At 33.6% G+C, this 72,089-nt stretch overlaps 8 protein-coding genes across 8 annotated transcripts; 6 read left to right on the top strand and 2 right to left on the bottom strand.

Moving 5' to 3' along the window:
- The first annotated feature begins 2,766 nt into the window (after window positions 1-2,766).
- On the top strand, window positions 2,767-3,512 carry LOC113774339 (zinc finger MYM-type protein 1-like). The gene is made up of 2 exons (XM_027318885.1): window positions 2,767-3,295; window positions 3,451-3,512. Exons 1-2 carry the CDS (start codon window positions 2,767-2,769, stop codon window positions 3,510-3,512), a joined length of 591 nt encoding a protein of 196 aa, XP_027174686.1.
- LOC113774341 lies at window positions 3,512-4,226 on the top strand. Its single transcript, XM_027318886.1, has 2 exons — window positions 3,512-3,902; window positions 4,141-4,226. The coding sequence occupies exons 1-2, from the start codon at window positions 3,512-3,514 to the stop codon at window positions 4,224-4,226; spliced, it is 477 nt and encodes a 158-aa protein (XP_027174687.1).
- Window positions 4,227-7,206: 2,980 nt separating this feature from the next.
- LOC113774342 lies at window positions 7,207-8,375 on the bottom strand. Its single transcript, XM_027318887.1, has 2 exons — window positions 8,309-8,375; window positions 7,207-8,216 (listed from the first exon to the last, which is right to left on the bottom strand). Exons 1-2 carry the CDS (start codon window positions 8,373-8,375, stop codon window positions 7,207-7,209), a joined length of 1,077 nt encoding a protein of 358 aa, XP_027174688.1.
- A 6,819-nt stretch (window positions 8,376-15,194) lies between these two features.
- LOC113775226 (F-box protein At5g07610-like) lies at window positions 15,195-16,762 on the bottom strand. The gene has a single exon (XM_027320011.1). It carries the CDS (start codon window positions 16,754-16,756, stop codon window positions 15,413-15,415), a length of 1,344 nt encoding a protein of 447 aa, XP_027175812.1. The 5' UTR covers window positions 16,757-16,762; the 3' UTR covers window positions 15,195-15,412.
- A 10,047-nt stretch (window positions 16,763-26,809) lies between these two features.
- On the top strand, window positions 26,810-29,753 carry LOC113775243 (phospholipase A2-alpha). Its single transcript, XM_027320033.1, has 4 exons — window positions 26,810-27,031; window positions 27,113-27,155; window positions 27,259-27,384; window positions 29,433-29,753. Exons 1-4 carry the CDS (start codon window positions 26,891-26,893, stop codon window positions 29,618-29,620), a joined length of 498 nt encoding a protein of 165 aa, XP_027175834.1. The 5' UTR covers window positions 26,810-26,890; the 3' UTR covers window positions 29,621-29,753.
- A 1,181-nt stretch (window positions 29,754-30,934) lies between these two features.
- LOC113774343 (putative late blight resistance protein homolog R1B-14) lies at window positions 30,935-34,546 on the top strand. The gene has a single exon (XM_027318888.1). The coding sequence runs from the start codon at window positions 30,935-30,937 to the stop codon at window positions 34,544-34,546; it is 3,612 nt and encodes a 1,203-aa protein (XP_027174689.1).
- Window positions 34,547-39,524: 4,978 nt separating this feature from the next.
- On the top strand, window positions 39,525-39,950 carry LOC113774344 (transcription factor PAR2). The gene has a single exon (XM_027318890.1). The coding sequence runs from the start codon at window positions 39,525-39,527 to the stop codon at window positions 39,948-39,950; it is 426 nt and encodes a 141-aa protein (XP_027174691.1).
- A 5,470-nt stretch (window positions 39,951-45,420) lies between these two features.
- Window positions 45,421-46,911, top strand: LOC113774345 (F-box protein At5g07610-like). The gene has a single exon (XM_027318891.1). It carries the CDS (start codon window positions 45,421-45,423, stop codon window positions 46,909-46,911), a length of 1,491 nt encoding a protein of 496 aa, XP_027174692.1.
- Window positions 46,912-72,089: the final 25,178 nt, after the last annotated feature.

Here is a 72,089-nt window from a genome sequence, read left to right on the forward strand (position 1 = left end):
TTTACTTATACATAACTTATGTTCATTTATAGGTTAAATCAGTTCAAGGAATCAATGGCAAAGTTGATCTGCAACCAAGTCATGGCCTGGAAGTCCAGCAGTTTCGTCCAATTAGAAGGCAAGGGAGAAAAGGAGTACCTCGTAGATCACCACTCAAATAATGGATAGATATTAAGTTTTTATGGTTATTGAACTCTCTAATTTACATGTATTTAGGCAGATCCACTAGAAAAAAGAAAATTAGTTGCTAATTTTATCTACTATTTCATTGGTTTCGCCCGTTTAAGCACAGGCAGCTTACTTTAAGTCATATTTTGAGTGCATATTCTAGTCTGGCTAGTCAAGAAAAGGTACAAATTGCCTTAAATTGCCCTTTGGTTTAGGGTTTCAACGAAAAAACCTCCTTGTGATTTTTAAAGTACCTTTTAGCTTCTTATGTGAAATTGTTATATTCAATTTTTTTGGGTTCAAAATTCAAGAACAACGTATATACCATCAGGATAGAAGAAGATGATGAGTTTGTTTGGAAGGCGCCATTGTTTGGGTAGGAAGGACTAGAAGTTTGCACGTGCAACCTTTTGGGGTGAATTTCATGATTTAGATTTGGCCAAAATTGTGAACTTTGAGAATGTGAATTTCCAATTTTCGGGTTCCAGATTTTAAAGTTTTGATGTAATCGTGAGTTTTACACTAATTCAATGATAATTCATGTTTATATCAAAATTATTCCGGTTTACATTGCAAACTGGACAGAATTGAAATGGGAGAGGTCCCATCTCTCCCAATTTTCATGCGATAGTTGGAGGTCCTTAAAGTGGTTTTCTTCATTCATACGTACACATTGGTAAAATTATTGTTTGTGTGCAATAGCCATGGCGGCCATTAAACACGGTTGGGTACTATTATCACCAACAATTGTTCATGTACCACATTCGAGTGGGATACATGGGGATGTTGGCTTATGAAATTGCTTGAAAGTACGGATTGAGGCAATTGAGGGGCATGGCTGGCTAAGAATGTCATATTCTCACAGCTAGCCTGTTTAGCTATCTTTATTGTTCTCATTTGCATCACAGAAAGCAGTGGCGGATTTAAGGTGGGGCACGGGCCCCACTCTCCCTTTAAATTCCTATAATACTTATACAATTTCGAAGACATGGTAGAGAATATAGTGTTAAATTGGGAGTGCCCCACTCCCCAATTTCATCTTTTTTGTTTTTGTCTTTGCTCACGAGGTTGACATGGTCTCCACTCCCCAATTTCCCTTCCCTCCTCTAGTCCTCTATTCCCTCCCCCCCCAACACAACCGACAGCCACTCTACCAAGTACCTAGCCACTCTTTCTCTTGATCATCTCATCCAATCATATTATTCACTTCCTTTGTCCCCACTTCCCAATTTCCCTTCCCTCCTCTAGTCCCCTATTTTTCCCCCCACAACCGAGAGTCACTCTTCCTTCCACAACCAAGTAGCTAGTTACTCTTTCTTTTGATCACTTCATCCAATCATATCAATCATTTTCTTTGTCCCCACTTCCCAATTTTCCTTCTCTCCTCTGGTCCCCTATTTTCCTCTCACAACCGAGAGCGATTCTTACTTCCAAATCAAGTTAGTTACTCTTTCTCTTAATCACTTCATCCGATTCAAATATTGTAGCAGAATCAGTTGATCTCCGGGGTCCACCACCATTGCAACTCTTTTCTAAACTTCTTACCAACTTTAGGAGATCATCAAAATCAGGTTCTAAACAATTACTTCTTATTATTATTATTTGAATTTGTTTGCAAATATATTTCTAGAGCATGAGACTATTACTGTTTTAAAGAAATTTGAAAACTGATTAGTTAATATAATAACTAATAAATGGATTATTTGATAAATATTTTAACTTGTGAAATGGTGCTTTTATGGATTTATAATTTATTTTTTATTTGCCTTGATTAGTTTCTTATATTGGAGTTAATGTAATGATGAATAGAGGGTCATTTGACATATATTTTAACTTTCAAATTATTCTTGTATGGATCCTTTTGTCTAATTAACATGATTAGGTTCATATGTTGCGATTAATGATTTGATCTAGTAATGAATAAATAAGTCATTTAATAAATAACTTTAACTTGTGAAATAGTTATTGGATAGATTTTATTGTCTATTTAATATTTTAATTTCATTAGTATCTTATATATTGATTTTAATTTCTTTAGCTGCGGGAGATATTTCAAGAGGAAGTCAATGGAAAAAGAGTCATCTAATAAAGAAGAAGCCAAGGATAATGAAAATGCAATAAATGACAATAAAAAAAAGATGCTTGGGGATTAATTTAGATGAATTACCTGTAGATCCAGCCCAAAGGAAAAAAATTGGGGATTATCATCCAAACCTTCAAGATGAAATTCGGAGATATTACTTACAAAAGGGACCATGTCAACCTCTTGAGCATGTTTTTCCACAATAAAAGATAGGAAAAAAGATACGTCGATTTCTTCGGGGCTGGTTTGATGATTACAAGAATTGGTTAGAATATAGTCTTGAAAAAGATGCCGCTTGTTGCTTATGCTGTTATCTATATAGACCAGATGTGGGCGAACAATCTGGTGGTGATAGTTTCATTAAGGAAGGATTCACAAATTGGAAAAAAAAAGGATAGATTTGATGTTCATGTTGGTGGTCCTAATAACGCACACAATCTGAGTTGGAGTAAATGTCAAAGTTTGTTAAATCAAATCAGCACATCAAAGGGGCATTTTTTAAGCAATTAGAGAAAATGAAGGTTGAGTGTCGGACTCATTTATTAGTTTCAATAGATTGTGCTAGATTTCTCCTACGCCAAGGTTTGGCATTTCATGGTCATGATGAATCTGATATCTTTGAAAATCAAGGAAATTTTCTTGAACTTTTGCACTTCCTTGCGGGTCATAATGATGATATAAAAAAGGTTGTTCTTGAAAATGCCCCTAAAAATCTCAAACTCATTGCTCCAGATATTCAAAAGGATATTTCAAATGCTTTGGCAAGTGAGACTACAAGTATTATTGTAAATGCCATTGGACACAAATTGTTTGCTATTTTATGTGATGAATCTCGTGATGCATCAACAAAGGAGCAATTAACAATTGTTATACGTTACGTGGATTCACATGGATATGTGATTGAGCGTTTTCTTGGCATTCTACATGTAAGAGATACTACTGCTCTTTCACTTAAGAAAGCAATTGATGTATTATTTTCAAAGCATGGTTTGAGCATGTCACAAATCCATGGTCAAGGTTATGATGGTGCTAGTAACATGCGAGGTGAATATAATGGTTTAAAAACTTTGATCCTGAAGGAAAATTTTGCATTTTATATTCATTGTTTTGCACATCAGCTTCTGCAAAGAAACATGTCCAAGTTGGCCAAGTCTCTTCTATGTATAATACACTGTCTACCTTAGTGCATGTTCTTGAAGGTTCATCTCAAAGACAAGAAATTCTTAGAGAACAACGACTTAAGAAAGCGTTGACGATCTAATGACTGGAGAACTTGTGAGTGGTCGGGGCTTAAATCAAGAAACTAGCCTTCAAAGAGCTTGTGATACACGTTGGGGTTCACATTTTGGCTCGTTGTTGAAGTTGGTTCTTATTTATGATTCTGTAATAGATGTTCTTATGATACTTGAAAATGATGGTCTTGTGGAGCAAAGAGGTCAAGCATATGCACTTCTTAATTCTTTGCAATCTTTTGAATTTGCATTTATTTTACACTTGATGAAGAAAATCATGGGAATAACGAATGCACTATCTGAAGCATTACAAAGGAAGGATCAAGATTTTGCGAATGTAATGGGTCTAGTCAAGGTTTCCAAGCAACAATTACAAGCTACTAGGGAATATGGATGGGATTTTTTACTTGATGAAGTTTGTTTGTTTTGTGAAAAACATGAGATCATCATTCCTAAAATGGATGAAATATTCATTAGTAGTGGGAGACCTCGAAGAAAAGTTCAGCAAATTACAAACCATCACCACTATCGAGTCGAGCTATTTTGTGCAGTGATAGATTTACAACTCCAAGAACTCAACAATCGTTTCAATTAATGAAATCAATATGGAGTTGCTTCTTTGCATGGCATGCTTGAACCCAAGTGATTCCTTTGCAGCATTTGATAAGATAAAGTTGATTCGTCTTGCAGAACATTATCCTTGTGAGTTTTCTAAGTTGGATATTCTTGCACTTGACACTTAATTGGATACTTATATTAATGACTTGAAATCAGCTAAGGAATTTCTAGATTTAGGGAAAATCTCTGATCTAGCTCAAAAGTTAGTGGAGACTAAGAGAGATATTGTGTATCCATTGGTTTATATGCTCCTAAAGTTGGCTTTGATTTTGCCTGTTGCTACAGCTACCGTAAAAAGGGCTTTTTCAGCTATGAATATAGTGAAAAATCGGTTACGAAATAGAATGGGAGACACTTGGATGAATGATTGTTTAGTTACTTACATTGAGAAAAATATACTTCGTGAAGTTCAAAATGAGAAGGTTGTAAACCGTTATCAAAATATGAAAACTTACCGTGAGCAATTGTAAATAGTTTAGTTTGTTTATGAAATAAAATTATTATTACATTAATAATTTTGAGTTTGTCTTTTTATTTTTTTCATGGAATATATACTTCATTTGTACTTGTTGGTGATTTTTTTTTTTTTTTTGCTTAAAAAACTAAAAAAAGAGTAGGTAAATAATTATAGTATTACTTTTGCCCCCACTAAGAATTTTTTCTGGCTCCGCCACTAACAGAAAGGAAAAGGTTGAAAGGGGATCCACTAAATTTCAATGTCTTGAACATCACTTTGGAAGTTATAGGGTACTTGCTATAGATTATATATCTTTCATAGAGTGTATATTGGACTTTAAAAGCCAACCACTTCGTATTAAATTAAGCTTGATTGACAGCCTCCACAATCAAGTGAATGATAGAATTTTTGTCTTTTAACGCCATAAATATACTGTTGCTAGCATTTGACCATGCTATGCGTGAGCTTTTATTTGAATTATAATAATAATAATTATTATTATTTAAAATAGTTATATGCAAAAAAGGCTAAAAATTCAAAAGAATTTTATTTCAGCATAACTTATTTTAAAATGTCGTACTAAATATATATTATGGGTAGATTTTGATCATCCACATTGACCTAATTAAATTAGATATAAATTAAACTTAATCATTAGTGGGTGTTAAATAGGTAAGTTTAAATCATTTCTAATCTAATAACTATATTCTAATATTTGTAAAGACGTGTTTAGCTTTCCTTACCTTTTCTTTAATTTTTATTTTTTTTCATTTTTTTTATCATACTTCCTTCTTCTATTCTGTAAAAGTTTAACAAACTCTTCGAATGTTAATTGATTTCTTGTATTAACATCTATATATTTTTTAGATTCTTGTAAAAGTGGCAATAGTTGAACTTACTATAATCACCATTTTTTGTTCCTCTGTGCAATTTTTTTTTATTTTGCTGTTTATTCAAGTAAAATTTCACTTACTTTTTTGGTGTTTTTTACAAACATCCATCAAAAATAGGTTTTGAATCAAATTTTGGTCTAAAAATCATCCTAAAATACTCCCAAAGACAACCATCTAAATACAATCTATTGATTTAAATTCATATATTAATTTTTTAAATGCACTTTTTGATATACATGTGTTGTACGAAAAATTGTCCAGATGCTTGTAAAATATCAATATAGAATTTATTTTAAGTGCAAATGAAATGTTAAAATTAATTTATATACTAAAAGTTTAATGTTAGAGTATAAAGTCCAACACTAAAATATAGAATATAGGAAAAACAAATCTACTGAAGTGTCTTAAGCTCACTAACTACAAAAAGAAAAAAGAATTGAAGAAAACAAATTTCTTTAATTAGCTTATAATAGTGTTATTGGCTACCATTATTCACCATTAATATGTATGTATCAAATTTTTTATTCTACGGATATTTGAATTATAAAATAAAGAAATTCAATGAGTCAAGAAGCTTTTTTAAGGAGGAAAACATATTTACATACTTAAGTCAAAATTATCAGAAAAAAGGTTTGGAATTTTCCTAATATGCTCTGTTACATTTAACTTTAGTGTTGCCAAATTAAATAGTTTGGAATATTGTTATTTCCTTTTTGGTTATGGTGATTTATATAATTTTTGAATTATAGTCATGTATAAGTTTGGTAAGTTTTAAATTGAAATTGTATGTTAGGTTTTATTTAGTTAATTGACTTTAGGAATGTTGCTAATTGATAAATTCAATGTGGTAAGTGTATAATCTTAACATTAAATGTTGCTTTATCTAATTAAAATAAATCAAAAGTCTAAGAGAAAAGGATAGGAAGTTGGGAGATCCCTAAGAGATCGAATTTGAAAAGTTGTCTTCAAATATGTAGATATATAGACTAATCAAAAAATGACTACAATATTTTATATATTTAAATTAAAAAGAACATTGATTCCTACCCTTAATCCAATTTTAAAGATAGAAATTCTCTTTGGCCTATTTTCTTTTTGAGTAAATTTTATATACACTATCAAAGTTAGATACATGACACATAAACAAAATTTGAAATTCAAATTTAAATTTAGTTGAACGAGAAAGGCATCCAATACCAAAATGGATATGAGTATATCCCTGCTACTTCCATTGTCTTGGAAAATCAGGAGACCCAATGTTTACCATTGATAACATCTCTCCATCCAATTGGACAAGGAGATTTCAAGAATTCCAAGCATGGATGTCTACAAACATCAATGGTATATCTACTGTCAGTGTATAAAAAATTAATTTTCATATTTTTTGAATTTGATAAAAATAGAGAAAATCGGTGCATCTACTTTAAAAAAGTAAACTTTTTTTTTGCTAATTAATGTTTATTCCAAGCAAATTTCTTGCTTAGAAAATTAAAATGGATATGAATGTGGGTAATATCTGTAAAAAGTTTACCTACAAATTTTGTCTCACGAGTCACGAGTGGGTAATGAAATTAAAGCTGCTCAGTCTTTTGGCAGTGCCTGTGGAAATGTGGGCTTCTCTTTTTTTTTTTTTTTTCAGAAACGATAGAAATTTTATTTCATGAAACAAGGAAGTAACACTACATGGTGTGAGAAGGGCTCAAATTTTGACTTTACAAAAGTGGACTAGGCCACTGAGGAGCTTTGAGTTCCTCATCAAAGTGTATGCATAGCTAATCTACTCAGTTTAGCACTGAGTCTATTCATTTCAACAGGCAAGCTATCAAATGAGCATTTCCTAAACATTGAGCAAAGATCTTTTATGTCCTCCAGGTGAGTTGCCAGCCTTTGGTTGCTAGAAGCTTGATACCGTATCATATTTAGGACCTGAGTGCATGGCGTTTGGATCTTGATATGCTGCCACCCTTTCCCCTTTAGCTTACAAAGTGCCAGTTTGATGGCCAAAAGATTATCCAGCACTGCTGATCCAGTGCTTCTCTCATTCAGCATCCAAGCTTCACATTTCTGGCACAGATTGTTTTCTGTTGTAACTCCAATTCCCATATTTTGCCCTTCTACGTGTTGCCCCACCTCAACGCTAATGTTCAGCAAGTTATCATCCTCCCCCACCCTTTCCTCCTCATCTTGAGCTATTTCTGTTTCTGAGATGCTCATTCGATGTTCTATCTGTTGTGATTGGTGATACTCCTCCCAGTCCTTGGTTGCTTTCCTGATGACTTCCATTGGATGTCTATTCTTGCCTTCGAATTCAACTTCATTCCTGACTTTCCAGATCTGCCAAAGAATTTCCACTGTTAAGGTTATGTGTTCTCTTCCATCCTTTCGCGTCTGCACTTCCATTAACATACTCCACCATCTTCTAAAATCAGCAGTGTGCTCCGTAAGTCCATCCCACTGGAGGGGTGCCATCCGCCATATCATTTGTGCTTGTTTACACTGAAAGAATCTGTGTTCCATTGTTTCACTATTTTCCCCACATAGCTTGCAGATTATATCACCATTTCCTGTTCGTTTATGTACTGCTTCCCTACTTGGCAAGGCTTGGTTCAGGCATTTCCATACAATCAGCTTTTGTTTGTGCTTTATCTTCATCTTCCACAGCTGTTTCCAGACTTTCCCACTTCCTCCTTCCCAACTTGTCTCTCCCTTAGCTTTGTGGAAATGTGGGCTTCTCAACAGGATGTAGTTGTAAGAAGCAGCTGAGCCTGATCCAAATTGTCAAGATAAGTGGTTTGGAATGCAGGAAAATGGAGTGATGAGGGCAAATTAATTCTTATTGTGGCTATGTTCTTTGGACGACTCCTCAAGAAGTTCCACATGGATGGACGCAAAGCCTGGAAACTCCAGTAATCAGAAGCTGTCATCCGTATGTAGAGTACATGTAGGTATCCCATTGAAGGATACTAATTGTAATTAGTAATTACCATGTCGATAAATGCATTGGAAATTACTCTTTCAAATCCAACTTGGCCAAAAAGAAGTTCAATTCAACTTTGTCACATGGTGGATTTGCCTTTTTTTTTTTTGTGATAAACTGAATTGCAAGGGATAATAGAATAAACATGATAATACTGAAAAAAAAGACATGACAATATTATTTTTCCATTTTCAGATTTTTTTGCAAGTAATAAATGAAGCTGTGGTTGTAATAGCATGGTTAGAAAATGCGACTATAGATTCATTGCAGCGAAAGAATATTTTTTTAGAAGTAATAATAAAGTAATAGTGCAACAGTATAGTTACCAAATGAGGTACAACGTCATTGTTTGTTTGTCTAATTCCTTTACCCCCTCCCCACTTCTGCAGTCCTACTCCTCTACAAAAAATATGAAAAATAAAAAAAAGTCACATTTAATGTTTCATTAGTATTTAAAATTAGTCTCAATTTAGATATATTTTTCCAAAAAATGACACCTATTATTGTTCTTAGTGTCCTCTTTGTATTTAGATAGTTTCTTGATTTAAATTCATTTTTCAAGAACTAACACCTAATAATCGAATTGAGTAATTATTAAAGTTATTAAACCCAGCAAAGGCACCCCGTCTTTGAATCACTGGTTCAATCGTAGGTGAGTGGTTGAACTAGAGGATGACTGAAAGAACATTTCAAAATACAACAAATATATTAATTAATATAGTACATGTAAAGTTTATAAATAAAATGCTTTACATATTAGAGCAATTGCACTATGTAATTCATAGTTCAGATGTATTTAATTTGAATTCAGATAAATAAAATTGATTTGAAGAGATAACTTTCAATGAGTGATAATTTTGCTGTGTTTCTACACGTTATTGCTTTAATATCTAATTTTATTGTGTTAGTACATGTATCATAAAAGTTACTATCTCAAAAAAAAAAAAGGAAAATGATCTGTTTCATCCCTCACATTTTGCAAAAATATTCTTTTCGTCCCTCACTTTTAAAATAAACAAATTCGTCCCTGATATTTAAAAATTAAAGCTATTACATCCATGAACTTAATTTTCAATCTGAATCAAACCATCCAATAACCCAGTAATAAATTTCGGAAATAGAATTGATAGATCAATCGGTCAATTTCATCATATTCACATGACATTTATTAAACCAAAAAAATAAAAATTATAAAATAAAAGGTCATTCTTTGTCTTGGAATAATAGAGTTTTTTTTTTTTTGGTAAATCTTTTCATGCACCGTTAGTATATCCGCTTGCGAATCTAGATGTGTATCATAAATATAAAATTTGGTGTTTAAATTTAAATTAAAATGATATGGCGGTACATAAAACCGTCAATGTATACAATGATAATGTAGGAAAGATTAATCTTTCTTTTTTATGTTATAATTTTTTATTTTTTATTTTTAGGTTCATTAAATTTCACATGAATATTAAGTTGAGTTAACCAAATGATCTATTAATTACACCCCCAAAATTTGTAATCAGGTTGATTGGTGGTTTGATTCAAATTGAAATTTTGGATTCAGGGATATAATAATTTCAGTTTTTAAATGTCAAGAACAAAATTGTTTCATTTTAAAAGTGAGGGACAAAAAGAATATTTTTGGGAAATGTAAATGATGAAACCGATCATTTTCCTAAAAAAACAAAAAGGGGCTAAATTCTTCTTAATCCCAGCCCGTACCCATTAGACAAATTCAATAGCAAACACTAGACGTCCAATAGGTCAAAGTGTTCAACCCATTCTGCCTCATTCTATATTCACAACCCAGCTGCAGGCCCAACTTCGATAGTTGAACAGCCCAAACTGCATCCTTGAAACAAACAGAATGGATCCAAAACATTCAGCCCCAATTCCAAAACACCAATAAACTTTAAAACACAACTATTATGGTTCCGCAAGGCAAACCGAAAGGAGGAAGAGAAATACAATTGCTAAAGTTTGAATTCGAGTGAATGACACATAATTACGGGAATGAAATAATGTTGTTTATTTAAAAAAAAATTTGAGTGAAAACACATATTTTATTTAAATGCTCAGAGGTCCTCTAACATTTTCATTTGCACATATTGCTAATTACTAGTCGGTCTATAAGTATTTAAGTGTAAATGTTGACTGAAAATAAGGTATTTTGGTTTTAACTTTAAGTGGCAATTATTTCGTTTGAAAGAGTTATCCTATATGATAACCTTTAAATGCAATAAAATGTCTTGATTCTTTCTTTCTTTCGGAGCCCAAAGAGCTTACGTCAATTTTTACAAACCCAAACCCCGAGGGAACCCCAAAATGTCTTGATTCTTAATGTGCTCAATTTTGGAGTAGGCTTGTACATGAATAGAATGGAATTGAACAAGTTTTAGTCCCTTGTACCCATTATGTCGTATTCTCTTTTCTTTGGTCATTTACAACTTTGCACACAAATAGTAATTTTTATTTCTTCGAATCTTATTTTGCATAATCGCAACCCTTTTAAAGGATCAATTTTGAATTTTGCAATTAATGCATTGATATCAATTAAAGTTTGAAGGGACATTTTGTCTCAATATACGCCTATGAGAAAAAAAAAATCCGATTTAAAACTTTGAACTCGAATTCAAGTTTGAATTTACTAAACATCGAACTCAAGTTTAGAATCTTCTGAAAATCTTGGTGGTAGCTTGCCCGACCGGTTTAACTCAATAAAAAAAGCAATTGGCCATCATATACTACTAAAAAAGAATGAATAGTCTTGAACCCATAATAGGAAGCACCGAAAGTAGAGAAGTGTTTCCTTGTACAGTGAAATTGCAGAGACAAGGAAACAGTTCAGAAATTTCTATATTAAATTGCTAATCTCTTGTCCCAATTATAGTAAACTTCGGATACAATTCATAATTTTAAAGAAACTACTAGTAACGCTTCCAATTTTTTCTTAACTTCCAAGTCTATAAAACCTATATATACTAGTTATAAACCAACATAAACTTTTTTCTACTTCTCTCACATCTCCACGGAACTCAAGATTCTGAGAATTATAACAACTTTTCTGTGATCGTTCCTTTTTCCTTCCAAAATTTTGAAAAGGGACATTACAATGCTGCCATATGGAACTCAACCACGATGGTTAGAACATTTGCTTCAAGTAGGATTCTATGAAGACGTTGATACCTGTAGCATTCAAACCCATCGGTGGAAAACAGTTTTCTGTAAAACATGTATGGATGGGCCAATTTGTGATAAATGTTGTTGGACAAATTCTCACAAAAATCATGATATTCTGCGGGTACGTTTAGTTTTTATTTCAACATGCATGCATGTGTATTTATTTAATTTTTTTTTGGGTCTGGTTTGGAATAAACTTTTACTTATCATGTATTAGGTTTGCAAAGCGTCTCATCGAGTAGCTGTACCCAAAGAGGATATAACAAAAGATATGGATGTTGATGGCATTCAGCCCTTCATAATTAACTTCAAATTGGTTTTCTTTTTGCATGAAAAACTTAAAAAGTCAGTGCAAAATTGTCCGAAGTGTCAGATATGTCAAGGATATATCAAGGATCCAACTTATAGGTTTTGTTCAATCGCCTGCAAAGTAAGATTTTTTTTCCCCTTTTCTTTTTTGAGATTTTATCTTAGGCCTCAATTGTGTTAAATTTACTTATACATAACTTATGTTCATTTATAGGTTAAATCAGTTCAAGGAATCAATGGCGAAGTTGATCTGCAACCAAGTAATGGCCTGGAAGTCCAGCAGCTTTGTCCAATTAGAAGGCAAGGGAGAAAAGGAGAACCTCGTAGATCACCACTCAAATAATGGCTAGCTATTAAGTTTTTATGGTTATTGAACTCTCTAATTGACATGTATTTAGGCAGATCCACTAAAAAAAAGAAAATTAGTTGCTAATTTTATCTACTATTTCATTGCTTTCGCCCGTTTAAGCACAGGCTGCTTACTTTAAGTCATATTTTGAGTGCTTATTCTAGTCTGCCTAGTCAAGAAATAATACAAATTGCCTTAAATTGCCCTTTGGTTTAGGGTTTCAACCAAAAAACCTCCTTGTGATTTTTAAACTACCTTTTAGCCTCTTATGTGAAATTGTTAACGAATGCATGAGCCAACCAAGCATAATTTCCACGCAAAGTAATATATATATATATATATATATATATTCAAATTTTTTGGGTTCAAAATTCAAGAACAACGTATACACCATCAGGAAAGAGGAAGATGATGGAAGGCGCCATTGTTTGGGTAGGAAGGACTAGATGTTTGCACGTACAACCTTTTGGGGGAATTTCATGATTTAGATTTGGCCAAATTTGTGAAATTTGAAAATGTGCATTTCCAATTTTCAGGTTCCAGATTTTGAAGTTTTGATGTAATCGTGAGTTTTATAGTAATTCAGTTATAATTCATGTTTATATCAAAATTATTCCGGTTTATATCGAAAACTGGGCAGAATTGAAATGGGAGAGGTCCCCATCTCTCCCAATTTTCATGCGATAGTTGGAGGTCCTTAAAGTGGTGTTCTTCGTTCATACAGATACATTGATAAATCTTTTATACACTGATAGTGTATATTCTAACGGGTCTAGATGTATGTCACACATACAAAATTGCTCATTTGACACCCGTTAGTAAAAAATCATTTTTTAGATATGTTATACTCGTTAGTATTTTAAAATTTGGTTTGTATTTATTCTATGCTTCATGTAATTTTTGTGAACTCACAGTTCCACCACTCTAATCGCAATCCACACCTCCGAATCAACCAACCTCAATGGCATATGAGCACCCTTTTCTTCCTTTTCCTCGCGACCTCCTCCAATTGAGAACGGACATAGAGAAAAATTACTTCAACAACTGCATTGTTTTCGTGTTTAATTTCAAGGAAAAAGATTGAAATTATGTTAAAAAGTCTTTCGTGGTCAGCCTGAAATTCATTTCATTTTATATTTTCTTTTTTGTGGATAAGGAAAGTAATTATTGTTTGTGGTTCAAAAGATTGAAATATTCAATTATTCATAACACTATAGTACTTTTTATGATATTATATATATAAAATAAATAAATAATTAAAAAATATGTTTATGATATAAGCAGAACAAAATTTGAAATTTTTATTAAATCTTGATAACCAAACAGACCCACTTTATCCGTAGAATTGGACCTGTCGGAGTCGGACTCAGACTCCCTATCACAATTCAATGAGGAAACTACATCTTTCTTATACGAACATTAAAACTCAATTTTATACGAACAATAAAACTCAAAATTCTGAAGACTAACGACTATTCTGTGGTTAAAGTTTTTTTTTTTCTTCTAAAAGTTCTGGGAATCATGCTGCTGCCACTATGGTTGAAATATTTACTTCAAGCAAAATTCTATCAAAATGATGATTTTTGTAACATTGAAGGCCATCGTTGAAAGACAAGTTTCCGTGAAAAAAAAATGCTTGGATGGGCTGATTTGTGACAAATGTTTGAAGGTTTCGCACAAAAATCATGATATTCTGCGGGTATATTTCCTAATTATAACAACCTTTATAAGTATGTTTTTTTTTCTCTTTTTTTTTTAATTATTTGATTTGACTGCATCTCAATTACCTAAATAATATTGTTTTAGGTTTACAAAGCATCTCATCAAGTAGTCGTGGCCAAAGATGATACAATGGAAGATATTGATGTTGATGGCATACAACCCTTCTTAGTTAACTCCAAGTCAATTCTCTTTTTTGCACGGAAGAGTTAATAAGTTGGATCAAAATTTTCCCAACTGCCAGATATGTGAAGGACGAATCATAGATCCAACATATGACTTTTGTTCAATCGCCTGCAAAGTGAGAATCCTATATTCGTTTAGGATTCTATGGTAGGACTTCAATAATGTGAAAATTGCTTAAACATGAATTTTGTTCCCTTGTAGTTGTAGGTTCAATCTCTTGGAGGAATCTTTCTCAATGACAAAGTTGATGTTGATCTGCAGCCAAATAATGCCTTGTAAGTCCAGCTTTAACATCCAAGCCAAGGTGTCCAACCTCCTAGAAATAGTAGTTGTGGTATTTTAACTGTCTAGAGAAAGTGTGATGAATTAGAATTTTTATTCGTTACTTCTGTTTTTGCTCTTTTGAACACAAACAGCCTTTAATTTAAGTCAAAATTTTGGGAGGTTATTATTCTCGTCAGGCTTGTCAAGGAATTTGATTTAAAGTGCTTAAAATTGTCCCTTTGATTTCGAGTTTCTTATGTTTCAGGTCAAAAACTGGTACTGATAAACACATGAAGGTACATTACATCTGTATAAATGCATATGAATATGGAGCAAAGATATCTGTCTTTTTGCCTTACTTTGAAAAGTTAGACAGCTCACTAATTCACATTAGACGAGTAATTGAATCTGATGCAAGAACTACATTCTGGTTTAAACTGACACAGTTAAGAGCTATTGTGTATTACCTCAGCCATTTTGGTTCTATGGTCTCCAATATTTATTTCGTCATTCGATCAAAAGTTGGGGGTTTTGCAGCATATCCACATACATTTACATAGATGATATGAATCCCTAACTTCTCTTCTAGCCCTTTATTTATTATTCAGCAGAGCACTCTTTTACTCTCGTATTGATTAAATCAGGGGACATTTGACCTCTCAATGGGATTTTTAACAAGCTCTGCGATTAAATTCGCCAAGAACCACATTGAAAGATTGCAAAGTAGTTTCAATACTAGGAAATCTTCATCTTGATCCAGCTAAAGTCATATGGTTAATTCAAGCACTTGGATTAAATTTCCCCTTGACATCAAACTGTTGAACGCCAAGAACAAGCTTAACAATGGTTGACACTTGGCAGACATTCATTTGCTCCAAAGCAAAGAAAGTGTACCATTTGAGTAAGATAACAATATAGATCACCTCGATGCACAAAGAATTTCAGTCAAGAACATGTTCTGCACCAATAGCAAAGGATATACATAATAACTAAACACAAGCAAGTGTTTCCAAGTGCTTGTGTGCATCAATCCAATCATACAATGTAAGATTCTCTCCAAAATAAAGAGCACCTGGAGGATTTATTTCCACATGCTCAACAACCTTCTTTGTGATAATGTCATATGAGATCAACTTACCTGGCAATGACAACACAAGCTTTGCCTTGTTCTCTTTTTCATCTGCAACAAAACTCGGAACTCTAAATTGATATCTTTCCACTTCATCAGGATCAAATGCCTCATTGACAATCAACGGGTACTCAACGATCAAAAAATCAAGATCAACACGATGCTTGACATACCACTTCGAATAATCACTCTCCATCTCCAGAACATCAACCAATGTAGCTCGAGGACTGTACGTCTCGATGAGATGTAAATGCCCACCAGACTCCCCAAAGTACAAGATATTCCTTCTCCACTGGTCATCAGGAATCAAAGGACTTGGCATTGGCTTGAACCTCTCACTCCACAAATCAAAGCACAAAAAATCCCCATCAGCATTCGCCCAATGCATAGCATCATCCAAATAAGCCCCATACTTGAAAAGAACATTTATACTATTGAACATGGAACTCAAGTTGTCATCCTCGTCAAGCTCCTCATCCCACTCAAAATCAAACTCATAGGACTCATCTGTCTCCTTCCAAACCCCAGTCTCCGAGGAGTACAATGAAAACCGGAGTACAATCTCCGGCAACCTCATCCAAACGCATAAAATTTTGTAGTGGTCGGGTTTTAAAGGATCGAAAGCCAAACTCAAATCCCTAATTGAATGGCGATCCTCGGGCGAATCCGGAAGCTGAATAAACCGACTCTGATTGGTAGTAGGATTATACATAAAAAATTTTGTGCTTTCATCATCGTACGGGTCCAAACAGATCAACCCATTACAGGAGTGAATCCGCCATGGAAAACCCTCCCTTCGATTGCTCAAATTAGAAGTTATAACACGCATGGAATTGACATCTTCCAAACTATTGCTAAGACAAAGGAAATTGAACTCAGGAACCCAACAAAATACCCGGTAAAAGAAGAGGTTGGTGGCGGCGGCGGAGGAGGTGGGATTGCGGCGGGCGTGAAGGCGGCGGAAATTGGGCCTGGAAATGATTGAGAGCCATAGTTTGGAGACGCATTGCAAGCGCAGGAGGGATTTTGGTGGTAAGCAGAGTAGAATTTCGGTTAAGAGGTCTTCGTTGTTGATGATGGACAGGGTTGATGGAGATGGTGGCGGCGGCAGTGGTGAGACGGCGGAATGAAGTGGGGTGGTGCCGGAGATTTTCGAGGTATAATGGGTGAGACGAAGTTGGGGTTTGTCTTCTTCGTCCGCCATGGTAAATGATTCGAAGGCTGAAGCAAAAGAACGAAATGATGATATTAGTATAGGGTATATCACTCGTACCTGGTTTCAGAGTTATGGATCATAATCTTACTGGGCTCTTGGCATATCTAGGAAGCATGGAAAGCCCATCTGTAACCTTTACGATGTCAGTTTGGCCCTTTCATGCAGCATTACGTTTTCCTCCACGCTAGTACAAAGCGATAAGTGTGATTGTCTATTCATCCCGACCATTGTACGTTAGAACGTTCGGACTAGGCTTCTCTTCATTGTGTTAAAGAGAACGTCAGTCCATTACACTCGAATAAAATTAATTTAAAAATTATTTTTGAAAATCAACACAGTTCATAATATATTTCATTGCTTATACTAGTTATACATGAATAAAGTTTCGTATGAAATTGATCAAGTTTTGTCGCCTGATTAATTATTGCAAAATTTTCATAATTTTAATCCATTTTTTATTTTCAAATGTTTCGTGTAAATTTAATATCAAAATATTTTTAAAACAATATCATTTTTTAGTATGTTGATCTAGAGATCAAAAGAAAATTAATGACTCAGTTACGTGATTTTATAACATTATATAAATAAATGAAGAGGCCAATGGAGAGAAATCTAATGGAGAGGATCTTAACCCTAGAACGTTCATCCTACTTCAAGATTGAATGATACATTGGAACATTTATCACTCCCTTCAAGATTCATTATTCATTGTTACATTGGTCTTCCAAGATGATACATTAAGGGTCTGTTTGGTTGGAAGTAAAATGTTTTCCTTGGGAAAATATTTTCCGTGGAAGTAATTTTCCATGAAAATCATTTCCCTTTCATCATTTTCAGGTGTTTGGTTAGCTTATTGAAAATATTTTCTTACTTCATTTTTCTGGTGTTTGTTTAACTTTTGAAATATTTTCACTTTTATCTCTATTTTTACTTTCTACACATTATAACTATATACTTCTTCCCATGCAAAATAAGAAAATTTATCTCATTGTTTACTTTAAAAAATCTTGGAGAAATGTATATATGAATAAAAAATATCTCCTTAAGCAATAAACAAATTGCTGGTCATTTAGTGTCAAATATCAATCACATGCAATGCTTATTGTGACATATATCTTGCACTCTCACTGCTGAAAGTTTCTCTAGAAAAGAATGTCCCTATTATACATAATTAATTACTAGCATAGGATTAGCAGGATGAGATTTTTTTTTTATTTTGAATATACTAGGGGGAGGGTTGGGTTGGGTTGGGTGGTACGGGGGAGGGAGTGTAAGGAAGAGGTCTTAGGTTCGAATCCTCCTGTTTACACTAAAAAAAAAAGAACATACTACAAGATGTTTTCAGTAAGTTTGGAACATACTACAGGCGAGATGCATGCATTTCGGAAAATAACTTCAGTAAGTTTGGAAGGGAAGTTGTTTTCCATAAGATGAGTGAAAATATTTTACATAGGAAAATGTTTTCAGTAACTTTTGTGCAACCAAACACGGGAAATTAGGAAAATATTTTCCTGGAAAACATTTTCACCCGAAACAAACGGACCCTAAAACATTCGGTTTTCTTCAAGGTATTGATCCCTCAAGATGAAACATTAAAACATGTAGTTTTCTGTGAGGTTCATGGATACATTGATGTACTTTTTTGTGATTCATTAGTTTTTTACTTTTTATAGAATTTCTAAATTCATATATTTATATTAATGTTGGTACGTGTATAGTTGGTCTTGTATGATGTAAAAATAGAATATTGAAAAACATCATTTGTAACTTTAGAAACATTGAAAGAAAGGTGGAATGATAGATATATTCTCGCTAATCTTTTGGTCTTCATTCTACTTTCTCTTTACTGTGTAGTTTTATTAGTAATAAATCTACAATACGAATCACCAAATCCAGAACATATATTACTAGATTTACAGCATTACTTTTCCTTTTTGTCAAAGCACCTTGACGTTATTTATTTTACTTATACTTTTTCAACCATTGATGTATTTTGTTTACCTTTTCCCTGTCTTTCAGGCAAAAATTAAAGATGGACCAACAAAAATGACAAATTTTCTCTCAGAACCTTCATATTTGTTTATTGATAGAATTTAGGCTAATGGTATATAGTTCTGTACCTAAGGCTAAGGAGTACCAAATTACCCACACTAAGGTTGTTCTCCTTCGCATGCAAGAACATGGTTTTTAATCACCTTCTTAAAGTAAGCAAACTGCCTTAGTGTTCTTTAATTACCTTCTTAAAGGGTGTGTATAAAGGATAGGATATTGATGTATAGTTTTGGAAATCCTTTCCCATCAATTGGGAGGGGATAGAGCAGCTGAAAGGAAAGAAAGAGAAGAGGGTAAAGTCCACATTGAAATGACTGCAAACTTAGTTTGGCACATAAGGAAGACAAGGAACAACTAGTACTTTAATCAGCTCAAACAAGGAGGGCCATATTGTCTCACAACACGCTATGGATGACTGGATTGAGCTCAAAAAGGCCAACTTGCTGTGCAACCGAGAAGGACAGGAGAACAATGCTGATTTAAACATTCATGGCACAATTGGTGAGCTCCAATTAACGCTCTACCATCATCTGTACAGATGCAGCAATGGATTACCAATGGAACAAATATGGTATTGGGATTGCTGTCAATGAGGTTTCTGACTATTTCACTGGTCTCCCTTCAGGTTTTAAAAATTACACTAACCTCTCTTAAGGTTTATTATTTTGTAACATTAGGTCCAACCAACAATTAAAAAGTAATATTATGAGAGAGGAAAAAAAAAATATGATTCCACCAATGCCTCTCATCTACTAAATTGTTTAATTAATTAATATCCGCCCAAACATTAAAGAAAACACTAGTATTTGTTGTTTATTATCAGGGATTAAATCACATATGACATCAAAAATAGTATATTATTCTATACATTTTATTTAATATAAGATCTAAATTACTCTTTTCCGTTACAAACTCGTTATAAAAAATTGATCAACAACAAATAATCAAAAAAATTTGTAACCAAAATATTACAAAGAATGAATTTTAATATCATAAAAATTTCAGCAACTAACCTTAATATGTTGACAAGAGTATTTATGATATTAAATTTGTTCTCTATAATATTTTGGTTGCAAATTTTTTGATTATTTGTTGTTGATCATGTTTGACAATGGACATGTAACTGAAAAGAGTAATTTGCATCTTGTATTGAGTGAAAAATATAAAATGATATACTATTTTTTGATACTATATGTGATTTGATCCTTAATGATAAACAACAAATTTTAGTGTTTTTCCTTAATGTGTGAATTGGTATTAAATTAATTAAATAATATACTAGATGAGGGGTAATGATGGAATCATATTATTTTTCTGTCTTCTAATATTACTTTTTAATTATTAATTGGATCTAAATATTACAAGATAATTAACCTCAAGGGAGGTTAGTGTAATTTTTGAAATTTGGAGGGAAGCCAGTGAAATAGTCAGAAATCTTACAGGAAGTTTCTGAAATTACCCCCAAAGACAATTGTGGGAGACTAATCACAACCTAGTTTATGCCATCAGAACTATCCTGCTCAAAGCACTAGAGGAAAATTGGACATTAATACTAATCCTTTCTGACGGTAAAGCTTTGGTTGATGAGCTGAACCAGAGCGCTAGTGATCTATCTGACATTGATTTCCTTGTAAATGATATTAGATTTTTGAGTAGATTATTTTGGCGCTGTACTTTCTGTTTCATTAATAAAAAAGTCAACTTGTGTAGTCACGATTTGGCAAAATTTGCCATCAATCTCATTAACGAAGTAGGTGGAAGGATTGTTTCTTGTGTTATTTATGAAAGTTGCACATAGTGATTCCATGATAGTTGCTAGTAAGTTTGTATTCGACTTTGTAAGTATCAAGATTAATCCCATATATATATATATATATATATATATATATATATTTTAAATAAAAATAACGTAGAAATGGTGGGGTTAGACATTGACGGCATATTATATATATACATACATATATACATATATGCACATACATATATATATATATATATATAGACACACATATATATACAGAAGTATGCATATTTTAGTCTGCTTCACATTGGATAACCCTTCAACTATAGATAAATGGAACAAATTGAGTATGTTGCCTTTGGTTGAGAACTATGACAGGTAGCTTACAATTATGCTCATAGCAAGAAGTATATGAAACCAAAAATATATAAATAAAAAAGTTCTGAAATGATTGTTAATTAACCTTGAGTTTGGCATGTTTCAATGCTTTAGTTCGTTAATATTAGATCGACAATGCTCGAGGGGTGATGATCTATTGGAAAAATTGAAAAAAAAAATCATACGATGCTAGCTTAGTTAGAACGTTGATACATAATCAATACTTAAAATACCTTCATTTGCTATATTAAGAGCCTCTGAATCTACTGCTTACTATTCGAATCTATTGTCAACAATGCATTTCTCAGATCTAGAAAGGGGAAGTGCTTGTTGTTTTATGTTTGAACTCATTGAAATTCAATGCGCATCATGATGTTCAATGAAAGGTATAAGGAAGTTCCAATAGGAAAATTTTGAAAAAGAAAAATACTTATTACTAAAAGCTAAAACGAAATTTCCATCCTCTTTTCTTTTTTGATAAAATAGAAGTCAATATTATTACTAAACTAGTTAAAAATCGTCCAGCACGACAAAATGATCTGCACCAATGACGAAAAGAATACATAGAATATATTACAGATATATCTGATCTGAAAAATCATTAGAATTAATGGACTTACAAAATATAAACGATTACACTGTATTCTTTTATCTTTGACACATGTATTCTTTATGTAATCTGAACAAATTTTGCCTATGATTGTAACAACATTTTAAGGAGCTATTTGGTAATTGTTGATTAATCACTTTCACTATCACTTGCATTAACTAGTTAATGGTAATGGGTTTCAGTTGAAACCTATAGAGTGTTTAGTAAATAAAATTTTTAAGTATAGGTTTAACTTTTTTTTCCTTTTCCCTACTCTTTTTTCTTCTAAATTTCCCACTCTCAAAATCTTCTGGTATTTTGTAACTTTCTATTTTTTAATAAAAAAAATATGAGTTACTTGAGTAAGTGAATAATGATTCCCTATACAAAAAATAGTTAATCACTAAATCCATATAATGGATTTATATTACCCATTAACTCATTTCAATTAACCTTAAGCAAATGATAAGTATCACTATCATTAATTTTGAAACTCATTCCTTAATATGAACATGAATCCCAATTAACAAAAGCTGCGTAAGTTTGCTCTTTCCTATTATTCGCTAAAGGTCATGGGAAAATGGCAACACTCAATTCCTTATTTTATTTCTTTTCAAGATATCACTGTGAGGTGTGATGGGCCACCTTGAACAACAATTACATGAAATGGTGAAAGGTCTCAAGTCCCTAATGAAATGATTTTGACAAAGAAAGTTTACTTTATATAGCCACCTTGAAAATCAGGCCTTGGAAGATATTTTTGGAGAAAGGCAAAGGATCTTTAAGATCTTTTCTTTGACCAAAAGCAAAACAAAACATGTCTGCTGGCATGGGTCCATATGGAAAAAAAGCTTGACACTCGCGAGGATGTTTGACTGGTTTTGCAAGATGTCATCATCCCGTTGAATTGCAATTTTCATGATTTTTTATAAAAAAATTATCATAACGATTTAATCTATGTAAAAAATAAAAAATAAAAAAATGTGATCACCCGAAAATGACGTAATTTGCTGACAGAAAATCACAATCCAAGCAGGGCATCTTTTCTGTTTTTCAAAAAAAAAAAAAAAACAGATCTTTTCTGTTCATTTTGTCTTCTTTTCCATGCAACCACACAATTATGTCATGCACAATGTTAGACACCAGAATCAGAGAATCTTCTTTTTGACGGTAGAAGAGAAAAATTTATTGTGTGGACGGGGAAAAAATTACAAGCAAGGGATGTACGGATTTAAGGGTAGAATGGGGTGGATAAGAATTGAAAAGTCATAATCCAATGGTCCGTGATTTTTCTCAAAAAAATTTTACATTTTTTGTGAATATATTTTTTAATTAATTTTTTACATCACATACATCAAATTATTAAGGTATTTTTTTTATACAAAAACTCCTAAAAATAGCAATCAAAACAGGCTCACTTGAAAGAACCATTGAGAGACAAAGATGGTATACCAAAAGTTGTTTTGTATTGATCATTTTACAAAGCGTAGAAAAGTTTAATTTAGGGAGAAATAAAAACAAGATTTGAGCCAAAACCTCAATGTAAATAATATCACGTTAATTAATTGAAGAAGGCAAAATATTCTGGCAACAAATGTGACTGGACACTGTTCATTTTATTTCCTATTTTTCCTAATGCGATCTACAGACTTAATAAGTATTGATTTCCATTAATTACCTTAAAGGGAAGTCTGTTACTTACCCGTCAATAAAATCTTAATACAGCCTATGATAAAATCTCCTTATCTTAATTTATCAATTTCCATTTAAAATCATTCTTTTTAGGAGAAAAAGAAAAACAAAGAAAAATTCCACCATATAATAACAGCTAAGCAACACCTGTTAACCTCTGTCGGCACGTGGCAATAAAACAATATAATGGATTCAATAAGAGTATAGAAACAAAAGCAATTATGTTTTCTTTCCCTAAGAAAACTTTATTAAATTGACCTGTTCATGAGAATGCTTTTAATAAGAATTGAAAAAGAAAGCAAGGATTTTAGGGAATAGTAGAGTCAATTTTCCAAAAACAAATGTACGAGGATGAGTTTTTATTGATTTTAAAAAATATTTGTAACACATCTTCCAACCACCCTGTTATGTCACATGTACTTTTTCAAGAAAAAAAAAGGGACTATAATAAAAGTTCTCTAAAAATACCCAAGAAAATTATTTTTTTCTCTTATTTGCTTTTGTGCTAGAATTTAGAATTGTCAATAGGAGGAGAGAAATAAAATCTACAATATACCAACGAATAGCTCTTGCTGATTCTAATTAATTAACTTTTTGCAGAATCTTATGCAGCTGAGAACAATCCTTGAAACATACCTCATTGCAACAATGAAATGTGTATAAGAAGAAAAGTTCAAAAGAAAAAGAAAGATATTACTTATAGGACAAAAATCATTTAAGAGAAACAAATGAACTGCATTATTTTTTTGGTTGCATGAGTGACAAAATACTAATTACTCAATTAGGTTATCTTGTGTGTCCTTTGTGATTAAGGGTGTCAATTGGGTTTTTTAAGTCAGACTTTAGCAAGTTCAAGTTTGACTCACAAATTATATGAATTTTTGGGTTTTGGATTTTTGGGTTTCGAGCTCATATTAAAAGACTCAAATTCAACTCACACTATGATATGAATTTTGGTTTCAAATCGGGTTTGACTCAAACTTATAATTAAATATATAGTTATATATTATATATATTTTTTATAATTATGAATTAATACAAATATTTATATAATTTATTAACATTTTATGTCGTAATATGTATAATTATAAATTATAGATATTATTATATATATATTATACATATATAAATATACTCATGTATGGATCGAGTTTTAATCGAGCATGAGCCTAATATAGTTCAAACTCGACTCACATTTAATTCGAACCTAATATTAAGACCCAAGCTCTGCGTGGCTCAATTAAAGCTTAGATTCAGTGAGTTTTTTCAGGCTAAACTCGGGTTGACCCGACCCCATTGATAGTTCTATTTGTGATTAACGCTGCAAAATGAATATTCAACTTATAAAACTAGTTGGGAGATGGATTGAGTGATTCGGGAGAAGGAGTGTAAGTGAGAGGTTTTGGATTCAATTCCTCCCACTTGCACTAAAAAAAAATCTTATAAAACTAGTTGATGTTTGTTACCAATATAAGCTGAAACAGATCAGGTGGCGTAACATGAGTGCAAGGTTTTGCTTTAAAAGGTTACATTACCTACCGATCTTTCACGGATGCAGGTGGTGTAACATCCTGGCAATGTTCTTTGAGAAGTATTCTATAGATCTTTCTATTCTATTAACCACAAACAGACCAACAACAGCTAAATTGTAGAAAAAACTTGGAAGAAGCTAGTTGTAAAGGAGAAAGTAGCACGCAATATAGTTAGCAGTTTTTCTTTTTCTTTTCAAATTTCTTATAGTAATGTTGTTGGTTGGTGTCAACTTTTACTAATTGTAACTATACTTTTAAGGGAAAATTGTCAACTTTTATTAATGAACCTAAAAATAAAAAATAAAAAATTATAACATAAAAAAGAAAGATTAATCTTTCCTACATTATCATTGTATATACTGACGGTTTTATGTACCACCATATCATTTAAATTTAAATTTAAACACCAAAATTTATATTTATGATACACATCTAGATTCGCAAGCGGATATACTAACGGTGCATGAAAAGATTTACAAAAAAAAAAAACTCTACTATTCCAAGACAAAGAATGGTCTTTTATGTTATAATTTTTATTTTTTTGGTTTAATAAATGTCATGTGAATATGATGAAGTTGACCGAATGATCTATCGATTCTATTTTCGAAATTTATTACTGGATTATTGGATGGTTTGATTCAGATTGAAAATTAGGTTCAGGGATGTAATAGCTCTAATTTTTAAATGTCAGAGATGAATTTGCTTCATTTTAAAAGTGAGGGATGAAAAAAATATTTTTGCGAAATGTGAAGGATGAAACATGTCATTTTCCCTACTTTTAAAGCAAGAAACTACTCCAAAAGCACTTACTCCTCGTGGTATATATTTAATCGTACTGGGACATAAACCAAACAATTTTTTTGTACAACTCTTGTAATCTACTTTAGCATTTTCTTCTCAACATTTCTCGTAGCAGAATATAAGCCTTATTTTAACTGATTTAGCTCCGGTAGCTAGCTTGTGCATGTGAGATGGACCATCGGAAATGGAGCCTCTCTAATTTGAGTTCTGTACTTCAGTTGTTTGAATTGATAGAACTTCAGTGTAAACTGATACAATTTTGATATAAACATGAATTATAACTGAGTTGGTATGAAACTCACGATTATACTAAAAACATATTAGTTTACATCAAAATTATACTTCCTTCGTTCCACTTTGATAGTCCCGTTTCTTTTTTCACACAGTTTAAGAAAAAGTAGTTAACTTTGTTGGAAAAGTAAATTTAGATTGCTATTTTCCTAAAATACCCTCACATTAAATATGGTACAACTTTATGGGAACTTGAATTGATGGTAAAAAAAGAATCAACTCTAATTAAATGGGGTAGGTTTATAGTAACAACTACTTATATTGAATAAGAGTATTTTAGAAAAATTAAAATACAACTACATTCTTCAATTGGAAAGTGGACTACAATTTGGGACAGATGAAAAAGGAATACAGGACTATCAAAGTGGGACGAAGGGAGTATCAATTTATGTTCTGTACTTCAGTTGTATGAATTGATAGAATTTTCGGTGTAAACTGATACAATTTTGATACAAACATGAATTATAACTGAGTTGGTATGAAACTCACGATTATACTAAAAACAATATTGATTAATCTTTCCTACACTGTCAGTTTTGGATGATTGATAACCATGCAAAATTTGAATTTAGAATCCAACTTTTGCACATGTATCATGAATCTAACGGTGATAGTGTATACACTATTAGTATATATAAAATTGTGTCAATTTATACAATTAGACGGCTAGATAGAAATAAACAGAACCTCAAAGAGGCCCTGACCCTTGGAGGATATCAAAAACTCGTCAAGTTATTTAATCCACACTTAATTCAGTGTCGTAATAGAAACAAATTCTTGTAGTTGTTGGTGAGAAGTGTGATTACAGCAGCATAACACTACAAAAACATGTCACGAGACGTTACAAGACAAATGCCAACCTCTTTCCATGAGTCCTCTCTGACTCAGTTAATGCCCTTTTTCCTAAGCAATTAATAGTCGCCTTACACCATTCTTCTTCCACCCCCCCCCCCCCCCTTCCCAGAACCATATTATTCCTATAAATCAGAGCTTTTAAGCAAACCAAAGCTTCCATTTACATTTTTTTCTGCAAACTCATATCTTCAATGGCTTCTACTCCCCATGAGTCATTGAAGTCAGCAGCAGCAGCACAGTTTCTCACATTTGTGCTTTTCACCCTTCAGTTTTCTGCTATTCCTACTAATGCACTGAATATTGGTTTGCAATTAGATCCAGGCGTCAAATTGGTTTGCCCTCCAACTTCCTCCTCTGTTTAAATCACCCCTTTTGCTTCTCCTTTCAATAATTCCTGTTCTTGAATTTTGTAGAAAAAAGAGTGTAGCAGTACGTGTGAATCCACGTTCTGTGGAGGTAAAGAATCTTCCCTCTCAAATCCCTCTCAGCTTTTGTTAAATTTTTTTCAAGAAAATTGATCAATTTCTAAGTTTTCTTGGAAATTTTATTGAATTTGCAGTTGCTCCATTTCTAAGATATGGGAAGTATTGTGGGCTTCTGTATAGCGGTTGTCCAGGGGAGGCGCCATGTGATGGTTTAGACGCTTGCTGTATGGCGCATGATAAATGCATTCAAAGCAAAAACAGTAAGTCTTTTTATTTACTCCCTCCGTCCCACTTTGATAATCCAGTTTTTCCTTTTTGGTCTGTCCCAAATTATAGTCCACTTTTCAATTAAAGAATGTAGTTGTCTTTTAATTTCTCTAAAATACCTTTATTTAATGTAAGTTGTTATTACTATAAACTACTTTATTAAATATAGATTGTTAGTATTGAATATAACCTATCCTATTTAATGCATTTAGATTTTCCAAAACATATTGATATATGAAAAATCAACTTTATTTAATGTAAGGGTATTTTCTAAAGTTAACTATTTTTTCTTAAATTGTGTGAAAAAAAAACTAGGACTATCAAAATGGAACAGAGGGAGTATCAAAAAAGTGTAATTATAACAATTTTGGTAGTGGGGTATTTATCCTGAATTGCAAGATTAATAGCCGAAAGGGGGGGGGGGGGGGGAATAAAGGCTCTGTTTCAGTGATAGTTGGTCAAATTTTTTTAATTAGTATTGATTTTTCAAGAAAGATAATAAGGACAAAATAAAACACAGAGCAGGTATGTGTTTAAGCAAGTATATACTTTTATAAATTTATTGTAGATATAAATATTGTTCTTGCACTGTAACTCAATAAATAGAAAAAATAGATATACACAAATCTAAGAAACATACACAATTCCACAAAATGATGATCACACGGTTTAAAGTTTAAACCACTGAGCTCTTAGCTTAGTGGCCACCATCAAAGTTGGTGGGGTGGTGGGGTGGGAGGTTAGGGGATCAAACCTTCCCTCCCACCATTGGCCCAAAAAATATGGCAAGCCACTTCAAACGTCTCCCAGACGAGTGTATACTCTGATATTCTTATTGAAGACGTTATTTTTCATTTGCATAATTTCTTAGCTTGGGAGGTTTCTTGGACTTTTAGAAATAACAATACGGTCGCTCACCTTTTAGCTAAGAATATATTATGAATTCCAAATTCTTGTATGTGGAATGACTCTCTATCTTCCTTTGTTATTTCTGCTCTTGAAGCAGATTTAGTATGCTATTAATAAAATTTGCCTCTCTTTATTTATATATATATATATATAGCCTTTATCCATAGAGTAGCATTTTTCATCAAACTGGATCATTGATCCATAGACAATTCTGCATTCTTGTGTTTGTCACCTGTTGTTTATTATTAGTATTTTTCCAGAATGTGCTGTAATGCTACATATAATGATATTGTACTGCAAAGAACAGGTGCATAAGGTCTGAGTACAATTATATGACTTTTACACCAACTTCTGTGATAGCTACTAAATACAACAACTAAACAAAATTGAATTGAACCATGGCAGCAAGGGCAAGGCCCAGACAGACACAAAATTTTACCATTCAAATCATAGTTTAGTGCATTAAATTATGAAGCCCACAAAGGAAAATCCCAAAAAAAACAAAAGAAACTAATTTATCGCGTGTCCCTTTTTTGTTTTTTGGGTAAATTATATTTTACCCCCCTTGATTTAGCCTTTTTTTATATAACCCCCCTATAATTTCAAAAGCTATGTATAATCCCCTCATAGTTTGGATTAAAGTGTCAAAGTGACAGAAATAGTCACTCGTAACGGAACTTTTAAAAATGTCAAAACTACCCTTATAAATACATGACATATTAACCTCGTATGATTTTTATATTTTATCATATAAACCCTTTATGGTTTAATACTTTACCATATAACCCCCTTATGGTTTTCAAAATATACACATAACCCCCTTTGGTTAATAAATAATTTTCAACTTTACATAAAGGTATTTTTGATATTTTAGGTAACTCCGTTACGAATGATCTTTCCCGTCACTTTGACACTTTAATCCAAACCATAAAGGGGTTATGTATAGTTTTTGAAACCATAGAGGGGTTATGTAAAAAAATGCTAAATCACAGGAGGGGTAAAGTGGAATTTACCCTTAGTCAATCGATAACATTTACACTACTCTTATACTAGCCTGTACTAGGGGAGGGTCCAACTTTAGAAACTCATATTTTTACATTATATTTTTTGTATTTGTATTTGTATTGTGCAGATGACTATTTTAGCCAAGAGTGCAACCAAAATCTCCTCAATTGCGTGAATGGATTCTACAAGTCAGGTGCACGAACTTTTAAAGGGAACACTTGTTCAGTGGATGAAGTTGTTTTCCTTATGAGAAAGGTGATTGGCGCAGCCATATTGGCTGGAAGAATATTGCATCATAAACAAGATGGAGTGTAGAAATCTGTTTTAACTTTGTTGTTAATTGTAAACCTTTGTATCCTTTTGCTCTCTTTTGGTTCTAATTCTTTTATTTTTGTCAACCACTGTTATTAAAATGAAATCCAAATGGACTGAAGTTTGTTTTTCCTTACTTGTTTCACAATTTTGTGACCCTTTGAGTGAAAAATGAAAATAGGAACAAGTTTCAACCAAGTTCTGATAGACAAAGTTCATAAGGAGGAGTGAACTTTGAGAAACCTTTGCTGTTTTTCTAGCTTTCGAGCCATTGGGAGTCTTGGGAAAATTGCCAAAGTAGTTTCTCACATTTTGTTCTGTCGATATTTGTGGTTTGTACTTCTATAACACTTCACTTTTAAAATGATGAATTGGTCCCTCACAGATCCAAAACCTTCATCCCAAACTTGTTTTTGGTTACATTTGCCTAAAATTAATAAACACGTACACCAATTTTTTGGACCATGAAAAGAGCATCCACCCAAATTTTAAACGCAAAAAGTTGCATCTTAGTTATACATGGTTAAATTATCGTTAAAGAATACCATTACCAATCAAGCTTGAAAATCTTCTAGTTCTAAAAATTAAGACTCTAGAATCCTTCCTTGTAATCTGTGATTTTTTTCCTTCAAAACCACTTAAAAGGAATCAACTCACAACAATCTGGATTGTCAACACATCTAGCTTTTTTGGGTCAATTCATCCAAGGTACATTTGAGTCAGAGATTGAGCTCTCGCAATTCCTTCAAAGTTGCTCGTTTCATTGCCTTCTCTTGTGGAAGGTTTACCTTTTCCTCTTTATTCTTTGAAATCTTGAATGCTTCAAGTTAGTTATCATTGACTCTTTCATATTTGAACTTTCAATGCCCACTATGTTAAATTCACGTCGACTATTGGGGTTGGTCCAGTGATTTGTTGTCAGCTTTAAGGTTCGAATCGTGGGCTTTTTTGCCGTCTTTATGCCAGCAACGATGCTAAACTCCATGTTTTACACATCTCAATATAAAAACTCATTAGAACGGCTCAATTCACAAGCCGGCACATTTTAATGGGTTTAGAATGAGAGAAAGCAGATGTCCATTTTTAACAATTTAATACCTTAATTAAATTTCACAAAAATAAACTTCTTACAAAAACCAAAAGGAAAAAAACGGAGACATCTGTACATCTGTTCGATACAGACGATGGACATAGTAGCCGATTAGAGTGCCAAATTTAATAGCGGGTCCTCCGGGGAATTGTCTCTTTTGAGAGCCCTGCTCTAAATTTGCTTTATAGTCTGTGGAAAAAAATCAAAGAGTACTAAGAAAAGAAGAAATGTTTCCTACTTGTGTTGATTGTGTCTTAAAAACACTGGAACTGCAGCTGGCCGATCCATGCTTAACTCTTCGAAGGAAACATCCAATCCAAAATCTCCAGATGGAGTTGAGGTTCCTGAAGTGCTATTTCTGGTGCTTTTCAACTCTTGCAGGTGCGGATTTGAACTTTCCCATGAACAATGTTTGGGCCGGAATTGATTTTAGTCTTTCTATAAACTACAAGAGATATTATACACATTTCCATCGTGCTGTGTCTACAGCACTAGCAAAAGTTCAGCTTTATAAGCCAAAGATCAGAAAATCCTGTATTGCTTTTTTAGAACGCTCACCTGTATTAATCCAGCCTCGCAAGATTTATGATATGGTTGAATTCCTGGACTGCATCATCGAGAATCTGGAGTATCTAGTCAGCTCAAAAGCCAACATGAATCTTTGGGTGAAGGAGCAGATGGGATCCTCGGAAGAGAAGCTCAGGTTGTTGAGATCACTTCTTGTTCTCGCGGAGATAAGGTGCAGTAGGCATGAAATTTTGATTGATCATCTCTTGGTTCACAATCAAGCTTGGATTAATAGCATTGCTTGCCAATCACTTTTGCTGTGGATAGATCCTATGGATCAGAACAATCAGAAGGTGATAGAAATGCATCTCCAACATACTTATAGTTCTCTGACAGCTAAAGTTGTTGGTAGCTACATCGATATATTCTTACGAATTCTACCAGCTTCCATTAGAGATTATAATTACAGAGAAGTTCTTGAAGAGGGGTTAATATTCTTGCTTGCTTTTCTGATGGAATCACCAAAGAAAGGGGCTCTGACACCAACAGGTGTCTCTGTCGATGAGGTTAGATTTCTCATGCACTCATTCCTTTCAGGGAGGAGGAAAGAGCACATTGCAAAAGATAGGGATGTTTTTCCAGATTATGTAGAAGAATTCTTATTGGAGATCAATAAAGTCAAGGCAAAGGCAAGGGAGTTTTATACCCAAGATATTCATAAGTTGAGGTGGTTCAAGTCTCCCTTGACAAATGGAATTGGATTCATTGATTCTCTGTTGGAAAAACTGAAGGAAACATTGGAGGGCAAGGCAAAAGTGTTTTCCTTTGGAAGACATCAAGTTGGAGCAATCCAAGAGGAGCTGAAATCCGTCAGGCCAGATCTCAACAATATATTGGAGCTGAAAAATGACTGTGAGGAACTCAGTGCTCTTTGGACACAAATTGTCAATGTGGCATACCGGGCAGAACATGTTATTGACTCTTGCTTGATTGGAGATGGTCAAATTTGCTACCATGTTATATGTCTTTCTGATGTCATAGAAGAAATTAAGCTCATTAAAAATGAGTTTAGGAAAATCAAAAGTAAGGAAGTCTACATCAGAAAAATCAGTGGCAACAAGGACTCAAGTAGGACGCTTCCAGCTCGAGCTAATACTTCAAAACTTGATGAAATTGTGGTGGGGTTTAAAGATGTAGCAGAAACAATAATGGATAAACTCAGGGGAGGATCAGCACGGCGTGACATTGTTACAATTGTGGGCATGGCAGGACAAGGTAAGACAACTTTGGCTAAGACAATTTATAATGATCCTTTAATTCAGTATGATTTTCACATAAGTGCCTGGTGCTGCATCTCTCAAGTATATAAAAAGAGAAAGTTACTGCTTGACATTTTAAGTCATATTGTCACACGTGATACAATAATTACAATGAGTGATGAAGACCTAGGTGAACGGCTTTGGAAATGTTTGAAGGGACATAAGTACCTCATTGTTATAGATGATATTTGGGATAGCAAGGCCTGGTATGACATTGAAAGATTCTTCCCAGATGACAACAATGGAAGTAGAATTATGTTTACGTCTCGAATCCACGATGTGGCTTTGCAAGTTAAGGCCAACTCGAAACCACATCATCTTCGTCCACTATCTAATGACGAAAGTTGGGAGTTACTTGAAAAGAAGCTGCTAGAAAAAGGTGATTGTCCATCACATTTGTCCGAGGTTGGTGAGCACATTGTGAAACTGTGTAAAGGGCTACCTCTGGCAATTGTTGTTATTGCAGGTCTCCTTACAAGGGAGACACATAACAAGATTAATTGGAAGCAAATATCTGAACATCTAGGTTCAAGACTTGCAAGTGAAGGGTACATGGACATATTAGAGCTAAGCTACATGCATTTACCGGATCATCTGAAAACATGTTTTCTTTACTTTGGAGCACTTTTTGAAGATAAAGTAATTAGCGCTCAAAAGTTGATCAAACTATGGATTGCAGAAGGATTTGTACGAAGAACTGGGATAAAGAGATTGGAAGATGTGGCCAAGGAGTACTTTATGGATTTAGTCAGGAGAAGTCTAGTAATTGTTACAGGAAGAAGTTCCACAGGCGGAATCAAAACATGTTACATTCATGATCTTTTCCGTGATTTGTGCTTAGCAAAAGCAAAAGAAGAATACTTTTTTCAGTTGGTCAGCATCTCTGGTGGACATGATCTTCCTCATTTTTTACTGAATCCCGTTAATTATGACCAATATCGGTTAATGGTTTATGGCGATTGGGATCATTTTGTCAAGTCCAGACCTGATGGCCTTCGCATCCACTCTCTTCTATTCTTCGCTGCAAATTCTTTGAATCTATTCCCTTGTTCTAATGCCTCTATATCTTTTGACAGATTCAAGCATCTTAAGGTGTTACATTTGGGCGGCATCTTTTTTGGCAGTTATTTTCCAACTGAAATTACAGTGTTAGTTCTATTGAGATACTTGGAAATCAGGGGTATGTTTAAAAATGTCCCTTCATCAATACTGAACCTCAAGACCCTTGAAACTCTTGTAATCAAATCTGTGACATCGATTGTGTTCCCAGCTATCATCTGGAAGATGAAAAGTTTGAGGAATGTGGATGTCAAAACTGACTTTGTTTTTGCTGAGGATTATGACAGTTTTGATTCATTATCAAACCTGGAAGTTCTGTCAACAATTAGGATTTCTCATCCACAAGTTACAATGAAGCTATTTGGAAGGTTACCAGCACTTCGAAAACTCAGCTGCATATTCGTAAAATCACAGTCAGGCGTCAGCTGCCCTTTTGAGTATCGATCATTGTTCGACTCCTTGAGAAGGCTAGAGTCCTTGAAAATAATTCAATGGGAAGCTTCATGTCTCGGGTTTGATCAATTCCGAGCATTTGGAATTCCAAGAACTCTCAAAAAGCTGACTTTGTCAAGGCTTGGCCTGCCCTGGTGGGCAATTTCAGCAATTGGACAACTATCCAATCTTGAGGTTCTCAAATTAAGAGAACATGCTTTTTCAGGTCCAAAATGGGACGTAGAAGATGTACAATTTCCAAACCTCAAACACTTAGAACTGTACAATTTGAACATTGAAAAGTGGATTAATGTCTCAACTGAGTCCTTCCCCTGCCTACACCGGCTTGTTCTGAGACATTGTTACAGACTTGAGGAAATCCCACCTTGTTTTGGAGATGTTCCCACCTTGAAGATGATTGAGGTTCGTTTCTGCAGCGCAAGAGTCAGTAATTCAGCCAAAAGCATCCTCTGTGAACAACTGGACATGGGAAATGAGGACCTTGAAGTCCTGATATCTTAAGTTGATGCTAGTTTCCGACTGGAGAATTCAATATGGTGCCCATCTTATTCAGCAGAAGTAAGCAAATCAACTTTTTCTTTTTTGTCTTGCAAAAGCATCTTATTCGATGTGGTGCCATCTTATTCATAAGTTTCTCGTCTTAGCAATTGCATTGATAGCTATAAATTAATGCTGTGCATATTTACTGAGTTTACACTTTTATGGTGCACATGTAAGACTTTAGCATACCCAAGTGTACTCGGTATTAATTATAATCTTATGGGTAAATTAAATATAACTCCCTTACAATTTTGCATAATTCCAAATGACTCTTTTAAGGTTTCAAAATAGCTATATAACCCCCGTGGTTTTATACAAAGTGAAAAATGGACTAAATGCACAATCAGTTAAGTTGCGGCAAGTATATGAGATGCATTCTAAAATTGCATGTGATGAAAGCAGAATATCTACTTAACTCCTTATGATTTACATAAATATCTACTTTACCCCCTATAGTTTTTGTATTTATCCACGCAATCCCCTTGTAGTTTTATATAAGGTGACTAAATCGTCATTTGATTTAGCATTTAAGTAACGACACTATTAGTATTTCAACTAATGACATTTTATAGGCTATTTTTAGTCAAGTTTCCATTTTACTTGAAATCACAGGAGAATAAAGTTGACATTTTGAAATGCTAGGGGATCATATGGTAATATATGAAACCACAAAGAGTTATTTGTAATTTACCCTAATCTTATATGAGATGAAAAAAAAAAACCCCCAATTTAACTTCGGACCATGATTAAGAACTTGGGATTCCACCTTAAACCTAGTTGGCAATGAACAGGAGTGGCCAGCATCTTATCAATTCGGCTGGTCGAAACATCTCATAAATTCGGCTGGAGATCCTTAGACAACCTTAAAACTCTAATATAATTGATATTTTCCCACAACACAGTCTTAATTTTATAGCTCCTTGTTGCATATGTTCTTATTATTGCAAAGCTTGCATTATAAAGATGCAAACTTACCTCATGTAGCATCCAAAATTGCTTGGATTAAAAGGTTTGTGCTTTGGTACATTAAAAATTTGTGCATGGTATTTGTAAATCAAGATCTTGGAAGATTAAGAACTAAGCTGAGCACCTGCACTTGCTAAGTTGCAATTTAAAGTTCTGAATGCTAAGAACTCATATACAAGTACTATTACAAATAATTCTAGCCCTTTTCTGCATGGTTGAATCTTCTTGATATTCCATTTTCTCTGCTCAGGATCAAGTTTCTGTCAAGCAATCAGACTACCTCAATCTGGTCCAGCATTTGTTAAACCGGACTTGTCAAAATCAACCATTTGATAGAATTCAAAGGCCAGTAATGTTCTATTGTGGGTTCTGTGCGAAACAAAATTTTGGATTCTATTTCCTTTGCTAGCACCATGCCAAAACCAGGGTTACCATTTTGATGCAATGTGTCAGCGTGCAATTTCTGTTCCCAGTCTTTTTGGTATCATCGAGTAGTCGTTTGTTTTGTACTAGTAAGCGACCTTGTCTCGTTTACTCTGTTTTGTCTTTACAATTGAAAATCTCAGGTTATCATAATTTTTCTGAGAAAACTAATTATAGGTATGCATTCAATTACAGTAATTAGACATTGAAATAAGTATTATATATTAAACATAAATAACACCAATATCATTTCTCATCCAGTATTCTTCACTACGACAGCTATTTCTAAACCAGAAAGATCACAAGAGTTATATATATATATATATATATATATATGAATTTGCCACAACACCTCTCCCCCCAGGGTCTACAAATTCATGTTTTGGTCCTCTAATGGCGTGAAAGTTTTCTTTAATATGCTTTACAACTACAATCTTATGGGCTCCTCAAAATTAAATTTTTTTTTAAAGTTATTTATAAGGGATAATTTTAGAAACCTCCCCTGAGGTTTCTAATAATTTCACTTGGCTCCCCTAAGATTTTAAAAATTATACCTACCTCCACTGTCCATTTAAAATAACAATATTAACCTTAATATTTTTAATAAAACTCTCTTGTTGCCTTGTTTATGAAGAGGATGGATTTTATGATTTTTTTTTTTTACCATTTTCCTTCTTATTCATTTCTCTTATATTTCATTAGAAGTATAGAAGAACTATCAATATTGTCCCTAATACATATTCAAATTGAACGTTAAACTAGTAATTTTTTTTGATAACTTTTAATATCCTCCAATTTTTTTTGTAGCTCTTTTTTTGGGGTATCAAAATCAAGGATAAGTCAACAATAATAAAAAACAAATGGCCCAAAATCATTACCAAATTATGATAGTTCCACCACTAAACTAGTCCATAAAATTTTATTAAAAAAAATAATCCATAAACTTTAAAAGAAACAAAATAGCACTTTTTCTCTATCTTAAAAAGAATTTATATTCCTAGTAAAGCACTATGAAAAATACCCTATTATAGCAAAATATTTATTGTTATAGTTAATTATTAAATAACAAATATTAGTATGAAAAACTTGATACTCTTTTTATTTAGAAGAACAAATTGAACTTTGTAAAATAAGGGCATTTTAGGGTATTCATCAAATTTTTTTTACTCTATTTTAAAGTTTGGTTACCAAAGTGTCAAATCAAAGGAGGTAAGTGTAATTTTTAAAATATCAAGAGAACTAAGAGAAATAGTAAGAAACCTCAAGGGATGTTTCTGAAGTTATCCCTATTTATAAAGCATATGCATGTATGAAGTTCACCCGCTCAAGCCAAGGATCCTAGTTCCGTCATTGATTGATATTTCATATAATTTGATAGAAGTTCCCCTTTAACAATTGTCTTATGTGAGATATTGTTAATTAAAAAAAAAGTTAGAATTTTCATGAAATATGCTTGTGAAAAGTTCTACGGTCTAATCAGAACCCTATACAGACTAGAAGCTCGAACAATTATCTTTGAACAATTGCATATTCGAACAGTAATTATAGACCAAAGACCTATAAATTTACACTTGAGTCTAAATATGTATATTTTTCATGTAACATCTACAACAAAGATTGACCTTTGAAATTTAATCAGACAAATGATATCAACGATCCATATGCTAAATTGTTTTTCTACAGATTGCATTGGTGTCATCCAACATAAGTACGTATGAACCACATTCTTGTTCAGACAAGCACTGACAGATGTTCATCCACAATTAGCTTCTCAGGAGTGCAAGGTAAGAATCGGTTATAAGTTAGGGATGCAAAGTGGATTAGTCCAATCTATACTGCAATTTTAGTTAGAGAAACTTTGACAGGTATGAGATATCCATTGAGGGTTGGCCTCTCAATATGAATTCTTATTTAATCACTAGCTAGGCTTCCTGTCTGGGGAACATGGAGCCTAATATACAAAATATACAGGCTTGACTTTGATCAACCGCCTCAACTCAGTGCTCTAAACGGCCAATACGTGGACAAATGCCACTTAAATTGAGCTGGAATCAAGAAATGGAAGGCCTCTGAACTCCACCTTTCCCAACCCTCTCCGCATTATAACATGTAATCTACCAACATATCCATTGAACTTGGAAACATAAGTCGGAAGAAGGAATATTATCCAGGTTGTACATTTTGATGAGGTGCATGAGGAGGAGGGTGGTGAATGTGATGAAAGCGGGCGGTGGTTCAAGAATCATGTGATGAAAGGGGGAGGATGTGGATCAAGGAAGTTTGGCTATTGTAAAGAATCATGTGGATGCATGTGGATTGATTGATTGAGCTGGAGAACATGCTTACATCTCATTGCAATTTGCTCTAGGTGTACTTGGCCCTCCTTGCACCCTCCAACTTCCATGGCTCCAACCAACATTCGTTCATATCCCATATTCCCACGTTCCTAATTTCCCATCACCTTGGAAGCTAGGCTAATTGCTTCTGTGCAAAGCAATCATTTTGTAACAGAGGACCCACAGAAACTTTTCATTTGAATGTTGGATTAATTTCACAACAGCCCCTCCAAAGGTCCGACTTTATCGCTTTGCCCCTTGAATGTCTAGTTACATCAATTTCCTCCATGTGACATGTAAATTTTCTCAACCAAACTGAAATACATTAAGTAGATAATGTCCAATTCCTCTTTCAGTTTAAAATGACACATTTAAAGTCTTATTTTGTTTTGAAAAATACCCTTATGTGTATGTGCAAGTGCAAGGCATTTTCTATGCACGCAACTCTATTAGGCATCTAATTTTTTTTTCTTCTTTTGATGATATGTACAATAGTTGTGCGTATCGAAATTCATCGAAAAATGGCATTTTTTTGAAAAGAAAAATCATGCTTGAAATATTTAGTGCTGATTTGATTGATTCGTCGATAACATGTGCATGCCATGTAAGCAAACAAAAGAAGGATGGGGACTTATTTGTCGATTGTTTTTAATTGAAAAAACATTTGAAGACTACATGAGAGAAATTGATGCAATTGAAAATTCAAGAGGGCAAAGTGATAAGACTTCGTTCGTGTTGGGGGTCCCTTTTAAAATTAACCCTTGAAAGTTTTCTCAAGTCTTTCCAATCTAAAATATGTAAATTTCCTTGATGCAATTTTTTTTTAATTTCAAAAAAGCACACTTCATCCATACATTTCGGTAGAGTGCACCAACAACAATACAAGATTGATCATTGAGAAAAAAGAATCACATTGCATGAGATAAATAAATGAAGAGATGCATATTTTATATAATTTTCACCATTTATATCCTATTAGTGCATGTACATAATTACATAATAGACCCCTATAATATACCCCTATCCTCAACATGCATGCATGTGCACACCGATGCCTGAATCGACTCCATCTAACAATTGTTTAGGCTTTCAATCCATGTGGCCGCAAGACAGTATAAAATCCCAACAAGGGTTGCCTCGCTATCCACAGCAATTTCATCTTCTTATCCATCTCAGTCTTCTGTGGTCTCTTGAAGTTGATCAGACCATCTATCATGGGCGTTCCTAATCAACCTTTCCTCATTTCCAGCAATCTCTTAATCAAAGGAAAGTGCAATTTAGTCAATCCTTTGTTGAGCAAAGTCCTAGAACTCCAAGACAAGAAGAGAAGATGTGCAGCTGATCATTCTGGCTTCAGAAATGGCCGCAATACGAAGATGAAGATCAGGTCTCGAACAAGGTTTCTGATGATGAGGAGGGCTTGTCTGGAACGTCGAAGACGGGGGCCTGTAGGAACTTCTGGCAATGGGATTCAAAGAAAAGTGAGGATCCTCAAGAAACTAATACCAAATAGCGAGTCAAGGGAAATTGATGCTCTTTTCCAAGAGGCTGCTGATTATGTTTTAGCGTTGCAGATGAGAGTCAAAGCAATGCAGATTATGGTTAATCTGTTGTCAGGTTCTGGTGATCATCAAGATTAAAATTAATTATCTGTATTGTGTGTAAAAGTTTTAGAAGCCATTGATATGTTAATTCTTTGTTATTCAATTTTTTTTCCTTTCTTTTTTTTTTTGTTATGGTATAATTTCTTAGAGTGACTTGAACGCAACAGCTGGTTTTAGAATCGTTGCATGTGTTTTGAAATCATGTTGATTATTGCCCTCATAGATTGGAGGTGCCACATTCTAGTAAAAAATTTCATAAAAAACTCTGAAGTTTTCTTTGATTGACTTGTTACTTGTTCGTGTACTAGATTTTTTTTTTTTCTTTAACCTCCCTCTCTTTCCTACATTCTATTATCAGATCAAGATTCAAATTCTGAACCTGATAACGAGGAGAATGTAAACTCAGATCTTGATTAAATTTGATTTGTACATTTTAGGGAGTGGTTCACACATAGCAGCAGCAGCAGCCGATCAACGCGAAATCCTTTGAATTAGTACGCCTTTAAAATTAGGCAAGTAAAAATGGCACGATTAAAGACGTGGTTTAATAACTCCAAAGAAGCCAAAACATATTTGCAATTCGCACCTACAAGGGCAAACATAATGGAACTCATTTAGCTTTTTCACCGCCATTTGATCCATCACAAAATCAACGCGAAATCCTTTGAATTAGTACGCCTTTAAAATTAGGCAAGTAAAAATGGCACGATTAAAGACGTGGTTTAATAACTCCAAAGAAGCCAAAACATATTTGCAATTCGCACCTACAAGGGCAAACATAATGGAACTCATTTAGCTTTTTCACCGCCATTTGATCCATCACAAAATTAATTCGAGACACGATTTCGTTTGATTTTTATGAATTTTCATGCTAAATACATATTTTAGGAGAGTATTGTTTGCATTTCAGAATGGAGATCAGAATCATAAACCTCACTATGTGTATGAAAGTGTATGAATTGTCGAAAACAAATAGGCTTCTTTTTTTTTTATTTCTTTTCACAATCGCCAGATTCAGCATTCGAACCCTAAATTTAGTAGTGAGAAGAATTCTAAAAACCCTCCTCTAGCAAGATAGATTTCATATTATGAATACGTTTATAAATCTAAATCCCAAATTATAATTGGGGAGTAATGATGTACAAAATCAAATATTTTCTTTCCCATTGAGTGATTCTATTGATGGTATATCCAACGATAAGAATGGAGTATCATTAACTTTGATATTGATTCATTGGCATACATACCCATTTACCAAACACTGCTTACCATTATGAAGTGGTTCACTTTTTTTTCTTTTCCAAAATAAAAACTTTGAATTGGTTAACATGATCATTGGCAATGCTTTCACCTTTGTCAACCAATTTAGGATATCCAATGGACCCTCCCTAAAGGATGAAGAAGAATCCCTGTGGGCCTACATGACAGCCCATCAGCACTGATTCTGTGCTCAGCAACAAATTTGGGCCTCCTTCATTGGAATTATTCGGCACGAGTGAAGACTGAAACTGGGCCCCCGTCTGATATGTCGTCTTTCAGATTAGATTCCATGCCTGACAATGTCCAACACATGAAATTCTTTTGTTTCTTTTTTGTTCACCAACTATAATATATAGGTTGAGTTGAGTTTTCTTCCATTCTCCGGTTGATATAATTCTTAACAATAACTAAATATAAACTCATAAAGGTTTAGGATTTGTAGGCCCCCTTTTTTAAACATAAAAATTTTTTTCATAGAAAATTGCAAACTAAATAAGGTTTTAAAATTCTCTTCGTTGCTAGGTTCAAGGTTCGAATTTTGAGTCTGTAGTTAAGAGTTGGAAAAACGTGAGAAGTGGTGAGATGGTTTAAAAAAAAACTCATAAAGTTAAATTTTACTTAGGTACATTTAGAGGTGTCAAAATGGGTGACTTGGGCGGGTTTGGGTTGGGTAAAATGGGTAATGGGTATAAATGAATCAACCCATTTATACCCATTTAATTAGATGGGTATAAATGGATAAGTCAAAAAATGAATTGGGTAACCCAATTACCCATTTATAACCCATTTATTTTAATTTTTTGTAAACTCATTTAAATTTATTTTTTCAAACTAAGTTATCAATTTATACCGCTCTTTGTACCCACCATTAATTTTAAATATTTACTTATAATGTTCAATAAGCCTAATTACCAATTTTTTTCCATTTATACTCTATGTCACAAAATTACATATTATTTAATAATTGAATAATAAGAATAAAAAAATTTGAACTAAGTACTATAAAAGTTAATATAAAAACTTAATCGAAAAATTTTGAACCCCTCACATTTTTTTCATATATAAATTTAAAATTTCATTTTAGAAAGATAAGAAAAGTGGCTAAAACTTGTCATAAATTGGTAATGCTAAAAAGTGAGCAAGTTAACAAATTAAGAGAAAATAAAATAATAAGATAAAACCAACAAATAATAATAATAGTGAAACAAAAGTAGTTAACATCATGACAAAATGAAATATTTGAAAAAAAAAGGGTGGGGGAAGAGAAGAGACTTAGGGGAAGAGAATTCTAAATGAGTTAATTGAGTTTGACGGTGGTATTATTGGATAACCCATTTATATTCATATACAAAAATTTAAGATACCTATACCCACCTATTCATGGGCGGGTATAGGTAAATTTAGTTAAGTGGGTTGGTTTGCCACCTATAGGTACATTGAATCTTATAAGAAACATTCCTATGAAAACAAAAGCAAACAAAAAAACTCAATTGAATATGTACTATTTCCATAAGTAATAAAGAAAAATCTTGTTTTACGTTCACCACTCCATTCTCAACTCTGATTCCAATTGATGCCTTTGATAAACTAGAGACAGAGATCATCCTTCATTGACTTATTTTTTTATAAATGGTTAGCGTTTTTTTTTTCCCAACTTGTTAGGTCCTTCGATCTCTTCATTAGTCCTCAAACCGATTTAATTAGGTGTAATTATCACTTTTGCCCCACAGAAAATTCATTTTATCTCAAAATTTTCTTACTAATTTCAAGCTCACATAAATTTGACATGTTCTATAAATAGCATCTTCATATTATCTGTTGATTTAATTTTCTTGTGTTTTGATGCAAAATGATTTTAAAAAAACGAGCATGAAAATGTAGAAATGCAAACAGTCATATCAAAAGGCAAAAGGCATGAGGCATGGACATTGCTTGGTAGCATAATTTGTTGGTCACTGGTTAATCTCACATGCTCAACTATTACTGGATTGGCATATGTGTCTAATTGGATGCCTAAAAATTGTTCATTTTTTTTCCTTTTATCAATCATCTAATTTGGCCTCTCAAATTTTAAGCTTAACAGTGCCTATGCTATTGAATTTTCAATTTTCTGAATTCAGCTTTAATTTGTCCCTAATGCCAAAACCAATTAAAAAAGTTCTCATTTCTTCCCGCTAAGATTTAGTTTAATGTTAATTAGGCCTTGGCTAGGCATGTCAATGGATTGGATTTTATCCAAAATCAACCCAAACCCAATATATTTGGGTAGGGTTTGGATTTAATTTCTTAAATCCAGACCCTACCCAGACCTAGATCTTGTGAGAGAGTCGTGGGGTCTGGATAAGGTTTGGTTTTCTAAAATTCATATCCAAATCTAGACCCATACCAGACATTAATTAGACCCATATATATTTAATTAAATAATATATATTAGTAAATTTATAAAATAATCTAATATTTTATAGCTATTGTATCAAATACAGTAAGATTTTATAGCATCAGAATCTGCATTTAGTGTTGATGATTGGGTGATTGATGAAACTCGTGCCAAGTTACTTCTAAATATGGTTGAAACATTAGTGACTACTGATGATTAGATTGAATTAAAGAAAAAATGAACAAGTGTTTATAAATCTTCTTATTCTATTATTTATTTGCCATCGGTCCTTAGTCAAATGACTTTTATCTCATTCACTATTTTAGTATTGGATTGCGAGACATTTACCAACATTGAGGTTTAAATAAGAAAAAGATGTGCAAAATTATATTTTTTAATAAGACTAATATTTTATATATGTTATGCTTGTTTTCTTTTTTAAAAGCTAATCCTAGTTGTCGTTATAATTTGTACAAATGTTTTCAAGGAAAAGGGAAAAGGTAAAGGCAAATAAATGAAATATTGGATGTAAATGCAGTTGAGTCTTTGAAAATATATAGAAGTAGTCAATAATAATTCTTTTTTTAAGTTCACACTATTCATTCAACTTGTTGAATGTTAATTTTATTATTTGAAAACAAAAATTAGATGGTATTTATATTTTTTATGAACTCTACATATTATAAATACATTTTTACTTTAGTATGTTCAGAAAATACCCATTGATACCTATTGGATACTCAGATTCATAAGAATTTAGGTATGGACTTACTTTTTCAGACTCAAAAAGGTATGGATTTGGATTTGGATCTAATTAAATTAAATGAGTTTGAATCTAAATTAAAGGGATCTAACCCAAACCCTACCCATCAACATGCCTAGCCTCGGCCAAGGTCATAAAGTAGCCAAATTTCCATACATCAAAAGCCTTTTTTCCCTAGGGAATTTAACTTAATATAGAGTCCATCTTGGATTCGGAGCATTTTTGAATGGAAAATTATACATTTGCGAGTGGCACGCACTTACTAGATGTGTACCCGTTCAGCAAAGATGTGTATGCGAATTTACAGCAACATTGATTTTATTAGGTACATAATCGAATCAATGTCGAATCTTTCAATTGATTAATCTTTTCTTAAATTGACGGTCTATACACTGTCAGTATTAGATGAATGATAATTATGTAAAATTTAAATTTAAAATTCAACTTTTGTACATATGTTATAAATTCAATGGTAATATTGTATGTATACTTTCAGTGTATATAAGATTGAATAATAATTATGTAAATTTAAATTTGAAATTCAATTTTTATACACATGTTATAGATCCAATGGTAATAGTGTATGTATACTTTCAGTGTATATAAGATTTATTCTTCTTGGATGAATGTCAACAAGTTTTTCTTTTTTCTTTCTTTTTTTTAAATTTTTTTTTGTAATGAGAATGTAAACCACAATTATAAGATGAATGTAACAAATCAATATCAAACTTTCAATGTAAATCGTGCTAATGGATAAGATACACATGTTTTATTGTTTTTGACATACACTAATTTTTCTACCAAAAGGAAAAAAAATTCTGAAATCGTTATTGATTTACATGATCATTACTTCTGATTGAGAAAATTTATTAAGCTTTGAGGTAAATAAAACCCCGAAAACAGGCAACGAAACGACGACGTGTTAAGGGATCTAACCCAAATCCTACCTATCAACATGCCTACCCTCGGCATGTTACTGTTTAACGACAACCAAAAGAAACGACGACGACGACGTGTTACTGTTTAACTTGTTAAGTGACGATATATATGAGAAACATACAAAACCCTCTGCTCGGTCATCAAATCGAGACTTTTCCAAAATCCCGATGGTGCCCGCTGGCTATTCCTCCGGCATCGAGGTCGCCGGCGACAGCCTGCAAAGAGCCATCCCTTCTCCAGCCGTCCCAGAAACAACTGTTACTGATCATAATGGTGTAAGAGAAGAAATGGCAAGTGCTGCAGATGGCTCCGTAGTTGGAAACCCTACGCAGCTTCTAGATGCCGAAACCCTAATCCTGTCGGAAAATTTAAATAACCAAAACCTCTCCTCCGATGACGGTAGTTCTTCAGGCGAACGAAATTTTCAGTCGTCATGGTCATCAGCTATTGTGGTTGGCAACAATCAAGATCTAATGACTCAAGTTTTACTGTTTTTGCCGGCGAAATCCCTAATGCGATTCCAATGCGTGTCCAAAGATTGGCTCTCTATCATCTCAAGCTCGAATTTCCGCCTCCTCCATTCTCGGAAGAACCCTGGTGCCGAAGTTGGGCTGTTGATGCTGCGTAAAATACAGGGGAAATCCAAGCTCTATCATGTTCCTCTTTGCAAAGAGGAGTTAAATTCAGTAGGTATGATCAGTTCTCGTTTCTCTAATTTGTTTGACGTCGAAGGAGAAATTGTGGGGATGCATAGCAGTAAGGGGTTATTTTGTATTGATTTCTTGCCTGCGAATGAAAGTAGGAGATTTTATGTCTTTAATCCTACCACGAACCAGTGTAGGCGCATTCCTTTAGTTGATACTATGGACTGGTCTAAGTTTGAAATTGTGGCGGTTAATATTTGTTTTGATCCTCTAGAATCTGAATATTATAGCCTGGTCTGTGTTTGGGAGAAAAAGCCAGGTGTGGAAGGGAGACAGAAATTCCGGTACACTGTCTATTCATCGGAAAATGGCGTCTGGAAAAACTGTGAGAGATCTAATGCTCCCGGTTGGCGGTATTCTTTCCATGATGGCGTGTTTTGGAATGGTATTCAATTTTGGTGCAATGAAATGGATGTACTGTATTATGATTTCAAGCATGATTATGGTCAACAAGTGTGGGATGATGGTCATGAGGAAACTGGGCCTGGTTATGTTCTGTATTTTGGTGAGTCTGGGGGTAATATATGGCTTATTTACTCAACTGGCTATGAGTTGGAAATCTCACAATTGGAGGTGGATATTTATCCCAATGCGAGTCACTTTGCACAATGGTTGCCAAAGTATCACATTGATCTTGGTTTTTTGTGTGCATTTGGTCCACTGTTGGTGAAGCCTCCAAATCCTCCAAAGTGTATATTCGATGTGGATTTTGGCTTTCGTATGCTTGGGAAATTTGGATTTCGTGTACGTAGTTTTGTTGTTGATGAAAGAGGGCAGAACCCAAGGCTAGTTATATCAGTGCCTGGTAAAATCATTTGCTACGATATCAAGGGTAAGACTGTTGAAGAGCTAGTTCAAATTGAACCTGCTGATCTTAATATGTTTGAACTCAATCTGACAAGTTTCACGTTCAATGGAGCCAACAAACTCGTTGAGACACTTGCCTGTGTTTAGTTAGTCTACTACTCTCTTATTAGGTGTTTTGTCATAGACTTAATATACTTATCTATTTGCCTTTCAGTTTGCTAACTGCTCAGGTTTGGAGACACTAATGCTAGCATATTATGTGATGAACACTATTACATGCAATTTGATATCCCTATTTCCAGAGAGTTCATTTTGGCTGTTGACGATTACGGTAATAGAATATTTTCAATGCTTACATGGTTGTTGGATGCATCTCTTTGGTGTATAGTAACAAATTTTTTTTTAACTAGTTTCATTTACTCAAGTTATATGATTATTTCCATTTCTCAAGTATAAGCATGCAGTAAATTTGTGGAGTAATTTAGACCTCTGAGGTAGCAACATGTTAGCATGTCAAACAATATGACAAATCTGGTGGATAATTCACTGGTAGAAAATTTAAGTTTCATATGACAGGGTAGCAAACATAACCAAGTGTACTCATTAGAGGAAAGAAGTAGAAATGCAATGAATCATATGAAAAGGCGAAAAGCATGGACATTGCTTAGTAGCATACTTGCCTGGCTGGTCACTGGTTAGTCTCACATGCTCAACTGGTCAACTGTTACTGGATGGGCATCTGTGTCTAACTGGATGCCTTAAAATTGTTCATTTGACAGAAACACAGAAGAGCCATTTCCCATTCCCAAATTTTCCAAAATTTACATCTTCTTTATGACTATTTTATATTCCTAGTCTAATTTTTTTTTTTTCAAAAAATTTCCATAACTCTTTATAGTTCATTACTCTTTTTATTTTTGGTAATTTGATTTTTTTTTTTTTTTTTGGTAAGTGGGAGGTCTCAAACTTGAGACCTCTCATTTACTCTGTCCCCCTTCATGCTACCAATCCATCCCTTCCCCCGTAATTTGATTGTCTTTGAGTGACTGAAACACGATTGCTGGTCTTGGAATTCTAGCAGGTCTTCAAAATTCTTGTTCATTACCCTCGGAGATTATAGGTGCCACAGCTCAATAAAAATTTTCAATTTGTTTTGTTCCATCTCTTTGCATTCACTTAATGCCTAGCAAAAGACTTGTAAAAGTCTCCCCGCTTAACTTATTGCTTGTTTGTCTAATTATATCTACGTGACTTTTCATCATCTCGCCGAAATTCTATATGGACATTCTAGGCAGCATTTTACAGCAAAAGTACCAGTAACCGATTAACATTAGCTGATCGAAGCGTGACTATCTATCACTGAAAGAGACCACGCCTTTAGACCAGGCAAGCTTGTTGGCGCAGGTTCTCGAACAGTTGCTCACGGCTGAAGGCGTGGTGTTTAGACATGTATCAATGCTAAGGATATAAATAGATAATTTATATTCTCACTCCCATTTTAACTTCTTGCACTTCAATTCACTCGCTAAATAGTATGTTTTCAATGAGTGTAAGAGGCTAATTTGGGAGTGCAAATATCACTTTCCTATAAATATGACAAATTATATTGAAAAGCGTACTATAAAATTTGCTACATTCTTTTTGAACTGCATACTATAAAAGCCGCTACATTCTTTCTTATTCATTCTTTATTTTGAAAATTTACATGGTTTATTGCTCATTTATGTCATTTTCTCAGAAAAAAAAAAACATATTTTTGTCTACGCAAAAAAAAAAAAAAAAAAAAGAAAGAAGAAAATACTCATATTTATTATTTACCAATGATTACCATGTTTTTAGATTTTTCAAAGGCGTAAAACCAATAACTTCCACTGCTTTAATATATTTTTTTAATTTTTTGAACACATATATAGTGTGCTTTTTCACAAATAAGCATAAAAGCAATACTGTAGTTGGTGGTGGGCTAGATTTGGGCATTACATCTTCAATCAACTCATCAAGCACCGGCAAAGCTGGGTCTTATCTGAAGTCAATTTTATGAGCGCACCAGCCTTTTCAATTTTGGGCAGACCCAATTCGTAGCTTTCTCTCAACGACCAATTGTCCATGGCCCATTACAAACAAACCATTCATTCGATTTTTTTGCATTACATCAAGTGAAAAATTATTAGTTAATCAGTGAATCTCGATTTTACGGTTTGACGCTGCAAAAATGGATGTTTAATTGTTTCTTTTCGAAGTTGAAATTAGCATGAAAGACCAAAAATCGCATGCTTAAATAATTCTCAAGAATAACATTTTCAGATATCTGTTTTAACTGTAAAAAAAAAAAAAAAAATCATTCAAATTTTCACTAGCTGTGAGTTTCTTCAGTTAGACTAAATTTTCACCATTATGGGTTAGTTGTAAATTAATTTTTTTAAAAATATTTAAGCTGAATTTGATTCCCATCAAATTGAAATATATAGATTGGAATTCCAATTGGATATTATTATTGGAATTCCAATTGGATATTATTAAGTGCAGCCAAAATACGTCAAAGATTAGGAAAAGGTGTCCAAAACGCAGTTGAAAGCAGACTTGACAAAAGCCGTCTTGTGGAAGAGCAAGAACTGTAGGCGGAAGTGAGTAACCAGTGTAAACCCCAATCTCCATAGTGTTTTTGGCATTGATCAACTTGATGAGCATGTTCAAGAACTGCCCTTCATCAGCAGGTGTAATCATAACATTCCTATTTCCATGATAACACCAATATGAACCCATTACCACCAACCCAAAGTTAATAAGAATGAGGCAATCAACTGAGACTCACCATGCTTGATGCTTAGCTGTTAATTCTCTAAGCTCTTTCATTTGACTCTGCCTCTCTTGGATACACACTAGCTTCTAAGATGTACTGCAAAAATGGATAAAACCAATGGACCAATCAACCATTTCTTGAATCAAGACCAGGTCTGTAATTAATAGTTTGCAAGCAAATGTTACTGTGGTATAGGCATAAGTACCTGGTAGAGTGCATCACTTTCAGAAGGTTTTTACAGCTTCTTCTTCTTGCTGGCAGAGATCCAAGCCATCCTCTGTAACGCCCTGGACCAAGGGCTGGCTTAACAACTTCTGAGCGAAGTCTATAGGATGAAAATGGTTAACCTAAGTTGTTAGTAGAGCTGTTAATCGAGCCGATTCGAGCTTGAGCACATGATAATCGAGCTCGACTCGAACCTCCAATCGAGTTAGCTCGAGCTCGCTCGATTAGTAATTTGAGTTTCAAAAGTTGTTTGAGATCGACTCGTAAAACTCGACTGAAAACTCGAACTAGAGTTCAAAATCAAGCCGTGCTTAATCAGCCGAGTAAAGCCCTTATCGAGAAAAGGAAAAAGGGTAAAACTATCAGATACACAATGAAATTATGATAATGCTCCTACTATTTGAGCCTGTCGAGCTGTTAGCGAGTCAAGTATAGCTCAACTCGTTTAATAGACGAGTATATATACAACTCGAGCTCGGCTCGTTTTTCTTAGTAAACGAGACTCGGAGCTACCCGATTCGATTAACAGCTCTAGTTGTTAGTAGCTCAATGAATACAAGCTCATATACCATTTCTTTTCCTTTTTACTTCAAACTTTTGATGTGAGACAAACTTGGGATATCACATTCACTCCCCTTAAGGCTTTGCATCTCATGTAAAGACCACCCTTGTAACGCTCCAAACCCAAGGGTTGGATTAACCACTTTTGTAACGCTTTGAACCCAAGGATTGGCATAACAATTTTTGAGCGAAATCTGGAGGATGAAAATGGTTAACCCAAATTGTTAGTAACCCAACGAGTCTAAGGTCATACATCATTCCATTCCGTTTTTACTTCAAACTTTCGATGTGGGAAAAACTCGAGGTATCGCATTCGCTCCCCTTACGGCTTTGCGTCCCACGGAGAGACCACCTTCAGGTTTGCCCAGGTATCAATTGTAACATTCCGAGTCTAAGGGCTGGCCCAACAACTTTTGATAAAATTCATAGGTCCAAAATGATTAACTCGAGTGGATAATAGTTCAATGAGCACGTAAGGTCATATACTGTTCCTTTCCGCTGTCAACTTCCAATGTGAGGCAAACTTAAGGTATCGCATCCTCTCCTTCTCCACTCTGGACCATAAATGCTATTCAAAGAATTCTGGGATTTTCTTCTTTTTTTTTTTTTTTAGTTTGAGGGAGCTTTGGACAGACAGTGTTATGATACGTAGGGATGGCAATGGGGGCGGGTGCCCGCGGGCAACCGCCCCGCGGGGGGCTCTCGGGGCGGGGGTTGGGGCGGGGGATGTGCGGGGGGGGGGGGAGTATACCCCCGCCCCGCCACCCGCAAAAAAAAAGTATATATATATAAATAAATATATATAATATGTAATTTAATTAGTTATAAACTTATAATAATGATATTATTAGTTAGATGTATTATATAATGTATATTAATGTATGTAATATAATTGATATTATCAATTATATGAATAATTAGGCATGTCTACTAATAGAATTTATTAATTAGTTATACTAAATTTACTAATACATTTATACTAAATTTCTAATTACACTTAATAGAATAACACTTTTTTCTCAAAAAAAGCACAAACACGATAATGAATTAGTGATTGTATTTGTACCAAAAGTGAAAATTTGACTATTTTAGTTGTATTTATTTCATTATGTTGGATTGTATTCAAATAACTTTTGTTTGATTGTTTTTATGAGTTTCAATTGTAAAATTACAATGAATAATAACTTGATGATGTGTTGATATTTTAGTATTTAATAATTTATTGAAATTTAACTGTAATAAAATTTTATTAACCCCGCGACGACAATTTTATTAACCCCGCGGGGGCGGGGCGGGGGGGGCGGGCGGGGTGGGAGGCGGGACGGGGGGGGTTGGGGGAATTAATAGGCAACGGGGCGGGGGGTGGGGGAGGGGTCCCGCCCCAACCCCGCCCCGTTGCCATCCCTAATGATACGTGCAGCTGCAGCTAAGAATGGAAAGAGAGATAATGCAAAATATATGGAACTTCATATGTAAATGGGCTGGGTGAATTTGGGCATTAAAAAGGCCCAAAGAAAATACTGTGCCACTCAGCGTATAAATATGTACGTTTAAAAATATAATATATATTTACCGAGTTTTATGGTAGATCCACCGTCTTTATTTTATGTACTTATCCTATCTCTTAGGGCGCAATTAAGGAAAGGTCCTGTTTATGAAGTATGACATTAGTATCACACACTCGTTATTATTTTACAAATAACTACTATTTGAAAAGTTTGTAGTACTAAATAAATTATTCTTATACTAACTATCTAAAATTTTGATTTTTTAGATGAAATCTTGTATAAAATTCTAAATTTGAGCCAACCTCATTTACGACCAAAACCCATTAATTGAAACAGTTAAGATTAGATCATAAGAATTTGAGCCCAAATAAAGAAGTCAATCTAGGGCTGTAAACGAGTCGAATCGAATTGAATTTTTCACAGTTCAAGCTCAATTTGAAATTTTGGCCTCGAATTTGAATATGAAGTCAAATCCTATACGAGCTCAAAATCTAAACTCGAGTTTGATTCGATTTAATAGTTGATAGGTTTGAGCTCGATTCAAGAGCTAAAAAATTTATTTAATTCTTCAATTTTAATATTAAATTATCACTAATACATATATAATATCTATATAATAAAATGAAAGATATATGTAATTTGTTAATATTTTAAATAAAAATATTAAAAATTATTAAAATCGAATTGAAGCTTAACGATCTGAGTATCTACAAATTTGAACTTGATTCGGTAACATAAAATAAATCCTAATTCCTATTCAAATTTGAGTTCGAGTTCATTGAAAATCTAACTCAAATTGAGCATTTAACAAATTGAGTTTGGACTGTTCGTTACAGGTTCGATTCGTTTACATCCCTAAGTCACACCTTGATATTAGTTTTATTTCGGCTAGGGCTTCGGCTTTGCGAAACTTGGCTAAAAAAAAAAAACTAATTGACAATATCACAGATATTAGGGTTGGGTGAAGTGACTACGGACAATGGTTCACGTGTTTTTTATTTATCCATTTTTCTGGTAGAGTAATGGTTCCCGAGATTTCGTTTTTGTGCATAAATGTGGGTGAAAAATGTTGATAAATAACTACTATTTGAAAAGGTTGTAATACTAAATAAATTATTCTTATACAAACTATCTAGAAGTTTAATATTTATTATTTTAGACCTTGCTTTACGATTAATGAATCGTGAAAATGGTTCTTTCTATAAAATACAATAGAAGGACATATTCCTTTTTCTTTGCAATTATTCTTTTTCTTTATTCCAATCCCATACTCCTTCACATTGTCAATTTTTTACTTTATACTTTTAACTGCTTAACACCGATACTATGCAATTGATTATGAGTCTCATCATTTCTAATTCCAAACAAGTTGTTACATTTACCATTAATTATACTCTATAGTGTTCTTTCAAAAAAATAAAATAAAATATTCTTTCATAAAGTTAAAATAAAAAACAACCGATATTTTATAATACACTACTGTTTACGATTCAGAAGAGAGCACGATAATTACAAACACAAACAAACAAAATAAAAAACAAATCCATCACAACTTTTGAGTCCATTATCTGTGTTATTTTCCATAAGCGCTATTAATTCCTTTCTTCCTTATCTTTACTTCATTCATCTAATACATTGTAAACCTTAACTACCAAATTACCTTTTGTGGGTTTGGATACGTGCAGACTGTGTCGTTAAGAAGTCATGTGTACATTTTTACCAATCCATTAGCATAAACTGCAGTACCATTTTTAGAATTTTTGCATAATTGATATTGTGAGACGAACAATTTTGCACAATTATCAAAAAGTAATGAAAAACTAATAAAGCACCATCAAAATCACCTAAAACATGATTAAAATTTTTTGGGAAAATGACCTGTTTCATCCCTTACATTTCGCAAAAATATTCTTTTCGTCCCTCACTTTTAAAATGAAACAAATTCGTCCCTGACATTTAAAAATTAAAACTATTATATCCCTGAACCTAATTTTCAATCTGAATCAAACCATCCAATAACCCAGTAATAAATTTTGAAAATAGAATTGATAGATCATTCAGTCAACTTCATCATATTCATATGACATTTATTAAACCAAAAAAATAAAAATTATAACATAAAAGGCCATTCTTTGTTTTGGAATAGTAGAGTTTTTTTTTTGGATAAATCTTTTCATGCACCGTTAGTATATCTGCTTGCGAATCTAGATGTGTATCATAAATATAAAATTTGGTGTTTAAATTTAAATTAAAATGATATAGCGGTACATAAAACCATCAGTGTATATAATGATAATGTAGAAAAGATTAATCTTTCTTTTTTATGTTATAATTTTTTATTTTTTCTTTTTAGGTTCATTAAATTTTACATGAATATCAAGTTGAGTTAACCAAGTGATCTACCAATTACACCCCCAAAATTTGTAATCAGGTTGATTGGTGGTTTGATTCAGATTGAAAATTAGGTTCAGGGATGTAATAGTTTTAATTTTTAAATGTTAGGGACGAATTTGCTTCATTTTAAAAGTGAGGGATGAAAAGAATATTTTTGCGAAATGTAAGGGATGAAACAGGTCATTTTCCCAAATTTTTTCGGGTGATCAAAATCACTTACAAAAAAGATTAATTTTTTTGGGTGAGTTAATGTAATCCAAAATTAAATTGCACTTTCTATAATAGCCAACTATCCAAGTAACAATAGGAAATTATTTGGGATAGTCTTTTTAAAAAATATTATAAATAACACTTTTTTGGTGCAATGTATGTGAGATAAAAATATTGTTAAATATATATTTATAATGCAAGCAGATAAATTTGTGTAAATAATTTGCTATCAAACACACTCTTTTTCGCTTTTTCTTTTAGTGTAAGTGAGAGGTCACTGACGGGATTTTTATATCAATGCAAGTTTAAATCCGATTTTATACGCGTTGACTGCAAGTATACAGGCCGAAATCGTAATGTAGGGTATGTATCGGGTCGATCACACGAGGAGCAAATTAAACAAGTACTAGACCCTTATTTTCTTTATTATTTAGACTTATGAATAAATCTGAGCAGAGAAAGTATATTGCTATAGTCTACAAATCTGATATACAAATCTAGTTTAACAAATGCTAAATGCAAATGGAGAAATTTCACTCAAGAAAGAATCTAGGGATGTAGATTCCACTTATGGCATAAACAACACAAATGAATGGATTTACCACTTGTTATTATTCTTGTTTAACTAGGGATTCATTTCCAAAATTACCAAGTCTCATTTTCATGATGAAATGGCCTAGAGCAATATAGTTTTCCCTATTTTCATGGTGAAATACTACTACTACTCTGTTTTCTTTCATGAAATGCTAAATAATCCACTTAAGTGTTTCTCTATTTTCATGAACATACAACTTAACCTCTACTCATGTGTTTCCATTGTTACTACCAATTCTCATTGAACAATAACAACTATAAGCATGCTATTGGTGATCAATCAATAACAAGTAATCACAGCTGCACAAGTAGACCAGTTAATACAAGATATAACAAGTATAAATCACATTCAATTCATATTATTTAGCCATAAGTTTCATCTACTCTCTAGATAAAGAAATTTAGCTACTCATGAATGATTTAACAATCAAACTCACAAGTTTATTAATGCAAATCATCATAAGGTACAAGTACAAGAAAGATAAAAGAAAGCTTAGCCAATTGATGGTGAAGCCCTCAAATTCTGCTTTGTTCTTGTACAAGATGATTACAAGTGAAAACTCCAAATGCTTCTCCAAGAACTCCTAGCTAGAGAGAAACTAGTTACAAGAAGGAAAAACTAGCTACATAAGGTCCTCCTTGCTTCTTCCTTGTGTCTCTGCATAAAAGGTGGTAGAAAGTCTATTCCTCTTACTTCATAATTTCCTCCACTCAGATTTTGTAAAAAGAAGTCAAAGATATGATGTTTCCTTTTGTCTACAACTCATTTGGTCTTCTCTTTTGTTGCAGAAGCATGTGCCACCAATTTCTGTCCCTCAAAATAGCTTGAAAAGTTGTGAGAAAGGTAAAGAAAAACGGCTGTGCCACTTGCTGAAGAGAGAGACAGATCCGAGTTTCGGATCCGAGGGTTGAATATGGATCCGAGGCCTTTTTTCTATGGATCCGAGGTCGGATCTTCTAACCTCGGATACACTGCTTCAGAAACACAGATGAGGGCTCGGATTGCCCCTTGTTCACACGGATCCGAGCTCGAATCCGTGTTTATCAAATTTCTAGTTTTTCACTTCTTTCCTTTTTCTACATTTTTGCGTCCAATTTCTTTTGTACTTTGTACTCCGGATGATCCTTACCTGTCTTTCATCTCGTGCATGAATCCTTCACAATTTCACAAAATTTAACACATTAATCCACTCATTTATCAAATTTTGAACACTTAAACAATATTTAATCAATTATCATCAAAAGAGTTCAAATATGGCTTTAATCTTCTCAAAACATACCAAAAGTTCATACCAAATTTGTACAAAATATACGTTAAATATTCACTTATCAGTCACAACCTATCACTTACTAGAAACTCTTATTTATATTCTCTCTCCTAATAACGTCCAACCCATCCCTTTTCCTCGTCTCCAATCCATCAGCTACATTCTTAATTCATTTAGTTTTGATTAAAAAGAAAATTAGTAAATCTTTATGTCAAAATCTTTAAAGGACATTAAAATTAGGGAAAATCGTTCAAAACATCCTTTACATTTTATAAAATAACTTTTTTCGTCCTTGACTTTTAAAAGTGTAATTTTACGTCCCTTACAAATTCACATTGATCAAATTTGGTCCCTACCTAGGTTTCTGACTAATTTTTAGTCAGAATCCATTGCGTGCCTTGCACGTGATTATTTTTGAGGGGCAAAATTGTCAAATCAAATTTTACATAATCCGACCCATAGTCCCTCACATTTAGCAAAATGAATTTTTTCGTCCCTCATATTTCACAAAATAAATATTTTCATCCCTCACATTTTATAAAATAAATTTTTTATCCCTCATTGATTATGTATATGAATAGTTTTTTTTTAATCCATGTATATATCTATTTGATTTCACCTGAATAACACGAATAATATGTAATATATCTCTATTTGATTTCACCTAAACAAGTTAATTGTAATTGTACACATGCTATTCAATAGATGTATACATGGGTTTAAAACTAACAATTTTATTTTAAACCCATGAATATATTTATTTGATTTCACCATGTGAATTTGTTCAATATTTGTGGCCTTTTCTCTTTTAGTAATAATTGATTTATTGAGTTGTATAATAAGGCCATCTAATTAATAGGTCCTAATTTGAATTCTATAGTTATGCTAACAAATTGCAGTTTAAATTTGAAATTTCTACTCACCACCTTTAAGATTAATAATTGAATTACTTATCTTGTGATTGTCTTAAATTTTGAAAGTGCCAATTACTTACTTCTTTTTGTCATACTTTTTTTTGATTATTTTTTTATCCAATTTAATTCGATATAAAACACTCGACAATGTCCAAATTATTTGATTTCGTCTAAATAGCCTAATTGTAGTTGTACACATGCTATTTGTATTGTTCAAGTGAAATTAAATAGATGCATGTGACAACCCCACCTTCTCCTAGGGCGTACCCTAGAAGTTAGCGGATCGCCTGCCTGACTCTCGCCAGGACTCCCTAATGACACATTAATTTCAGTGATAACCAATAATTACTTCCATTACCCTTATATTAACTTCATACATAACAGATACATAACCAAAACCAACCATGTAACTCTTTTACAATACCTAGTACAATATAATGTTCCAACCTTAGCAAAACACTAAAAGAGTTCACAACTCAAAATTCTCCAAGCTAAACTTCCTAAAATCCTTCGTTCAATCCCTGTCCATCAACTCCTGTAAGGAAAACAAAGTTAAAAGGTTGAGCTAAAGCCCAGTGAGGTTTGCCAAGCAAGCAATAGTCAATAAACACTTGAATCATTGCAATTACACAATTAATGCACATTTCACTGAACATTCACATTAGAAGGATACACACTCCACTTGGGAGTCATTTCAATGTCATTGCGCATTCATTTCAGTGTCAAGAGACACTCATTTCACTGTCATTGTACATTCATTTCAATAACATTGCACATTCCGCTGATTCACCTCCTTATGTCCTCCAAAACAATAAACAATCCCCTACATTCAATATTCAGTTCAATAATCTCCCAACCTCATGGTAATACTCGAGTATACCGAAACATTTATCCAAAACTACCGTCCTACCCAACCAAGCCCTTTGCTGGCTCGAATAGTCCGTTGAACAGAGGGTTTTGGGCCCAGTTCAGCCAAAGGCTTACATTCATGCACATTTACAGTATCATTCAATCAATAATCAACCTTCGAGCTCAACTAAGTCTAGTGCGATAAAGTACACTCCCGACTCAGAAGGCGAGGGACCATTGATATACATATCACAATATATCACTAGCAATATTCGAAACAAGCACATTTCTCACATAATTTCATGTAAAGAAACATAACCAGTTAAACATATATATTCGACAACACTCACCAAGGATTCAATTGACTACTCTCAAGTCTCGAGTTGGTTTCCTGGTTCACGGCTACTTCCTGATACAAATTAATAATTTCAAAGTAAATATATAATTTATAAACGATCATTTATTATTCTTTTATTTAAACCTATTAAAATTAAGTTTGACCTTTAAATACACATATAACACTCTCAATTTTTATTCATCATTTTACTTTCGAAGCTTATTGACTTTATTATTATTATCTTCAAAACCTACCTATCTTCAAGTTTATAAACTTATATAACGTTCAAATCAATATACTTCCTCAATCCAATATTAATTAGGCTTATAGGTACTCCATTTTCCCTTTTTAGAACTATTAAACTCCAGGTTATTTGTAAATTAAATTTGTTCCGCAACCCTAACCTCTTAAGTTTTATAGTCTCTAAAATATTCATGAAGACAAAATGAAGTGATTGGAAGATAATTTATAATTCTCATGAGTTTTTCTCTTAATTGCCTTAATTTACTCCACTCGTAGATCTAGATATAATCAATAAATCTCAGGACAACTGTAACTATCATTTATGTAAGCTTACAAGGTTGGAAATTAGAAGAAATGCTGGTTCAAAGTTGCTTCCTCACGGCCATCATCAAAGCAAAGTGCATTCGAGAACAAAAGGAAACGCAACGAGAAAGGCAGCTTTGCCATCCTCTGGTGTTCTGACCATAACTGGAGATACGCTTATCGGATTGAGGCGAATTTTACAGTATTTCGAAGCTAAGATATAGACATACATTTCTTATGAAGACATTGACATCCAGTTCTCACATTTTCAAGTTCAAAAATGGCTGGACAGAAACACATTCTGCTTCACTCCATCGGCTAACATTCTGCATTGCCACTCTCTGGTGTTTTGATCATAACTGGAGCTATACTTATCGGTTAGAGGTAAATTTTATAGGATTTCAAAGCTAAGACCTAGACCTACATTTCTTATGAAGACATCGACATCCAGCTCTCACGTTTTCAAGGCCAAAAAGGGATGGTCAGAAGCAAATTCTGCTTCATTCTCTCGGACAGCAACCACAAAATTTCCAGTAATGTTATTTCAAGCTTTTAAGCAAAACTCTATTCTTCCACTTGCTTAAATCTCTAACTACTTAAGTTACATTCATTCCAGCTGACGGGTATTTTACATACGTGCAAGCTAAAAAATACCGAATTACACCCGTTCACTGCAAGTATACAGATCAACTAGTAGTTTAGGGTATATATCGGGTCGATCCCACAAGGAAGAGTGAACAATTACCGGTATTACTAAAGCTTCTCTATTATTTAGACTGTCAATGAATGATAAGAAATTTAACCTACTGCACTTATACAAGAAATTAACAAATGAAAGTTCCTTAGGTTGTGGTATCCCTAACTACTCATGCAAGTGCTATATTTGGATCATTGAGTACTACATCTAAGCTAATTATGGTGTAATTTCCTTATGCATTTGAATCCTACTTTCGTAGTGAATCAATTATACTTATAACTAATCCATATCTATTCTCATGGTTATGAAATTAGCTACAAGTTCATTTCTTCAGTGAAATTACATGAAATGAATCACTAAAAACCACATAAGTGCACCTCTACTTTCGTGAGTGTACTCCCTATGTTTAGCACTTCTTGAACTAGTGTTAAATCTCAATTTTCATTGCAGAAACAACACCTTAGATAATCATAATTAATGGTACCAGATTAATCATGATTTAAAGAGTTAAAGTGCTAAATAACTTGCTCAAATCGTAGCAATCAAATAACCAAACAATTAACACTAACAATCATAGAAAGTTCAACCAAACCCAAGGTATAAACTTTAGAAACACATAATGAACACAAAATCCAGAACTTGTATATTAACTAAACTTGGAATCAAATACAAAAGATAAAGAGTTTGGAAGGAATACAACCCTTATCACATGAGCTTTCTTCCTTGCATTCTTCATCCTCCATCTTCATCCTAATCTAGATAATAAACAAGAATGGAAAAGCTACACTACTCTATACTAAGCTAAACTAACACTAGGGAGATGAAAGAGCTACATTTCTGCAACTTCAAGCTTCTCCCGTATCTCTCTCTCTATTTTTTGCTATGGACTCCAATCTCTTTTTTCTTGGATCTTGCAATCTTGGCTATTTTATGATGAAAGATGGTCAAGAAATGAGGCCTCCACCTTCCTTTTACAGCTGGAGATGTTTCTCACATGTCTAGCAACGCATGTGAGTTGGTGGAGGTGAAATTGAGTTTTCCGCGTAAAAAGCAGACTTCTCTGACCACAATCCGGCCAGAAATCCGGCCTTAAATCCGGCCAAAATCCGGCCGGATTGCTACAGTGACCATTTGGTCACTTCTGGTTCAATTTCCAGCTCTGCTCTGATTTTGCATCAACTTCCACTGAACGTTTCTTGATGATAAAAGCTGATTTAACTCTTTACCAAAACATGAAACTTGTAAACCTTTGAGTTAGCTTTCCAATACATCAAGAATCACCTCATTTGGATCTGTGTAGGCTGAGAAATGACTGAAATACCCTTGCCTGCTCATTGCCCTGTTTCAGCTTCGACCAGTAGAAATTTGCTACTGTAATTCAGCTTTTTGACTTTGAAAACCTTCAAACTGGATTTAGATGTCTTCACCAAAGTTGTAGATCTATCTCTTATCTTCAAATTGGTTCAAGAATCATCTCAATCCGATAATTATAGCTCAAGTTATAGCCGAAATACGAAAATGTGTCAAAACTGTCAAAATACACAAAATCCCACTAAAAAGTGATAAAAACCTCATTTAATCACTTAAAAGCATTTTTCATCAATTATAGCCAAAATCATTCATTTTCTTCCAATAATATAACCAAAGTGACTAAAAATAATATAAAATATCATACACTTATTACGTAAATTAGTCACTTATCAAACTCCCCCACACTTAAATCATTGCTTGTCCTCAAGCAATTCACACATAATCAAATGCAATGATTCAAGAGGTGAAACAATATATGCACTTTGTCCAATTTAATTCCTCAAGACTTGGAAAATAATCATTATACAATTATTCAATTTACACTAAATACTCATAATATCAAGTAAAGGAAAGATAATTATACCCTAAATTCAACAAGTTAAACTTAATCTCTTACCCTAACTTAATTTTACAAATAAGCAAATCACATAGTCAATTTATAGCCTTCCTCCTCCTTATAATCATCTTTTTCTCAAAATTCTATAATTAAGAGGGATTTATTCACACAAATTTTACTTAAATAGTGAGAATGCTTTTTTACGCGAAAATCGACACTTTTAGGTGAAGATCCCCGGTTACTCAACATTTCACTTATTCAAGTTGCTAATGCATACTCTTAATTCAAGTACCTTTTTACGCGAATGTCGACATTTGTAGATGCCAACCCCCGGTTACTCGGTACGAGAATCATTGGAGTAAAACAATTTTTATTTACTTTCTTTTCTTTTCTCTTTTTTTTTTCCTTTTTTTTTCTACTTTTTTTTTCTTTTTCGGAAATAAAGGACAATAAATAGATATTCCCTCTTAGAAAATATATAAGAATAATCAAAGGAGGAATATAACCTTTATCGACTATATCAATCACTTACTTGCAAAATTAAGTAAAGAAAAGAAATCTCATTAAACATGTAAAATTATAGGCATAATTTTCCTCATTTTACCAAATATACTTTCTAAAATGTAAAAATTCTAATTGCGTAATAAACATTTCCAAGTTAAATGAGGACTAAACCTTCCAAAATACATATAACATTTCAACAATTGGAAGAATAAAACACTTAAGGTTGGAATACTTTGCCCTTTTTGAATGAAAATGCAAAAATTTGAAGAAATTTTGGGCTATAGTGAAATATTGGACAAGATGTTAGAAAAATTTCGACAGAGTTTTCCCATATAAATGGAAGAAAACTCCCTGCCAACAAACCCAATTTCAATCAAATTATCCACATGGCAAATAATTCAAACACAATTCCAACATTTCTAAGCATTTAAATCCACAAAATATCATCACATAGAAAGTATTTGCAAGTTCAAATATTTCCTCCCCCACACTTAAACTTCACATTGTCCTCAATGTGAGAAAAGGAAAATAAATTAAGAGTAAAAGAAAATACTCCCCTTATGACTTGCGCGATCCAAATCCATGGCAATGTGATGAATTTCCAACCGTATTTGAGAAAGAATGGAGAGTTCACTTATTGCACCCTGAAAAAGATAAAATCAAAACAAATAAATTTCTTAAAAATAAACGGTTGCAATCAACAAGAAGAAAACATGCAAGTCAAGGAAAAAGGAAAAATGATCGAGCATGTGGAACCATACAATGTTCATGGGATAAAAACATGAAATGAGCTAATCTTTGCTAATGAAATATATGCATTAGTATCCAAAGCAAAGGGAAGCTAATTTCACACAAAAAACCCACAATCATGAACAAAATAAGTTCCATTTATACATTTTGTCATCAATGATCAAATCCCCGCAAGTACAAACGTAATCTCAAAATGGAGGCAAACACACCAAACCAAAATATAAATGACCTTCGTGAGAATTCATGAAATACTAAAAACTATTGAACCACAAAAATTGTAAGTGCATTTATGAATTTCATCAATTAAGGTCATCTTCAATTCATATCTTCTTTTAGAATTACCTAAGAATTCAAGAAATCATTCAATCAAGCACCTTTTCATTCATTAGGTAATCTAAATTACTCACATAACTACCAAAAACTCCCACTAAACTAATTAAAATGCTACATTGGCCACTTAATATGCAACTTCGTCATCAAGCTTTAATGATTGTCGCACTCCATTTTTTGAAAATAAAATTTATGCGTTGAAAATATTGAGTTTTTGATTTTAGAAAATAAAGAAAAAGGACCTAAAATGGGACTTAAAATATGCGACAATTTGAGTCCAAAATAATAGTCTAAAAAGTGTTTTTAACAAAAATTAGGAGTCACCACTTGGTATTGAATTTAGGTGTACCAAGTCACCCAAAATATTTTTAAATAAATAAATAATAAATAAAATGATTTTTAGACAACTCCAGATTTTTGAAAATAAAAGAAAAAAGTTCGGGAGTCGCAGTTGAAGAAAGGGAAGGCAAAGATTAAATAGGTTCAAATTTAAGGTACCCTTTCAACCTAACCAAGGTTAGTTGCGAGATTTAGTCGAAAATTTTCCTATTCTAACTTATATAACTTATCACATTAGGATGCTTCTATATGGATGCAAATCTAGACCTAAAAGATATCAAAAATGTTGAAATGTCTCTTCAAATTTAATTGGTACCAATCACATTAATTGCGATGCCCAAGAGTGATTCTTTGAAGAGGTCACGAATATGTAAAAGATGAGACTCAAAGAAAAGAAAAATTAAATATATAAATATACATAGCCTAAGAGAGAGGAATGCAACATAATGGGTACTGGAGGGGGGATAAAATTCGTGATACAATTTTTTTTCTTATAGAGGGGGAAAAAGCGTGCTAAAAGAGCGTATTAAGGTTAAGAAACTACACTCATTCATTTTTCATATTGAAGGGTGATTTCCTAATCTAGTCAAGCAAATGGACTAACATATTTCTAATTTTCAAAATAAGATGCAATTTTAAATGATATGGTCCAAACATATAGAGGGTAAGAGAATAATAGTAGGAAAAATATCATGCAAATGAAAATAATCTAAAAATAGCAAAAATGCATGAAATGCGATAAATATCATACAAAGGTATGAATCTAGCATGAAAACAGCCTAAGGAGTCTAGTATTGGACTAACCTATTTCTATAAATCTTCAGTAGCGTTTGACTAGTGAAACATTGGGGAGAAAGCCACAAGTAGCATTGGACTAGTGTGGTGAAGTCATGCATTTACTATAAAAGAATAAATCATGTAAAATATAATTAAAATAAATAAACACATAAAGCACATAGAGCACGTAACACATAAACATAATGTCTAGATACAAAAGTCTTAAAGAAAGCGAATAAACACACAAGCATTTGGGGCCCTAACACACAAGCATAATATCTAGATGCAAAGGTCTTATGCACACAAACATGCAAGTACACAAACAAATAGAGATCCAACTATTACATTTGGGGCCCTAACTACAATCTAAAGGGGGGAATTTGAAAAATATTAGTCTAACTATTACATACATCTAACTAATTATACTTTTGTCAAAAATAAAAACTATTCATTACACAGTCTAGCTAAATACATTTCTTGGACATCTATCTATTACAATTTAGCATTTAAATGCCATCTAAATACTCATCGAAAATTAAATGGAATAAGATAAAATAAATAAATAAACATGAAAATGAAAAAAAATGAGTAAATAAAAGCATTCAAAACATGGAATTACACATAAAGAATACGTTGGAGCACATAAAAGAATTTAAAATAATAATAGAAGGTACATCCCTTGAAGTAATGGTTAAATGAGGTCGGATTTGCCCTATTTATGCTCCAAAATCAACAAAATGGTTAAGACACCAATTTTGTGAGGACCCGAAAATTTTCTTGTTTATCGAATATTACAAGTTTACTTAAATATTTATTTACTCATTTTCTCTGAATTATTTATTTCGACCATTTAAAATCCATTTGTATGGAACAACGCCTCTTTTATATTTTTAAAGCGTTTTGTTGGAAAATTCACTTTTCGAAAATTCGTTTAGTTCGGAACAACGAGTGCACGTCTTTCGAGGCTATACTTGAATCGGAAGTGTATTGGTATTGGAGAGTTAAGAATGATCAATGGTAGATTAAGAAAGGTTAATTGAGGATTTAATACTGACTCATGTAAAGACTCAAAAAAAATTTATCTTTTTATCCTCAATTTTTAGATCATTTAATTATTTTACTTGGCTATTTGCTCCGATTATTATTTTCTAACTTTTTAGCTAATTAAAAGGGGTCTATGGCTTAGTTTATATTCTTCAAGTGGACTCGTTCAAAATTTGAATTTTGAAAGCTCGTTTAAGTGAAATACGTAAATAGGTTGGAGTACACATTGAATCGAAGTACAATAAGTTTTGGAAAATTGGAGATTTGTACAATGGTCCTAAATAGGTTAATTTAGGCTAAGTACTCAAGTGATTAGTTAGTGATACGAATCGTTATAAGATTTCCTGAAGGTTTACTCTATCCGGCGCCTAATTGAATACGCGTTTTCACGCGCGCGATCAATTAGACTTTAGACCTTATTGGACAATTAAGAGTGAATAATATTTGTATGAATATAAGTGTACTAGAGGTTTAGTGAACTAGTGAAACAAATGCAAGAGGAATCGAGCACGAAACGCGCGCGAGTGCGCGCGTGTAGAAGAGTTGACTTTTGCATCAACATGGGCTGTCGCGCCCCACTTTTCGATTCGAGTTGAATTGTGTGGTGTGTGGTGTGCAATGTGTGAACGTGTGCAAAATGAAAAGTAAAAGGCCATGGGACTTAGAATGCGACGATTTGGCCAAGTGAAGTTCAAAAGGGTTTTTTGCATCAAAAATGGAGTCGCCACTTGGTATAGAGTTAGGGTGTACCAAGTCACCCAAAAAATGATTTTTTTTGTTTTTTGAATAAAAAAAGTAAATAAACCCTTTTTAAGAACTTTTGGGTCTACGTAACCAAAAGAGGGATCGGGGGTCACATTTGACGAAAGGGAAGGCAAGGATAAAAATCCAAGGCACCCCTTCGACCTAGCCAAGGCTAGTTGCGTGACTTGAACCAATTTTTCCTAAATTTTCTACCCAAGGTATGTATCACGTATTGGATATGTCTATATGAATGCAAAAACCTAGACCTAGGGGGATTGGGGGAAATTTCTCTTCAAAGGTTGAGTGGTGCCAATCACATTAATTGTGAAGCCCAATAATGATCCTTTTGGAGAGGTCACACCTAAACCTAAATGACGTGAAAAATGAGTGGAATGCATGCTATGTGAAAGTGTGAGCTTGTGTGAAGTGAGAAAAATGATAAAAGTAATAAGATAAGAGTGAAGGTGTGCAAATGTAGATGAGAGTACCCGTGTGCGAGTGAAGATAAAATGCTCGTGTGCAAGCGAAGATAAAAAGTGTTCGTGTGCAAGTGAAGGCAAAAAAAAGTGTTCGTGTGCAAGTGAAGGCAAAAAAAGTGTTCGTGTGCAAGTGAAGGTGATAAAAGGTGCATGTGTGCAAATGAGACAAAAGTGAAAGTGTAATGATAGAGTGGATTGAGAATGCATGAGCCTAGGGAATTCATGCAAATTGGGTACGGGGAGACCTAAATCGTGACTTGATTTTCCCTTTGATTAGAAGGCAAAACTAGCGTGCTAAGGCTATCGAGTAGCCACACTCGCTCGTTTCCCTTATCGGAAGGGGAACACTCAAGCAAAATGAACCCTATAGCTAGTATGGGATGCAAAACCTAAAGTGAGGGGAAAAGGGGGTCGAGGAGCATGCCAGATGATAAAACTAAGAAAAAATGCATGATATGTAGTGAACAGGCAAATAATGCATTAATGAAAATCCAAGGAAAAATCCTATTGGGTCTAGCGTTGGACTAGCCCATCTATGAATTCCGACTAGCGTTGGACTAGCGGAAACGTACATTCATCCATTCCATTCATTCATAGTTATGAAAGCAAGTAGACATGCCAAAACGCTCGTAAACACGTAGCACGTAGCACTTAGCATGCTCGACTAGATGCAAGAGCCTACTAAAGCAATTTAACATGTAACAACAAAAGCAAGCAACCAGGGGGAAGGGGAAGTGGACCAGATGCTCTCCGAGCCCTATCTATTACAAGCCAGGAGGTGTACACATACCCCATGAAAGCATAAAGGGAAAGGGGAAATGGACCAGATGCTCTCCGAGCCCTATCTATTACAAGCCAAGAGGTGTACACATACCCCATAAAAGCATAAAGGGGAAGGGGAAATGGACCAGAGGCTCTCCGAGCCCTATCTTAAATAAAAGTAAAAGCCAGTAAATGCATGCAAGGAGGTAAGGAAAGCGGAGTAGGCATGCAATTTCACATAACACGTAGGAGCACGTAGGGTCAAATGAAGTGCAAATGAAGGATAGAGTGTACCTCCCTTGAAGTGACGCCCTAACGTAGTGAAATTACTAACTTACCCTCCAAAATAATAAAAATGTCAAGGTACCACTTAAATTATCAAATAAATCAGAGAAAATGGAAATAAACGCCAAATTGAATCACTTGGGGCCTTCCAAAGAAAGTAAACTACTCGTACTTAACCAATTAAGACAAGCAACGACCCAATTGAAAAAATTAAAGAGGGACTAAAAAACTAAGGGACTAAGAAACATAAAATAAAATTAAAAATCTAAGGTGAAACATACCAAGTCAAACGAGAAAATTCACAAAAAAGGTAAATGAGGAGCAATTTACTAGTATCTAAGCAACAAAATGCCAAAAAAAAATCCAAGAAAAACCAAATTAACTTCAAGTCTAGGAAAAAGAAATTATTAGACCCTTCAAATTCATTCTACAACTCTTTAAGTATCTGAATTAAAGAAGGAATGGCATGTTAGGAGGACAAAATTAATTAAGTTTTCCAATTAATTGGGCCATGGATGCATTAGATGGAAGTCAAGGGGTGGGAGTGCAATTTTTGGAAGTTATTTTTCATGCAAGAGCATGCAACCCACGTAGGAAGACAATTTCTGCAGCAGAAACCTTCTACAAACAACATGAATGTACGCTGCATTTTACTTCCAAACTTGGATTTCATGTTCCAAAAGCACCAAATTTGATCAAGACCTTTCAACCAAACACCCAAAACTAATCTAAGCCTTATGACATACAAATTCAAGATTCAAACAAACCAAAATATAGCTGGAAACTGATGCAAAATTCTGAAATAAAAAATCATGCAAAGACAGCTTAGCAACTTAAAACTCATTTTCCAGCCAAGGCTTATCATGCAAACCAGACTTTTGATTCTACTACATGGCTTTGGTAGGATATTTGCCAACCCCAACATCAAAATCCTAAACCACCTAGAAGGCTACATAATGATCACAATCCAGATGACCATAAAACATGGAAATATATCATGCCAAACTTCTAAAAGTCATGCAGAATGGTTTCGGCAGCCTACTTGTTTGCTTCAGCAAAGGATTCAATTATGATTCAAACATGCAAATATGCAAACTCAAACCCCCAGCCTTCCATTGCTTCCCTCCAACACACGATCAAACATGGCACTAGAGTGCAAAACTCAACTAGTAATCAAGGGAAAAGAAACATGGTAGAGAAAAGAAAAATGCAGCAGCCTTTGCTTGCTGCGTTTTTGGAAGGAGGAATTTTTAAACTTGGTGACTTCAGCAATTTCATACCATGAATTTCCAACAAACTTTTAAATTCAAAATACATCAGAAATGATCTATATTCATGCTAAAATCTGACCCAAACCAATCAAAACCAAGTCGCAAACATCAAAACATTTCTGCGTTTTCTAGACTGCAATATTGCTACAATTTCAAGAAAACTTTCGGCCAACCAGATTCATGTCAAGCATATGCATTAACCCAAGTAAATAAACAAGCAAGACATGAATTGGATATCCCAACAAGCAAGGACATGGGAGGGAACTCAGGCATGGAAAGAACTAGTGCAAAATTCTGGAAAACATTAATGTAAAAAAAAAATTGGGAACCGGAAATTATCTTTCTTCCAGCAAGCATTCTTTCGGCCACTTTCCATTTCAGCCCCAAAATGCGAACCCAACTTCCCCTATCTGATTCCTCTTACCAACATAAAATCAAACAGCCAAATAGATTTTTCTTTTTCCGAGCAGCTGCGGAAAGGAAGACAGAAAAAGGAATGCAAACAAAAAAGGTTTTTGTTCTGCTGCAAAATTTTTGCAGCTTCACATCGTGTGACTCCCCATCAAAACATCTATGGCTTAGACCAAACAAATAGGCTCACTATCAACCATTCACCTACCTCAAATTCAAATATCAGATTAACTAGGTGACAGAGAATCATCCGAAGGCAAGGTCACGGGAAGAAACAGCAAAGAATAAAACCAAGTGCAACAGCTTTTACTACTTTTTATCTTAGCTTAAATCTGCATGCGAATAAACTCTACCAGTTTGCCATCCAAAAAACCAAATGCAAGGAATTCACCCCCATTATCATCAAATGCCACCCAAGCATGAACTGTCTCGAAAATTTGAACAAAGCCAACGGACAAAATGCAGCAAAGAAGAGAGCGAGCTTGCGGTTAAAGATTCTAAGCACAAAACAGGCAAAGTTGCAAACTTTCTGCAATTTTTGTTCGACCAAAACACAATCGTACAGTAAAATTCAAATGAAACCTACTGATTCAACACATAGGCTCCAAACATCACAAATTTATCGGCAAAGAAACATCAACCAACCTCAGCAGCAAAGACAGAAGCAAATAATCGGTAAAGAAGACAGCTTTCTACCATACAAGATAAGAATCTTACCTTAATGAAGCGTGGGATGATTGCTGAAATGGTTTCTGGCTGCTCTTCAAAAGGGACGCCAATGGAGCGATGATGATAAGGATCGGTCACCTTCTTGCAAACCCAAACTCTTCCCAGCCGTCGAGCTTTTCCTTTCGGCCAAAGATTTTGCAACTGCCTACCTCTCCCTCTCTCCCTTTTCCAACCGTCCTCTGTCCTTTCTAAACCCAGCCCTTACTCACAGCCAACCTCTCTCTCTCCCTTGTTTTCTCAGGTTTTTCTTTCGTTCGCTCTCTTCTCGGTTCTCTCTTAGCTCGTTAACGCTCTCCAAAAAAAACTCCTCCGCGGCTGATGTTTTCTTTCTGCTTTTATATGGAACTCCAAGGCCCTTTAACCCTACACTGAATGGTCAGGATGAAGGCCAGCCTCTGCCTTCATCCTGCCCTTCAATGGCACGTACGAAGTGTCCTTGGCAAGCTGCAAAAAAAGAATGCAGCCTGCCTGCCGCAAGCGTTCCTTTTTTTTCTTTTTTTTTTCTTTTTTTCAAATTAAAAGATGAAATGGTAAAATAAAGTAAAAAACAATAACAAAATTACACAAACCAGGTAATAATAATAATAACAAAATTACACAAACCCGGTAATAATAATAACAAAACAAAAATAATTTTAAACAAAACAAAAAAACTAAACAAAAATGGCCATTTTTAAATTTTCCAATTTTCATTTTTCATCATTTTCTTTTTCTCAAAATAACTTAATAAAAATAACTAAAGTGCCTAAAGATTGAATTTAAAGAAATAAACATATTTTTGTGAACAATTTTTCCCTTTTTTTTTTTTCTTTTCTTTTTCCTCTTTTCCTTTAATTTCTTTTTTTTTCCCCTTTTTATGATTTTGCATTTTCATTTTTCTTTCGAGAAAGCATTGAATAAAAACAAAATGACTAAAATGATTTTTCTTTTCTTTCTAAAAACTCTATAAACTTAAAAACTAAAAAAACTAGAAACTCAAAACTAAAATCTAAAACTTAAAAGTGATTAAAAACCTAAAATGACAAAAATAAAAATGAATAGACAAATTAAAAGGGCCAAATGAATAAAACTAAAATAAAATAACCACTAGAAATGCAAAACACACAACAATGAACTAAATGCAAGCGATCTAAAATAAAAATCATGAAGTAGATGCCACATACCAATTATTCAAAATTTGGTGTCTACACTTACTATTATTTTGATTAAACTTACTAATTTAGCTATATGTAAGTTTTTCAAGTAAAATAGTAAGTTTGTGCAATAAAAAAATAAATTTAAAAAATTACCACTTTTTTAGCCAAATTTACCAATTATCTAATAAAACTTACTAAGTTCAAATAAAATGGCAAGTTCAAATTGATCTCATTAAACTTACTAAATCTAGTTGTATGTAAGTTTTTCAAATAAAATGGTAAGTTCAAACAAAAAAGTAATAAATTTTAATCATCCATATAAGATATTTGATGCCCCTCCTGGGCAGCTCATCTGGCAGCGCACGCCTCCTTAGGAGCGCTTGCCAGGGGTTCGAGTCGTGCAGGGTTACCGTGCTTGGGGGATGGGGTCTCTCCTCCCGGGCCGCTGGGGATTAGTCAGGCCGCCTTCGGGTCTTGACCTGGACACCCCAGTGTCGACAAAAAAAAAAAATAAGATATTTGATCGTCCTTTTTATTTCAATTTATTTTATTTATTTTTTTTAAGCATAAAGCTTCTCTCATCCAGATGATAATTACTGCTGTGAGCCTAGTTCTCATGCCCGTTATTTTGCTTAATAGTTACTTCATGCAATCTCGTGCTCCGCGGATTATCTTCCGACTCCAAGCATCCTTTTACCAGGTCATGGTTTCTCACTTCTCACCCTCATTTTTGTGGGGAAGAAATTCATCTTCATTTTCCGCTGCACATAACCCCGTTTGGACAGCCATCATTCGCCGAAAAATTACATCGTTTTTCGTGATTACATTTCCCTATTAGAGCATCCACAATGATTTACATTCTTTAGAGTGTAATCCACATGTCACGTCAGCATTCCACTTTCTCCTCTTTTATTACACTTCCACTCATAATGGATTACACTCCACAAGGTGTAATAGCATAGGTTCACAATTAAATCAAATATTTATTTTAATA

This window comes from Coffea eugenioides, chromosome 6 (assembly GCF_003713205.1).
Source record: "Coffea eugenioides isolate CCC68of chromosome 6, Ceug_1.0, whole genome shotgun sequence".
Lineage (NCBI taxonomy): Eukaryota > Viridiplantae > Streptophyta > Magnoliopsida > Gentianales > Rubiaceae > Coffea > Coffea eugenioides.

Coding starts and splice junctions, on each gene's coding strand:
- LOC113774339 (XM_027318885.1), top strand. CDS start 2,767: ATGAAGGTTGAGTGTCGGACTCATTTATTAGTTTCAATAGATTGTGCT. Junction 3,296..3,450: donor TGGTGCTAGTAACATGCGAG/GTGAATATAATG, acceptor ATGTTCTTGAAG/GTTCATCTCAAAGACAAGAA.
- LOC113774341 (XM_027318886.1), top strand. CDS start 3,512: ATGACTGGAGAACTTGTGAGTGGTCGGGGCTTAAATCAAGAAACTAGC. Junction 3,903..4,140: donor TTTTTTACTTGATGAAGTTT/GTTTGTTTTGTG, acceptor ATTCCTTTGCAG/CATTTGATAAGATAAAGTTG.
- LOC113774342 (XM_027318887.1), bottom strand. CDS start 8,375: ATGACAGCTTCTGATTACTGGAGTTTCCAGGCTTTGCGTCCATCCATG. Junction 8,217..8,308: donor GTGGAACTTCTTGAGGAGTC/GTCCAAAGAACA, acceptor AATTTGGATCAG/GCTCAGCTGCTTCTTACAAC.
- LOC113775226 (XM_027320011.1), bottom strand. CDS start 16,756: ATGGCGGACGAAGAAGACAAACCCCAACTTCGTCTCACCCATTATACC.
- LOC113775243 (XM_027320033.1), top strand. CDS start 26,891: ATGGCTTCTACTCCCCATGAGTCATTGAAGTCAGCAGCAGCAGCACAG. Junction 27,032..27,112: donor TAGATCCAGGCGTCAAATTG/GTTTGCCCTCCA, acceptor TGAATTTTGTAG/AAAAAAGAGTGTAGCAGTAC. Junction 27,156..27,258: donor TGAATCCACGTTCTGTGGAG/GTAAAGAATCTT, acceptor TTGAATTTGCAG/TTGCTCCATTTCTAAGATAT.
- LOC113774343 (XM_027318888.1), top strand. CDS start 30,935: ATGTTTCCTACTTGTGTTGATTGTGTCTTAAAAACACTGGAACTGCAG.
- LOC113774344 (XM_027318890.1), top strand. CDS start 39,525: ATGGGCGTTCCTAATCAACCTTTCCTCATTTCCAGCAATCTCTTAATC.
- LOC113774345 (XM_027318891.1), top strand. CDS start 45,421: ATGGTGCCCGCTGGCTATTCCTCCGGCATCGAGGTCGCCGGCGACAGC.